The sequence below is a fragment of the Hemiscyllium ocellatum genome, chromosome 44 (assembly GCF_020745735.1).
Source record: "Hemiscyllium ocellatum isolate sHemOce1 chromosome 44, sHemOce1.pat.X.cur, whole genome shotgun sequence".
In the NCBI taxonomy this organism is placed as follows: Eukaryota; Metazoa; Chordata; class Chondrichthyes; order Orectolobiformes; family Hemiscylliidae; genus Hemiscyllium; species Hemiscyllium ocellatum.
In genome coordinates this window covers 6,912,925-6,965,671 of record NC_083444.1, presented here as the reverse complement: position 1 = coordinate 6,965,671, position 52,747 = coordinate 6,912,925, and the positions used below count along the sequence as shown (strand labels likewise).

The following is a 52,747-nucleotide window of genomic DNA, read 5'->3' as shown; positions in this document are numbered from 1 at the left end:
TTTGTGACGCCCAGCTAATGTGGTTGACTCTGAACTGAGATGGCCTAGCTGTCCCTTCTGTTTAGCTGACACACCACGGACAATTGGAACCAGATGGACTGCAGCGGTTCAGTTTAGGGGCTCACGACTGCTTTCTCAAGGGTAATTTGGGATGGGCAACACATTCTGTCCCGGACAGCAATGCCCACATCCCAGGGAAGGCTGACGATCTGGCTGCAATCTCATACTGACGCCTGGGCCCCAGTAAGACGTGAATTAAACCACCTCAATTACCAATCCTGGCCACAACAGAAACTGCGCGGCTACATTCCCACTGTGAATGAAATGTTTCTGGGAAATTCACTCATCCGTACCATTAAAAACAAAAGGTTATTTTTTTTTCTCTCTCTCTGCCCTCTAAGACAACCATGTGCTGAAGCTAAAATTAAAATGGTGCCCCCACCCTGAAACCAAAGGCTGGGATAACTGGGAAATCAAACACATCCGCCAAAGCAAACCCACACAACCCCACCCCTGACAGGGCCAGTTTGCTGTGGGAGATGTTAGGAGTTAAATCAGATTCTAAGCATTCGCCCACAAGGCAGTTTTGCCTGCGATAGCATCATAACATCTATTCTATAATTCCCATGTTTTCAACATGTTTGGAATAGCAATCTGCTGGCCGGCACAGTGGCGCCAGGGACCCAGGTTCGATTCCACCCTTGGGCGACTGTGGAGTTGGCACATTCTCTCCGGCTCTGCGTGGGATTCCTCTGGGTGCTCTGGTTTCCTTCCACAGTCCACAGATGTGCGGGTTAGGGTGAATTGGCTGTGCTAAATTGCTCACAGTGTCTAGAGATGTGCAGGCTAGGTGCGTTAGCTATGGGAAATGCAGGGTTACAGGGATGGAGTGGGATGCTCTTTGGAAGTTTGGGATGGGCCAAATAGCCTGCTTCTACACTATCGGGATTCGATGATTCTATCTAAAGTCTTAGATATGGCAAATTTTTCTGTACTTGAAGGGGAACATATAGATATGTGGGGTGTCCTATTTACACAATACACACATCCAGAGTATTTAACACAATTCAAAATAGCCAAAAGGTGCGTCCCATAATGTCCCAAAGCATAAGCACTACTATCTAGGAGAACAAGGCATGCAGATGCATGGGCACATTACACTGTTCAAGGTCTGCACCATTGTGACTTGGGAAAATTAGATTACATTAGATTACTTACAGTGTGGAAACAGGCCCTTTGGCCCAACAAGTCCACACCGACCCGCCGAAGCGCAACCCACCCATACCCCTACATTAACCCCTTACCTAACACTACGGGCAATTTAGCATGGCCAATTCACCTGGCCCGCACATCTTTGGACTGTGGGAGGAAACCGGAGCACCCGGAGGAAACCCACGCAGACACGGGGAGAACGTGCAAACTCCACACAGTCAGTCGCCTGAGTCGGGAATTGAACCCGGGTCTCAGGCGCTGTGAGGCAGCAGTGCTAACCACTATCATTGTCCTTTCAGTGTCTCTGTGTCAACATTCTGATACTGTCTCTCTGACAGCACTGTGGGTATCCCTGCAGCACACAGAGCCCCCAGCAATTCAGTATAGCCCCTCAGACTAACCTCCTGATCAATGTGGAAATGATGCTTCATATGGACTGAGAGTGGAATAGGAATTTATGGCCACAAAAGGATTGGTAAGGGATGATATTCAGTCCCTTGCGTGGGGGGACCTAGAATCAGGAGATGTAGAGACAGTGTGGATAGAGCTGAGAAACACTAAGGGTAAGAAGACCCTCTTGGGAGTTATCTACAGACCCCCAAACAGTAGAGTGGATGTCGGATGTACGTTAAATCAGGAGCTGAAATTGGCCTGTCACAAAGATGATACTACAGTTGTTATGGGGGATTTCAACATGCAGGTAGACTGGGAGAATCAGGATGGTATTGGACCTCAAGAAAGAGACTTTGTGGAGTGCCTCAGAGATGGATTCTTAGAACAGCTGGTGCTGGAGCCAACCAGGGAGAAGGCAATTCTGGATCTGGTATTGTGCAACGAACCAGAATTGGTCAGAGACCTTGAAGTGAAGGAGCCATTGGGAAGTAGTGACCATAATACAATAAGCTTCAATCTGCAATTTGAGAGGGAGAGGGTACAATCAGAAGTGACAATTTTTCAGTTGAATAAAGGGAACTATGGAGCTATGAGGGAGGAGCTGGCCAAAGTTCAATAGTGCAATACCTTAGCAGGGATGACAATGGAGGAACAATGGCGGATATTTCTGTGTATAATGCAGAAGTTGCAGGATCAGTTCATTCCAAAAAGAAAGAAAGATCCTAGGAGGAGGCATGGGTGGCCGTGGCTGACGAGGGAAGTTAAGAAACATATAAAGTTAAAAGAGAAAAAGTGTAACATAGCAAAGATAAGTGGGAAAACGGAGGACTGGGAAGCTTTTAAAAAACAACAGAGGATTACTAAGAAGGAAATAAACAGAGAAAAAGTGAGGTACAAAGATAAACTGGCCAATAATATAAAGGAGGATAGTAAAAGTTTTTTTAGGTATGTGAAAGGCAAAAAAATGGTTAAGACTAAAATTGGGCCCTTGAAGACAGAAACAGGGGAATATATTACGGGGAACAAAGAAATGGCAGAAGAATTGAATTGGTACTTCAGATCTGTGTTCACTGGGGAAGACACAAGCAATCTCCCTGAGGTAACAGTGGCTGAAGGACCTGAACTGAAGGGAATTTATATTTGCCAGGAATTGGTGTTGGAGAGACTGTTTGGTCTGAAGGTTGATAAGTCCCCAGGGCCTGATGGTCTACATCCCAGGATACTGAAGGAGGTAGCTCGAGAAATCGTGGATGTGTTGGTGATTATTTTCCAGAGTTCAATAGATACGGGATCAGTTCCTGCAGATTGGAGGGTGGCTAATGTTGTACCACTTTTTAAGAAAGGTGGGAGAGAGAAAGCAAGAAATTAGTCAGTTAGTCTGACCTCAGTGGTGGGAAAGATGCTGGAGTCTATTATAAAGGATGAAATTACGACACATCTGGATAGTAGTAACAGGATAGGTCAGAGTCAGCATGGATTTAGGAAGGGGAAATCATGCTTGACTAATCTTCTGGAATTCTTTGAGGATGTAACTCTGAAGATGGACGAGGGAGATCCAATAGATGTAGTCTACCTGGATTTTCAGAAAGCTTTTGATAAAGTCCCACATAGGAGGTTAGTGAGCAAAATTAGGGTGCATGGTATTGGGGGCAAAGTACTAAGTTGGATTGAAAATTGGTTGGCTGATAGGAAACAAAGTGTAGTGATAAACGGCTCCATTTTGGAATGGCAGGCGGTGACCAGTGGGGTACTGCAGGGATCAGTACTGGGACCGCAGCTTTTTACAATATATGTTAATGATATAGAAGATAGTATTAGTAATAACATTAGCAAATTTGCTGATGATACTAAGCTGGGTGGCAGGGTGAAATGTGATGAGGATGTTAGGAGATTACAGGGTGACCTGGACCAGTTAGGTGAGTGGTCAGATGCATGGCCAATGCAGTTTAATGTGGATAAATATATGGTTATCCACTTTGGTGGCTAGAACGGGAAGGCAGATTACTACCTAAATGGAATCAATTTAGGTAAAGGGGCAGTACAGAGAGATCTGGGTGTTCTTGTACACCAGTCAATGAAGGTAAGCATGCAGGTACACCAGGTAGTGAAGAAGGCTAATAGCATGCTGGCCTTCATAACAAGAGGGATTGAGTATAGAAGCAAAGAGGTTCTTCTGCAGCTGTACAGGGCCTTGGTGAGACCACACCTGGAGTACTGTGTGTAGTTCTGGTCTCCAAATTTGAGGAAAGACATTCTGGCTATTGAGGGAGTGCAGCGTAGGTTCACGAGGTAAATTCCTGGAATGGCAGGATTACCTTACACTGAAAGACTGGAGCGACTGGGCTTGTATACCCTTGAGTTTAGAAGACTGAGAGGGGATCTGATTGAGACATATAACATTATTAAAGGATTGGACACTCTGGAGGCAGGAAACATGTTTCCGCTGATGGGTGAATGCCGAACCAGAGGACACAGCTTAAAAATACGGGGTAGACCATTTAGGACAGAGATGAGGAGAACCTTCTTCACCCAGAGAGTGGTGGCTGTGTGGAATGCTCTGCCCCAGAGGGCAGTGGAGGCCCAGTCTCTGGATTCATTTAAGAAAGAGTTGGATAGAGCTCTCAGGGATTGTGGAATCAAGGGTTATGGAGATAAGGCAGGAACAGGATACTGATTAAGGATGATCAGCCATGATGATATTGAATGGCGGTGCAGGCTCGAAGGGCAGAATGGCCTACTCCTGCACCTATTGTCTATTGTCATAAAAATAAAGAGAAACGTTTCATAAGTTGCCATACCACCGTGTCTAATGAGTAAAGTCATAAAAAAGCAAAAAAAAAATCAGAGTTCCGTTAACGACTCCTGATTTCCAGGTCCACTGGAAAAATAAACCAGAACCACTGTGTCAGGCTGGCTCCGCGCACTCTGGATCGGGATCACCATGCCGGTCCAGGGCGAGACATCCACGCCAGGTCGGAAATGCCACACCAGGCTAAGACCTCCATGCCAAGCCAAGATGAGACCACCAGGATGGGCCGAGACCTCTGGGCAGAGCCGAAAACTCCACAGCAGGCCAAGGCAAGACCTCCACGCTGAGCCGAGACTCCCCTGCCAGGCCACAGTCGCCACATCAAGCCAGCCCAAAATCAACACACTGGGCTGGAAATGCCGCGCCAAGCTGAGATCATCACACTGGCCTGAGACCTCCTTCCAGGCCGGAAATGCCAAGCCAGGCTGAGATCATCACACTGGCCTGAGACCTCCTTCCTGGCCGGAAATGCCAAGCCAGGCAAAGATCACCACATCAGGCCGGAAACACAATGCTGGGCTGAGATCACTACACCGGGCCGAAACCTCCAAGGCAGACCGAGGCAAGACCTCCACACCGGGCCGTGATGAGACTGCCATACAGGGCTGAGACGTCCACACTGGGCCTAGTCGAGACCTCCACACTGTGCCGTGACCTCCACTATGGGCCATTGGAAGACCCAGGCGCTACATCGGAAGTGAGGTTGCGACCTCCATGCCAAGATCAGACCTCCACAATGGGATGAGACCTCCTGGCGCCATTCCGGATTGTTGGAAGCCACTTCATCACTGGGCCTGGGCTGTGATGCCATTTAAGGAAGGCGAGGTACAAGAATAAATGGGAATATTAAGAAAGAAAAGACATGGAAAGATAAAAAAAAAGTAAAGCACATGGAGTTGATGAACTCCTGGGCTGAAGAGCCTGCACATTATGCTGCTACTGTACCTCCATCTTGGAAGGAGGAGACTGGTTGGGCCTCATGTTTCCACTGTGCAAAGCTACAAAAGCTGCCTCCCATTTCCATTTGCACATCTTGCTTACTTCCTGATCTGATTTATGCACCCAGAGTTAATCTCCTCCTGAACGCCATTGTCAGGGATGCGTGCGAGATGCATTGGAAAACACAAACCCACTTAAATGGGAACTGCAAGTCTTCAGGACTGCCCTCAATGTTGTAAATTACATTATTTTGACAGGTCTGGTGCCAAGACTAGGGTTACTGCTAGTTGTTCTGATGAAGAGTACGCACCCAAAACATCACAATTCCTCATTTCCATTAGCAGATGTTGCCTGAGCTGATGGGTTTTTCCAGTTCTCATTTTGAATTTGGATGCTTTTTCAATGGTTTGGCAGCTTAACCCAGTGATGGGTTGTGCTACATTGGTCTTAATAGGTCCCAGGCTCAGTCACTGACTCACAGGATACAGCATAGGTGGCCATTCAGCCCATAGTTCCTGTGCTGGCTTGTGGAAAGGGCTATTCAATTAGTCCCTCTCCCCTTGCTTTTCCCCCGATTCCTTACAAATATTTATCCAATTCGCCTTTTGTAAGCTACTGTTGAATCTGCTTCTCTGTCTTTCTACTAGCAATGCGTTGCAGATCACAGTATCTTGCTGCATCAAAAGAATTTTTGCCCTTCTCATACTCTGCTTCTTAATGTCTTAACTCATTGGCCTTTGGAGGGTTAATAGAGGGAAATTGTTCCCAAAAAAATACATGCAGATCTCAGGCAAGGCAGAAGCGATTCTGCTGCCAATTGTCATTGGGCGATGCAGTTATAAAGCAAAGGTTGACCCTCTTCCTCTGAGAACCAAAAACAACTCACCAAAAGGGGAGCACCTCGCCCAATAATCTGTTAAAAAGAGTTAATCTGTTAATCTGAGAGAAGGGTGCAATCCATTTTTTTCAGCAACTTCGTGTGGTTAAGTAAAAGAAATCCCTGATGCTTACTTTACAATCCACAAGTAACAATTTACTTATCAAACTCTTAACAATGAACAAATTAACTAAACTATTAACAGACCAAACAATTCCCCTTCACTATTAACTATTCCTGAAGAATGCAAGGTTCTAATGGTTTGCTGTTCCAATAAATACATGACCCACTTATATAACGAAACAATAGAATTTAGTCTCTCAAAATTACAGCCCGACTACCTGTCTTCCAGAACTTTCTGTGTCTTCTCTGCTGATCCTTCTGTCAGGTCTACAGGGAGAGGCTGAATAGGCTGGGGTTATTTTCCCTGCAGCATCGGAGGCTGAGGGGTAACCTTATAGAGGCTTATAAAATCATGAGGGGCATGGATAGGGTAAATAGACAATAGGCATTTTCCACAGGGTGGGGGAGTCCAGAACTTGAGGGCATAGGTTTAGGGTTAGAGGGGAAAAATCTAAAAAGGACCTAAGGGGCAAATATTCCACGCAGAGGGTGGCTGAGAGTGCCATAGGTAGATAAAGATGGAGGTAATGGTGATAGATCAGAGAGGAGAATGGGACGAATAGGTCGGAAGGGAGATGGACAGGTAAGACAGGCCATTAGGGAAGTGCTAAATTGGAATGTTGGATCTGAGTTAAAGTGGGGGAGAGGAAATGACGAAACTGGTGAAATTCAAATTAATCCCATGCGGTTGGAGAGTCCCAAGATGGAAGATGAGGCGTTCTTCCTCTAGGTGTCGGATGGTTAGGGTTTGGCGATGAACTTAAACTTAAAACCCACTTGCCTCGATAAAAGTGTTGCCCAGCATTTCGATACAAAATGTTTCAATTTGAGTGCTCTGTGTATTAGCAAGCTCAAGCTGCTGCCAGACATTTGTTTTAACTGCAAGCACAGAAAAAAAACCACCCTCTTTTAAAGGGACCATGCAACACCTTCCCTATTTGACCCTTTTATACACAGGATCTTTGCATCTTGATGCCCTGCTCCAACCACGCGCCACCTTCTTGACATCCCTTGAGTCAGTAGTCAGAGCACCTCAGTGAGATACAGTGGCAGCCACACCCACATGCAAGTGACAATCAGTGCCTGGGAAAGATAGATAACCCAGCAAGGGTCATTGCCAGGGGAGCCATAGCACAGAATGAGGCAATGCCTAATGAGTGCTGCACCAGAGAAAGTAAGGGGCAAGTCAATGCTAACCACACCAGAGTGATGGTCAATGCCAGGTTGACTGTGCACGACTGAGAGTCAACATTGGGTTGACCACGCTGGGCTGATGGTCAATGTCAGGTTGACTATACGCGACTGAGGTTCAGCATTAGGTTGACCACACTGGACTGACAGTCAACATCAGGTTGACTACACACGACAGACAGAGCATGGCTCGCCTTGTACAGCTGAGATTGGAAACCATTCCTTGGTAAAATGGCGTACTATCAGGTGATGGTCCTTCCCATAAGTGCCTGATCTCTCTATCAACGTGCAGTCATTTTAAGAGACCGACCTCGTATTTATGAAATGGTCCTGTACCTCCAGGAAATGAAATAAAACAAAGCAAGATGCAATAAGGGAAGAAAGATTGAAAAATATGAGATGGAATTTTCTGTGGTGGAGGCAGAGGATGGGAGCTGAACGGAAAGTACCGAGTACAATCGGAAAGACTCGAGTTCATGGATGACGTCAAGCAGCTGCACATTCTTACGCATGCGTATCTCCTGACAGCTTTGAGGGGGATGAATGGTGAAAGGGGTGGGCTCAGCGGAAACTGCCGAGTGTTGCCGGGAATACCCGACATCTCCGAGAACTGCCGAGGGCCGCTCCTTACGACACATGCGCATGTCCGCGCCCACCCTCATCGATGAGGGCTGAGCGGAAATTACCGAGCGCGGTCGAAGATATCCGAAATCCACGGGAAACTCTGTGAGCCTCTCTGTCGAACGCATGCTCCTCTCCATTCCTTCCCACGAGTGGCGAAAGGTTGGCGAGGCGGTCACAAGCGGAAGTTGCCGACCGGGGACGAAAGAAGCAATTATATCGCATGCGCATCGCCAGCCCGCTCCTGTCTTGGTCTCAGATGGAAGGGGAAACCCCAAGCGGAAAATACCGAACAGTGGCGATAATACCCGAGGCCCGGGATCACTCGCTATGACGCATGCGTATCCCAACCTACTCCTCCCCACCTCTGGGAGCCGAGTGCGTCCGGAGATACCCGATGCACGTCCGTGAGCTCCTTTCCCCGCCGCCGACGTCGATCTCTCGGGAGGGGGGGGCGGGACCGAGCGATGCCGGAAAGTGCCGAGTCCCCGGGCCGTGGGCGGGGTGACGGCAGTTGGCCGTTGGCCTGTTCCCGCCCCTTTCCCGGGCTGATGGCTGAGTGACAGCTCCGGCGGCCGGCGCGAGCGGGGCGGGCAAGTTTGGAAGGACGGCGGCGGCTGCCGCCGCACTGGCGGGGGGGGGTGGTGCTGGGGTGGGGGCTAAAGAAAGAAGGAAGAAAAGATTGCAAATTGAAGATTGCAGACCGTCGATATGGTAGGTGCTAATTGTGGTGGTGAAATGTTTGACTGTACGGCATGAGAATGAAATAGAAATAATCTTCGCTCCTTTCCGGCTCGCGCTCACCTGAGCGCCAGGTAAGGGCGACGTCGCCAGGTAACCCCAATTAAATCTTTAATTTCGAAAAGCGTTCTCTCTCGATCCTCATCTTCTTTCGCCTCATTACGGATGGTTTGATGTTTTTTTTTGTGAGGGAACCTGTTGATGATGGGTGTACGTTCGAAGGAAAGAAGGGAGATTTTTGGTCAAATGTGGATGATCCTTTCCCGGAAAGGGCGGGGTTCAGGATCTTGTTGTTTCTCCTGGTGGGCAGACATCTCACCCAGTGTCTCAGTCGGAGATCCCCCCCCCCACACACACACCCCCAACCCCAACCCCCCCCCCACACACACACAAACACACACCCCCAACCCCCCCCCACACACACACAAACACACACCCCCAACCCCCCCCACACACACACACAAACACACACCCCCAACCCCCCCCACACACACACACAAACACACACCCCCAACCCCCCCCACACACACACAAACACACACCCCCAACCCCCCCCCCACACACACACACACACCCCCAACCCCCCACACACACACACACACACACACACCCCCAACCCCCCCCCACACACACACAAACACACACCCCCAACCCCCCCACACACACACACCCAACCCCACCCCCCCACACACACACTCACCCCCCACACACACACTCACCCCCCCATACACACACACTCACCCCCCCATACACACACACACTCACCCCCCCATACACACACACCCAACCCCACCCCCCCACACACACTCTCCCCCCACACACACACTCACCCCCCCATACACACACACACTCACCCCCCATACACACACACACTCACCCCCCCCATACACACACACACCCCCATACACACACACACACACCCACACACACACACACACCCTCACCCCACACATCCCTCACAAACACACACACCCCTCACAAACACACACCCAACCCCGCCCAGACACCCCCTCACCCCCCTTCACACACACACACCCTCACCCCACACATCCCTCACAAACACACACACACACCCAACCCCCCCACACACACCCAACCCCCCCACACACACCCAACCCCACCCACACACACCCTCACCCCCCTTCTCTCTCTCTCACTCACACACACACACACACACACACACACACACACACTCTCACCCCCTTCACTCTCTCACACACACACACACACACGCTCCCCACACACACACCTCCACACACCTCCACACACACACACACACACACACACACACACACACACACCACACACACAAACACCGACACAACCCCCCCCCCACACACACACACACGCCTCACACCCTCACCCCCCACACACCCTCATCACCCCCTCACACCCTCACCACGCCCCACACACACACCCTCACACTCCACACACACGCACACACTCCACACACGCACACCCTCACACTCCACACACACACCCTCACACTCACTCACACACACACCCTCACACTCACTCACCCCCCCACCCACACACCCTCACCCCCCCACCCACACACCCACACACCCACACACACACAGACACCCACACACACAGACACCCACACAGACACACACACACACAAACCCTCCACACACGCGCACACAGACCCTCCACACATCCCCCCCCCACACACACATACCCCACAAACACGCCCCACACGCCACCCCCCCCATACACACACATACCTAAACACACACATGCTCACCCTCCACGCACACACCCTCACCACCCCCCCACACGCCCTCACCACCACCCCCCACACATCCCACCCCCCCCACACACATCCCCCCCCACACACATCCCCCCCCACACACATCCCCCCCCACACACATCCCCCCCCCACACACATCCCCCCCCACACACATCCCCCCCCACACACATTCCCCCCCCACACACATTCCCCCCCCACACACATCACCCCCCCCCACACATCCCCCCCCCACACACACACACACATCCCCCCCCACACATCCCCCCCCCACACATCCCCCCCCCCACACACACACCCCCCCCCACACATCCCCCCCCCCACACATCCCCCCCCCCACACACATCCCCCCCCCCCACACACATCCCCCCCCCCCCCCCACACACATCCCCCCCCCGCACACACACATCCCCCCCCCGCACACACACATCCCCCCCCCCACACATCCCCTTGTGGACTTGTTGGGCCGAAGGGCCTGTTTCCACACTAAGTAATCTAATCTAATCACACATCCCCCCCCCCCACACATCCCCCCCCCCCCACACATCCCCCCCCCCACACATCCCCCCACATCCTCCCCCCCCACATCCTCCCCCCACACATCCCCCCCCACACATCCCCCCCACACTCGCCCTCACCTCTCTCCACCCTCACCCTCGCCCCCTCCACACACATCCTCTCACCCCACGCATCACCCTCGCTCCCCCACACACACACGCCCTCACACACCCCCCAACACACACCCTCACCCCTTCACACAAACCCTCACCCTCTCCACCCGCGCGCAGACCCTCACCCCCCCCTCACTCCCACACCCACACCCACACCCTGGTTCCCCCGGCTACTCACCTTGCCCTCCCCCCTCCCCACACTCACCTTGCCCTCCCCCCCCCCCCCCTCCCCACACTCACCTTGCCCCCCCCTCCCCACACTCACCTTGCCCCCCCCTCCCCACACTCACCTTGCCCCCCCCCCTCCCCACACTCTCCCTTGCCCCCCCACACACTCACCCTGGCCCCCCCAGACACCCTGCCCCCCCCCCCACACTCACCCTGCCCCCCCCCCACTCACCCTGCCCCCCCCCCCACATTCACCCTGGCCTCCCCCACACTCACCCTTGCCCCCCCCCCCACACTCACCCTTGCCCCACCATACATACACACACACACACACACACACACACACACACACACACACACACACACACACCCTCGGCCTCCCACGCACACCCTCCCCCCCCCCCCCCCCCCCACACACACCCCCACCCCACACAACCCCCCACACGCCCTCACCTCCACACCCCCCCACATGCCCTCACCTTCACACCCTGCCCTCACCATCACCCCCCTGACACCCTCACCATCCCCCCTGACACCCTCACCTTCATCCCCTCCCGACACCCTCACCTTCACCCCCCCACACACCCTCACCTTCAACCCCCGACGCCCTCACCATCAAACCCCCCACACCCTCGCCTTCACCCTCCGACGACCTCGCCTTCAACCCCCCCACATACGCACACACCTGCAACTTCACACTCACTACTCACCTTTGCCCCTCACACCTGCATAATCGCCCCTCCACACCCTCACCATCAAACCCCCAACACCCTCACCTTCAGCCCCCCTCCAACACCCTCACCTTCAGCCCCCCTCCAACACCCTCGCTTTCACCCCCCCACACCCTCATCTTCACACTCGCTCCTCACCGTTGCTCCTCCACACCCTCAACATCGCCCCCCCACACCGTCACCTTCACCCCCCCACGCACCCTCACTTCAACCCCCCCACACACTCACCTTCACTCCCCTCACCTTTGCCTCCCCCACACACACACACACACACACACACACACACACACACACACACCTTTGCCTTCAACCCCCCCCCCACACAGACACACACACAAACACCCTCGCCTTCACCCCCCCCACCCTCAACATCGCCCCCCCACCACCCCCCCACTCTCGCCATTGCGCCCCCCCGGCACCCTCGCCATCGCCCCTCTACCCCCCGGCATCCTTCCATCAACCCCACCCCGGCACCCTCGCCATCACACCCCCCCCGACACCCTCATCCTCACCATCAACCCCCCCCCACATCCTCACCTTCACTCTCCACACACCCTCAACTTCATACCTACTCCTCATCTTTGCCCCCCTCACCTGCATAATTGCCCCTCCACACCCTCCCCTTCAGCCCCCCCAACACCCTCGCCTTCAACCCCTCTCTCTCTCACACACACACACACACACACACACACACACACACACACACACACACACCCTCGCCTTCAACACCCCACACTCACTCATCTTTGCCCACTTCTGGCACCCTCACCCTTGACCCCCCCCACCATCTTTGCCTTCACCCCTACCACCACTCCCCTCATCTTGCCCCCCATCCTTCTTCTTTATCCCCTTCCACCTTCCCCACTCACCTTCACCCCTACCATCTCTACCCTTGTCTTCAACACCCCCCTCCCATCCTGACCTACATCAGCATCACCCTTATCCTCACCCCACCACTATCCTCATCCCCACCCACACCAGCACCAGCCTCATCCTCACAACCCCACCACCACACCTTCATCTTCAATTCTACCCCACCACCACGCTCATCTCCCTTCCCAATACTTCCACCACCCGCATCTCCCACACCACCACCTCATCTTCCGCCTCCCCCCCACCACCACCCTCATCTCCCTCTCCCTCACACTCACTACCAGCACCCTCATTTCCCTCTCCCTGACCACCATGCTCATCTCCCTCTCCCTGACCACGATCCTCATCTCTCTCTCTCCCTTCCCCCACCAACACCACCCTCATCTCTTCCTCCCCCACCAACACCCTCATCTCTCCCAACCCTCCCACCATGCACATCTCCCATCCCACCCCTCACCACCCTCATAATCACCTCCCCCAACCACCAATGTCGTAATAACATCTCCCCGCCCCCCCCCCCCCCACCCCCCCACAACTCCACCACCATCCTCATCTTCACCCCCCACTGCTGCCTTGGATTGTGGGATGTGCCCCATCCCTCATGCTGCACTCCTCCCCTTCCCACAATTTTTCACCCCTGCCCCCCAAACCAATCCCCACCCTTTCGTTCCTTCCCATCCTCCCCATTCCACTCAGGGGGTGGGGGGTGACATAAATAATTAAAACATTTCCAGTTTAAAACCACGCTGGATGCTCATGTTCGTACTCTTTTTCTCACTGCCAGACCTGCTGAGTTTCTCCAGCATTCATTGTGTTTGTTCGAGCCTGGGATCTGTGTCGATTTGTGGTTGACATTGGCACCTATGCACTAAAAGTGTCAAGGTTAAAGTTAATCAGATATAATCAGGCCATTTTGGGCTTGACTGATCCACGTTTGCAGTTTGTCTGTGTTTATCCTCTGTTTCAGCAGTAACCTAATCCCTCGTCCCCACCCTGTGCCCATATCCATTTACTTCCCTGCTGCCTTTGACTACCTACCCAACCTGTTCTCGATTGTTAATGTGAACTCTCATCAGTTATATTCTGCAGCCTCCTTAATTCTCTGTCCAAACATGTCTCTCTCCAGCTATTTTCCCTTCGAAAACATGCATTCAATTTGTGGTATAATAGCCTGCTTAAACCCAAGTACTTCTGTAGTATTGTTGGGGATACAGGAAGTGATGCACAGTAAGAGCCCACTTAAAAATAGAAAGTGTCTACTACCCTGTCATGAATTCTGTTGCATTCAGATTTATACTTTTGCCCCCTTACTGTTGACCTAACTGCCATTTACCACAGATGTGAGGTAATCTAGAACAAGAGGTTGTGGTTTAGGGATGAGGGGAACAGAGATGATGAGGAAATACTTCTCTCAAAGGGTCATGAATCTGTGGAATTCACTCCCCCAGACTGCGGTGGATGCCAGCAAGCAATTTAAGGAGAAGATGGGGATTTTTAATTTAGTAAAAGGGGTTGAAGGGTAATGGGGAACGGGCAGGAAAGTGGAGTTGTGGCTGAGATGCCTCAGGAAGGCAGCCAACATCATCAAAGACCCCTGCCACCCCAGTTATAATCTCTCCCAACCTCTATCAGGGAGAAGATACTAAAGCTTAAATACTTGGACCAACAGAATCAAAAACAGCTTTTTCCCTGCTGTTATCAGACTTCTGAATCAGACTTCTCAAATTTGAAATTAATGGTGATCTCACTTTTTGTGCACTTTCTCTGCAGCCATAACATTGTATTTCTCGCTCTGTTCTACAACGCGAATGCACTTTATATGCTATGATCTGCCTGTACTGTATGCAAAAACAAAATTTTTCACTGTCCTTAGGTACATGTGACAATAATCTAATCAATATCAATCCTTGATAAGATCCACTCTGATCATGTTAAATGGGTGGACAGGCTCCAGGGGTTGCTCCATGTTATGTTCCAAACAATTCACCTCTCATTGATTTTTCCTATCCTATTCGCGATTGCATGAGAAAGATTCTTAAAAAGCCTTCTCTCAAGACTGTTGGGTCAACCTTTCCCTAACAGCTCTGTAGGTGCGCTACCCCACCTGGACTGCTATGGTTCAGAAATGTTAATCCCCACCAACCTCTCCAGGGCAACTGGGGACAGACAACAGATATTGCTTCTTGCCCAATGACACCTGAATTACATAGATTGTGGGGAGTGGGTGGCAACGTGATGAAGTCACTAGAAAAGTTCAGGCTAACGTTTTGGGATCACAGGTTCGAGTTCCACCATGGCAACTGGTGGAATTTCATCATAGAATCCCTGCAGTGTGGAAGCAGGCCATTCAGCCATCAACTCAGCAATGACTCGCACCCCCCCCCCCCCCCCCACCAATCCCTGTAAACCTGCAATTTCCATCCTAATCCACCCAGCCTGCACATCACTGGACACAATGGGAAATTTAACATGGACATCCACCCTAACCTGCACATCTTTGAACTGTGGGAGGAAACTGGAGCGCCCAAAGGAACCCATGCAGACACCAGGAGAACATGCAAACTCCACACAGACGGTTGACCGGGGGTGAAATTGTGAGGCAGCAGTAGTAATCACTGAGGCACCGTGCCATCCCTAAATTTACATTCAATTAATAAAACCATCTGGACTTGAAAGCCTCACTCCTGAATGTAACATGTGAATGGGGAGGGGAATGCGAAACAAGTGCTGTTATGATTATATAAGCCCTTGTTGATACCACACTTGGTTTTGGCCTAATGACATGGGGACCCGATGAAACAGCTTAGGCTTGTACTCACTGGAGTTCAGGAGAATGAGGGGGGATCTGAAGGAGGTATGTTAAATGCTAAAAGGGATTGATCAGGTGGATGTTGAACAAATCCTCCCCCTTGTGGGACCGTCTCAAACAAGAGGTCATAGATATAGTATGAGAGGAGATAGGTTCAAAACTAGATCAGGAGAAACGACTTCTCAGAGGATTGTGAATCTGTGGAACTCACTGCCCAAAGTGTTGTGGAAGCAGAATCAAGAAAGAAATAAGTATGTTTGTGATGAAAAGTGTATAAGGTGCTAGGGGGAGCAGGCAGTAAAATGGAGTTGAGACCAGGATAAAACCAGCCACAATCAAGTTAAATGGCAGAGTGGGCTCGAAGGACTGAATTGCCTATTCATGCTCCTAATTTCTATGTTCCTATGAAACAATTAGGGCTGTGATGAGGAGAGATGTTTTCACTGAGTGGCATTTGTAGTATTTCTTATCCTGGTGAGCTGTGAAAACTTGGTCATTGGATGCATTCAAGGAAGAAGTATAGTTTTTTTATTGATATTGAGGGATTTGGGGATAGTATGGGAAGATCACACTGAGGTAGAAAATCAGCCAGAAGAGCATTAGGGGCTGAATGGTCCTGTTCTAGACTACTTTAATCTTCTGGCGCATAATTCTTTTTGAAATTTGCATCACAGATGGACAAGGTAGTTCGGGTGTTTAGAATGCTTGCCTTCATTGCTCAGACCTTTAGTATAGGCATTAAGATGTTAGGTTAAGGTTCTACAGGATGTTGGTGAGGCCTCTTCTGCAGTTCTGTGTCCTGTTCTGGTCACCCTGTTATAGGATGGATATTATTAAACTGGAGAGGGTTCAGAAAAGATTTATCAGAATGTTGTTTGGAATGGAAGGTTTGAGATATAAAAATAGGCTGGGCTGTTTTTCACTGGAGAGTAGGAGGTTGAGGTTATAAACTTTAATAAGGTTTATAAAATCATGAGGGACATTAGATAAGGTGAATGACAGGTATCTTTTCCCTAGGGTAGGGGAGTTCAACACTAGGAGGCAGATTTTTAAGATGAGAGGAGAAAGATTTGAAAAAGATGAGGGGTAATTTTTTCATACTGAGTAGTTTGTGTGTGGAATGGATTGCCAGAGAAAGTGGTGGATTCAGGTACAGTTGCAACGTTTAAGAGACATTTGGATAAGTACATGAATTTTTTTTTAGATTAGATTACTTACAGTGTGGAAACAGGCCCTTGGCCCAACAAGTCCACACTGACCCGCCGAAGCGCAACCCACCCATACCCCTACATTTCCCCCTTACCTAACACTACGGGCAATTTAGCATGGCCAATTCACCTGACCCGCACATCTTTGGACTATGGGAGGAAACCGGAGCACCCGGAGGAAACCCACGCAGACATGGGGAGAACGTGCAAACTCCACACAGTCAATCGCCTGAGTCGGGATTTGAACCCGCGTCTCAGGCGCTGTGAGAGAGCAGTGCTAACCACTGTGCCACCGTGCCGCCCACTTGAAGTCTTTAGACGGATATGGGCCAAGCGCAGTCTTGTGGGACAAATTTAGTTTGGGATTATGGTCAGTATGGACTAGTTGGACTGAAGGGTCTGTTTCCATGCAGTTTGACTCTCAACTTTCCAACCATCTGCCCCTCAACTCAGCTAACTTCACATATTTTCAGCCCACGCACTGCAGAACGACAGTTAAGCAGTTTGCAACAGCCCAAATGCCAGCAGTAGCTTTATTATAGTAATTACCCATGAAAAATTAAAATAATTACTAGATAATTGAATTAAGCACAAAGGCTCCTCCTGTGTTTGCTTCAAGTCTGCAAGAGCATAAACAGGCTGTTCGGCCCATCTGTCGTAAGGCTGCGTTTATGCTCTGTGCAAGCTGTCTCCCGCCCCCTTTCCCATTTCGCTCCCATCAGCTCTTCCTTCCGTTCCGTTGTCAGTCTTGTTTGTCCTCCTCTCTCTTGACGGTTCCTGTCAGCTTCACCCAATCTATCCAGTTATGTTATATGCAAGTTCCCAGACCCTCCCTTCATCCCATTTGCTGTTGTCCTCTGATTTCCAATGTTATTGTTGGAGCTGAAGACTGCCTGCTCTTTCCCACTGCCCCACCTTTGGTCCTCCATTGCTTTAATGAGCAATTTGATTTATTTTTATAAGCATCTGAAGTAAAGATTAGAGTCAGAGAGTTGTTTCTATATATGTTTATACATTGGTACATGGGGGTAGGTTGGGTTTTTAACTTTTTTTTGTATTGTTTTGTAATATTAAAAAATCTATTATTCCAATAAAAATGTATTTAAAAGAAACAGTCAGAGAATTGGACATCAGGGAAGCAAATCCATCGGTCCAACTCGTCCATGCTGACCAGATATCCTAAATTAATCTAGTCCCAGTTGCCAGCATTTGGCCAATATCCCTCCAAACCCTTCCTATTCATATACCCATCCAGTTGTCTTTTATATGTTGTCATTGTATCAGCCTCCACAATTTTCTCTAGCAGCTCATTCCATACACACACACCACCCTATGTGTGAACACGTTGCTCCTTAGGTTACTTTTATATCTTTCCCCTCTCTCACCCTAAACGTATGCCCCTCTAACTTTGGACTCCTGTCCCCAGGGAAAAAGACCTTGGCTATTCACCCTATCCATGCCTCTTATGATTTTATAAACCTCTGTAAGGTCACCCCCTAACCCTTATGCTCCAGTGAAAAAGTCCCAGCCTCTCCTAACTCAAACCCTCCATTCCCGGCAACATCCTGGTAAATCTTTACTATTCCTCTCTCCAGTTTAATAATAACCTTCAGCTCCTTTTGTACCAAAACCATTCTAATGTAATCTGTGCTTGGCTTTATCATTCATCTGCAAGATTAAGAGGTATCATTCAAGCAGAACCTTTGGAGGGGAGAAAATCCTTCAAACCTGCAAGTCCTAAACCCAGCCCCCCCACCTTGAACCAAACATTCCCTCCCCTGGAGAACGTGTATATAATTCTCCACGAAGTCCCCAGGCAATCAAGCAAGTTGTGAGACCTACTTACGCCGTTTGGGATTTCTGTTTGCTATGGGCTATTCAGCTGTGTTTCGCACACAACAGTATGTTTATCTTCTAGGTCACAGAGGGATAAATTGGACTGTTGCTTGATGGACACCATCTGTGAATTGAAACCCTCCTAGAAGTTATAACTGGAGGTAGCAATAAATTAAAGTGGACTTGAACTAGTGAGACATGCACCAGAAATAGTTCCTCTGTCCTACTTAGAGCTGATGCCTTGAGGCATCTGCAATGGGGTCAGACAATAAATGTTCAGATGTGAGCACCGCGTCTGTCAAGAAGAGTAGCCTTGGTTCTGCTCTATTCCCATCTCTCTTTGCTCATGCAAATTAGCACTTCTTAATTTTTACAATTGGGCAATTGTTTGTATTTACCAGCGATTGGCCAATTGAATCAAACCCTGTGTTCCTTTGGGTCTTTGTGAAGAGCAAAGCACAGAGACTGCTCAATCAGCCTGTGCGAGCAAGCCTCAGAGCGGAAAGTCTGTCATTGGATTTTGTGTATGGGCAGTACTTGCTGAACAATCTGGAGAATGCTGATCGGTGACCAACTTTGGATTATTGGTTGAAATTGTAGCATGGCCCATTTGAGCTTTCTGGAAGCAACATGCATTCATAACGCAGCGACCCATGAACTTTTTTTGAATGACCTGTTAGCTTGGGGAACTAATAGTTCTTATCACTTCTTCCATGGCAACATCTCAACTATTAAGTCAACTTTCCAACTAATCAGCACCCCTCTGACTGTATCCCTGGGGAGTCCTTCCACATCAAACGCACTTTTATAAATGCAAGTTGTTACAGTGAGAGATTGAGGGTTGGGAGTGATTTGGAGTGGCACAGCCTGGTGGCTTAGTGGTTAGCACCACTGTCTCTCAGTGCCAGGGACCCAGTGTCTGCATGGGTTTCCTCCAGGTGCTCCAGTTTCCTCCCAAAATCCAAGGATGTTTAGATTAGGTGGATAAGCCATGGACAATCGAGTTACAGAGTTAGGGCTGGGTCTGAGTGGGATAAAATTTAGATGGTTAGTGCCCTCTTTCTGCTCTGTCAGGATTCAATAATTCAAGTGAAATTTTTCTAGTTGGACATTAAGCTCTTTCCTGGTACTGTGTCCAAAACTAGAGGCATAGGCTTAAGGTGAGAGGGGAAATTTAAAAGGGGCATGGAGGGCAACTTTTTGGGGTGGTGCATGTATGGAATGAGCTGCCAGAGGAAATGGTGGAGGCAGGTACATTTCTAATATTTAAAAGGCATCTGGATGGCTATATAAATAGGAAGGGTTTAGAGGAATATGGGCCAAGTGCTTGTAAGTGGGACTGGATTCATTTAGGATATCTGGTCAGTATGGGCGAGTTGGAGTGAAGGGTCTGTTTCTGTGCTCTATGACTGTGTAATTCCAAGTCTTCACAAACACTGTTATTTAGATAGAATATTTAAGATATTTCATTCTTATAGAGACTTTCACAAGGTTGGAGCATTCCAAAACCCCTAACAGCCAGTGAAGTACTTTTGGAAGTCTTGTCACTGTTGCAGAAACATGACAGCTAATTTCTATGCAGCAATGTCTGAAAAATCATACCGTTTGTTTCGAGTGATGTTGTTTGAAGGATGAACATTCCTCAGCTCTACTGTTCCTCTTCAAAATAGTGCTGTGGGAAGTTTTGCTTTCACTTGAGGTCAAGTTTGTGCTCAGGTTTCTGGAATGAGACTTGAAGCCAGAACTTTCTGACCAAGACATGAGTGTGTTACCTGCTGTGCTGTGTGCTGGCTACTGTGCTCAAGAATTGGACTGGATAGTGCTGGCTTCTGAGTCCCAGTGGAGAACAAGGTAGATTGGCACAGAGTGAATTTCATTAGTGATCTCTTGTTGTAAGGAGTGAACAGTTTGGGATCCCAATAGTGGAGGTTGTCACAAATTGGGAAGGGAGTTTACTCTGTATCACTTGCATGTTGGGCAATAAGATTACACTAATGATGACAAATTTTAATTGCTCTAATTCCCAGGAGAATGGGAGGGCAAGATTTTGTTCTTTTGAAACAGAAGACTGGGAGAGATTGTTCAGTAATTCCTAAAGCAGCACTACTCCAATTAGGGATGGAATAAAGATTGAGGAATCCCCAGGGTACACGAAGATGAAATATTTAGTTCCGGGACTATAAATATCCCCAGATGAAGGCTGACAAAGGAACGTTAAGGGAGGGTCCAAACCTGAGACACACCAATATAGAATAAAGACTAATAAAATTGATAGGGAAGTTAAGAATCCTTCTACCCAGAGAATGGTGGTAATTGGCCAGATTGGATTTGTTCTGCTTGTTTGTGTACTGGACATCTGAGTGATTTACCCAATTACTGGGTAGATTTCAATGTTGTAACAACTGTTGAAACTTAGCTAGGGGCGTAGAGATTTCAGGAGCCCAATTCTCAGTACTATCGCTGGAATATTCTCAGGGCCCATAGCCTTTGCAGTATTCAGTGCCTTCAACAGTTACTTCCTATCATGTAGAGTGAATTGAATTGGTTTAAGATTGGTGTCTGTGATGCTGGAGGAGGCTGACATGGATCATCCACTCAGCATTTCTTGCTGAAGACTGCTCCAAAGGCTTTGGTCTCATCTTTTGCACTGATGTGGTGGGCTTCCCCCATCATTGGGTTGTTTAATTGTCTACCAATGGACTAGAAAGGTTAGATCTGACTGGTTGAATGTGGAATTGTTTAGCTCTGTCAATCACTTACTGCTGATACTTGTTTGACACACACAATTCTGTATCGCAGTTTCACCAAATTTCATAGAATCTTTACAGAGCTGGATGTAAGTTTGCTCGCTGAGCTGGAAGGTTTGTTTTCAGACATTACACTACCATAATATCATCAGTGAGCCTCTGGTGAAGGTTTCACTGGGAGCTCACTGATGATGTTACTTAGTATGGTGGCAAAACATCTGAAAATGAACCTTCCAGCTCAGCAAGCAAACCTACATCCAGAGCCTCAACCTGAACTACAAATCTTCTCAAAACTCGCTAAGGTTTACAATGTGGAAGCAGGCCATTTGGCCCATCAAGTCCACATTAACCCTCCGAAGAGCATTCCACCCGGACCCACCCCATCACAGTAACCCCGCATTTCCGATGGCTAATCCACCTAGCCTGCGTATCCTTGGACACTGTGGACAATTTACCATGGCCAATCCACCCTAACCTGCACATCTTTGAACTATGAAAGGAGCGCCAGAGGACACCCACCCAAATGCAGGGAGAATGTGCAAACTCCACACAGACAGTCGCTCGAGGGTGGAATTGAACCCGGGTCCCTGGCACATGAGGCAGCAGTGCTAACCACCGTACCAACCGCACTGATGGCTCATTTTTAGCTATTTCTGGTGCTGCTCCTGGCATGACCACCTGCACTCTTCATTGAACCCTTGCTGAATGGTAATGGCAAAGTGGGATATATACTGGACAATGAGGTTGCAGATTGTATTGCTCATAGCCCATGGTACCTCCTGGATGCGCAGTCTTGAGTTGCTGGATGTGTTTAAAATCGGTCCCATTTAACACAGCGGTCATGCCATACAACATGGAGTGTAACCTCAGTGTGAAGATGGAATTTTGTCTTAATGAAGATTAGTAGGAGTGATCACTGCTTGATGGTGTCATGGACAGATGCATCTATGATGAGTAGATTGAGGATCAAGTCATATATGTTTCACTCATCAGTTACTTCACCATCTGCCCCAGACCCAGACCCTTTAGCACTCGACCAGCTCTTATCAAATATTTGGTGTGGCACTCAGGCAAGTGAAGCGTATCCTATCACCCCTCTGTCTTGTGTCTTGCAGATGGCAATGGTGAGTCAGAAGTCGAGTTCCTGGCCACAGAATTCCTAGTCCCCAATCTGATCTTGTAGCCATCTGTCTGGCCCGGTTCACTTTCTGATCAATGCGAAACTCGAGGATATTGATGGGGGATTAGTACTGGTAGTGCCATTGATTGTCAAAAGATGATGGTTTGATTCTCTGTTGGATGCCACCTTGTTGGGTATGACTGGCCAAGTGGTCTGAGATGGTGATTGTACTTGAGTGGGGAAAATGGTACTTGCCACTTCTCAACCCAAGCCCGATTGATGTTCTGCAGCTTCTGCTATATTGCAGCGTGCTAGTTTTTTTGTATGTGTTGATGTAATTTATATATGAGAGAATTTATGAAGGTGTTGTGGGGAAAAGAAAGAAGGAACTTCAATTTACATGTCACCTTCCGTAGCCTCAGCACTTAACAGTCCACCAAACACACTAACCTCATTGGTCATGTAGCAGACATGGCAGCCAAATTATGCACAAGAAGCTCACACAAACTGGAAAATGATAATAGGCAGGTCAGTAAATCAGAAGGGTACTGGTGTTGTGGTTATGCCATTGGACTAATAACCTGGAGGCCCAGTCTAATGCCTTGGAGACATGGGATCGAGCTCTACCATTTCAAGTTGTTGTAATTTAAATTCAGTTCATTGATAAAATTTGATAAATCAAGATATCTGGGATAGAAAGCTAATCTTGGGCTGATGTGTAGTGTCCCAACCCCTGAGCCAGGAGACTGGATTCAAGTCCCAACTGCTCCAGAGGGGTGTCGTAACATCTCTGAGCAGATTCATTAGTAAATACCTAGAAAGCTAGTCTCAATGACTGTGACCATGGCAACTATTATTGATTGTTGTAAAATTCCATCTGTTTCACTTCACTAATGGTGTCCAGACTCTCAACAATGTAAGTGACTCTTAACTACCCTCTGAAATGATCCAATGAACCATTCTGTTCAAGTACAGTTGGGTAACAAATGTTCACCTTATCCATGTCTCTCTCGACCCTTGTTAGAATTGCTTTTTGTAATTTCCTTTTCAGTGTTTGATGTTCCAGGGTTAAAATCTCGGGGGTTTCCCTATCTAACTCTTCTGCTTTTTCCCTCCTTTTAAAACCCAGCTCTGACCAAACTTTCGAATACATCCCTTAACGTGTCTCTCCCTTCACTCTTCTTCCCTTCTTCATGACGAGTCTTGTGATGCTTGTTCGCCGTTTTGTTGCTATGTAAATGTATGCTGTGTACTATAGAACATAAAACAGAGAACAATACATGCAGAACAGGCCCTTCTCAGGCTCGTCCCACTACACTATTCCAAAATCATCCATGTGCTTATCTAAGGATAGTTTAAATCTCCCTAATGTGGCTGAGTTGACTACATTAACAGGTAGGGCATTCCACGCCCTTACCACTCTCTGCGTAAAGAAAGGGTGAGGTCATGTGAGAGAGTATAGAGAAGATTTGCGGGTTTGTCACTCGGACTGGAGATATTTAGATTTATGAAGAAGTTGGAAAGGAAGAGGGTTTTTTTTTTGGTGTGAGTTTGATTGAAATGTACAAAATGTTTTGGGGTCCAGAGACATAAGGGGTGTATTCCTTTTTGTTGGGAAACCTTTAACCACAGAAATGGACCCTGGACATAAGAGAGAAATAGGGCTGTGTAACTCGCTGTCTGAAAGACAGAAGCCCTCATCATGTTTACCATGTACTTTGATATTCATTTGGAATGAAATAACCTGCAAGGAAAAAAAAGTGCAAGAGCTGGAGATTGAGCAAGACTGGATGGCTCCTTGTTGGATACGATGGGCCAAAGGGCCTCCCTCCATCCTTTCTAAATTCCTCTGACTTTGATGAAAGCAGAGTCTGAGCAGCTAGATGTGCAAAACATTTGGTTAAAACTGCAATCTTGTTTTTTTCAAAAATCAAATGCGAAATTCCTTTTGCGACAAAATACGCCAAGAGAGGTGTTTTTTTTGCATTAGAAAAGTGGGGAAAAACGATCGAGCAATGTGCCCTTCTTTCGGTGTCAGGTGTGCCTCTGAGTTATGGAGGCAGCCACCTCAAACAGCTCTGTAAAATTTCCCGTCAATTAACCGACTCTGCAGACGAAAGAAAATAAACGGAAATGCTGTTTCTCGTTTTGTGGGAATTGGCAGGGTTTCAGGAGAACCACGGTTCCGCTTGTTCAGACCAATGTCCTTGACTGTGACTGTGCTTAAGACTGAAGCTCCCCTTCTCTGCTCTCAGGGAAAGTACCAATGCTATTAAAGCAAATGTCTCCTTCTCCTTTTTATTCAATTTGTGGAACGCCAGCAGACTGGAGCAACAAACAGGATTATTCACAGTGGACTGCATTCCATCTTGCATTATTACCGTGCACCAGCCCTCATTACAATTAAGCCTTGCAACATGAGAATCATGCTGTATTTAGTGGACTCTGCCCCAATAAGTGATTAAATGTTACTGATTAAATGTGGGTCCCTTGCCCCTCATAAAACAGAGTCAGGTGAATTTATAAATCGTCTACAGCTGTGTTTTATTAATCTTACTGTGGACAAAATCTGCTGATTAACACAGAGAAAGCGTTCAGAAGGAACACCCTCCATTCAACAGTAACCACCTTTAAAAAGTCAAGGATAGCAGATGCCCTTCCCCTACAAGTTCCAGGTCAAGCACCACACTAGTTTGGAACTATATCAGCAGTTCTTTCAATGTCACTGGAATTCCCTTCCTAACAACATTGTTGGTGTCCCCAACTCCTGTAGACTAAAGTGGTTCAAAAAGGTAGCTCACTACCACCTTCTCTAGGGGCAGTTGGGGATGGGTAATAAGTACTATCCCAACCACTGATACCCATTTCCTATGAACAAAAAGGCTAAGTTACAGCTGGAACATGGTCAGATGTATATCCCTGTGAGGGCATCAAAGCGCTTGAGATGTTGGGACAAGTGACCAATGTGTTTAAAGTCGTAGATTTCCGAGTATCTTAAATAAAGAGAAACCGGGAGATGTGACAGGAGAGTAAACTAGCTAAAAATGTAAATGAAGATTTCGAAGAGTTTCTTTTGAGATACTAAAGGTAAGGGCGAGAGACAAGAGTGGAAAATGAGGCTGGAGAAGTAGTAATAGGGAAAGAAAGAAATGGTAGAGGAACTGAAGGGTACTTTGCATCAGTTTTGACAGTGGAAGACACCAGCAGCAAACCAGAATTTCAAGAGTTGGGGGCAGAGGTGAGTGTAGTGGCCATCACTAAGGAGTAGGTCTGGGGAAGCTGTTGGGCCTGAAGGTGATGAAATCACCCAGACCAGATGGACCAAACTCCAGAGTTCTGAAGGGGATAGCTGAGAGATTGTGGAGGTGTTGGTGGTGATCTTTTCGGAATCACTGGAGTCCAGGAATGCCCCAGAATACTGGAAAATTGGTAATGCAACACCCCTGATTAAGGAGGGAGGGAGGCAGGCAAGAATCTATATGCAGCTTAGCCTGGTCTTGGTCGTTGGTAAGATTTTAGACTCCATTCTTAAGGAAGAGACTGCGGAATACTTGGAAGTGCATGGTAAAATACGGCTGAGTCAGCATAGCTTCATCAAGGGGAAGACATGCCTGACAAATCAATTAGAGTTCTTTGAATTGAATTAGCTTTATTAAGGAGTTCAAGGTTTGTGTAAAGATTTGTAGCTTGGGTACTAGTTGTGGGTGTGTTCACCAAGCTGGGAAGTTGGTTTGCAGACATTTCATCCCCTGTCTAGCTGACATCTTCAGTGCTTTTAGAGCCTCCTGTGAAGTGTTGCTGTCCTGTGTCTTCTGGAATGTACTTGGTTCCAGTTCCAGGTGCCGGTTCCAATTGTTTGTTGTCGTGGCCGGTATACTGAGTCTAGGTCTATGTGCTTGTTGATGGAGTCTGTGAATGAGTGCCAAGCTTTCTGAAATTCTCTGGCTGTCCTCAGTTTGTCTTGCCATATGATTGTTTGTTGTCCCAATCGAATTTGTGGTCCCTGTCATCTGCGTGTGGCTATTAGGGACAGCTGGTCGTGGCAATTAGTGGTTAGTTGGTGTTAGTGGATGCTGATTTCTAGTTGTCTGACTGTTTGTCCGATATAGTGTTTCATGCAGTCTTTGCATGGAGCCTTATAAATTACATCAGTCTTGCACATGATGGTATAGGGTCTTTTGTTCTGGTGAGTTGTGGTCTGAGTGTGGCTGTCAGTTTGTGGACTGTCAAGAATCCCAGTGGTCAGAGAGATCTGGCTGTCGGTTCCAAGATATATTTTTATGTAAGGTAGCGTGGCTAGTGAGTTCGGTTGTGGCATGTCCTTGTCACATTATTTGTCTGTTAGGTATCTGCGGATGAAGTTAGGGGATATCCGCTGGCAAATACTCTGTAGAGATTTTCTTCCATTCATAGATCGGGAGTGCTGCAGTGTAGTGTAGCCCTTTTGAACAGGGTCAAAAGGTCTCCAGCATCTGCCGTCCTCATTTTTTTGAACAGGGACCTAATACAGCTTCTCTTAAGTGTGTTTGGTTGGTTACTGTTGCAGTTCAGGTGTGTGTGGCTTTCCTGTACACTTTTGTGGTGCATTCACTGTTCTGTGTTCTTTCTATCATCACATCCAGGAATGGGAATTGATTGTTGGTTTCCTCCTCTCTCGTAAATCTGATCCCTGTGAGCATGGTGTTGTTAATCAGGTGTGTGTTATTGAGGAAGTAATATACAAGTTAGTCAGAGACCTAGTGAGAGAGATCAATATGGATTTCCAAAAGGCTTTTGACAAGGTGCCGCACACAAGGCTGAAAAGTAAGATGAGAGCCCATGGTATTAGGGGTCAGGTACTGGCATGGATAGAGGATTGGCTGACTGGCAGAAAGTAAAACATCTGGATAAAACTGTCTTTCAGGATGGTAGCCAGATACTAGTGATATTTCGCAGGGGTCTGTGTTGGGACCACAACTATTCACGTTATACAGTAACGATCTGGACAAAGGATCTGAAGACATTGTAGTCTGAATTTGACTTAACGATCGATGGAGGAATAGTTAATGTTGAGGAAGCCGGGAGGCTGTAGAAGGACTTGGACAGAGTAGAAGAATAGGCTTAGAAATGGCAGGTGGAAATGTAGAAAGTGCGAGGTTATGCATAATAGAGACTTAGGCTATTTTCTAAATGGGGAAAGACTTCAGAAATCTGAAGGCAAAGGGACTTGGGAGTCCTAGTTTAGGAATCTCTTAAGGTTAACATGCAGGTTCAGTTGGCAGTTAGGAATGCAAATGTCAAGTTTGCATTTATTTCAAGAGGCTAGAATACAAGAGCAGAGATGGTCTGGGCTGTATAAGGCTCTGGCATTTGGAATATTGGGAGCAGTTTTTGGGCCTCGTATCTAAAAATGGATGTGCTGCTCTTGAAGGGGAGGTCTGGAGGAGGTTTATAAGAATGATCCCGGAGATAAACGGCTTGTCATATAAGGAGTGGTTGAGGGCTCTGGGTCTGGACTCAATTGAGTTTTGAAGGATGAGGGGGGAATCTCATTGAAACTTCCAGAATACTGAGGGGCCTAGACAGACTGGGCATGGAGAAGATCTTTCCATCAGAAGGAGAGGCTAGGACCCAAAGGCACAGCCTCAGAGTAAAGGGACTGACACTTTAGCATGGAGAAGGGGAAGAATTTCTTCAGCCAGAGGGTGGTGACTCTGGAACTCACTGCCACAGAGGGCTGTGAAGGCCAAGTCATTGAGTGTCTTTAATAAAGAACCTAACTCTGCCTTAGCAAAGGGGTCAAGAGTTAGGGGGAGAAGGCAGGAGAATGGGATTGAGAAACATATCAGCAATGATCAATTGGTGGAACAACGTCAGTGGACCAAATGGCCTAATTCTGCACCTATATCTTATGGTCAAGAAATATTTTGGCTTCTTGACAGCTGTCAAATGTGAAATTATGAATATGGATGATTTGAAGAGGCCAGATTTAGACAAGTCCAAAGATCAGACAAGGTCATAGGGACTGGAGGCTGTAACAGAGATGGGAGAGAGGTGTAGAGGCTGGATGAGGTTACAAAGATAGGGAGGGGTGTAGGGGCTGGAGGAGGTTGTAGAGATAGGGGTGTCAGGGGCTGGAGGAGCTTACAGGGACAGGGAGGGGTGTCGGGGGCCGGAGGAGCTTAGAGGGACAGGGAGGGGTGTTGGGGGTCGGAGGATCTTACAGGGAGGGGTGTCGGGGGTCGGAGGAGCTTACAGGGATAGGGAGGGGTGTCGGGGGCTGGAGGAGGTTGCCAAGCGTGGAGAATATTTCTGAGATGGGGTTAGAGATTGTGATGAGGCCTCTTACAGATCAGAAACCAATGCTTCTTCAAAGTGCTTAGCAATAGTTGGGAAATTGTGGTAAAGTCACTGGTTAATAATTCCCTCGGACAGACTGAAGCTTTGAAGGCATTCGGTTCCAATCCCACGACATCAGTTTCCAAGTTCATGTCAGTCACGGTGGCCGTGCAAACCTATCTGGTTCACCAGTGCCCATTTTAGGGAAGGAAATCTGCTGTCTCTACCCGGTCTAGTCTGTATGTGACTCCAGACCCACAGCGATGTGGTTGACTCTGAGATGGCTAAGCAAGCCGCTCAGCCTCAAAGATAATTGGGGACAGGCGCAACACCCTGCCAATACTGCCCACGTCCCATGGAAGAACAAAGGGGAAGAAGTGCTGACTGATGAGCACCATTATGTAGGAAAACATGAGTACAGAAATAAACCATTTGGGTAATGGTGGTAGAGGGACAAACTCTGGCTCTGCACATCAGAAGTGGTCCCTTTCATGTTGAGTCCCTTCGTGTTTACTGTTTACCCAAACAGATGGGTAGGGCTCAAATGGTTTTGATTATTTAATTTCTTGGAATGTGGATGAAACAGGCGAACTTAGATTTGCTGTGAATCCTGTGAGGACATTCAGTACTCACCTTATTGCTGTGGGTCTGGAGTTGCGTGTCAGCATGGGCCGGGTAACAGTGGCAGGTTGACTTACCAAAGTGTCCATGTCAAATGAGTTACTTTTTCCCCATGTGGTTGCCAAGAGGAGGATTTGTGGAAACGACTTGCAAGGCTGATCGTAAAAGAGCATGTGTATGCTCCCTAGGAAAGGGTTGACAGACTGAGTCTCCATTCCTTTAGGTGGCCAACCCTGAAATAAGAGCAGGAGTAGGCCGTTCGGCCCCTCTGTTTGCAATTCAATAGGATCATTGAGCTCAATCCCCCAGAATCCTGCCCTCCATCCCCCGTATCCCTCGAATCTCCTTGAGCCAGATAAACTTTATGCACCTCCTTCTTTAAAACACACCTCGGCCACATTTTGCAGTCATGAAAGGAGGCAGGCAGACGACGGGAAAGAGATCTTTAAGCGTTCAGAAAGATTTTTTGTAAGGGAGTGGAGATGGTGGTAAAGTGGCAGCACCACCTTCATTACCTTGTCTACCTGCGACTCCACTTTTGAGGGACTATGAACCTGCTTCCCAAGGTCTCTTTGTTTGGCAATACTCCCCAGGACCCTACCTTTAAATAGCAGGACAGACTCAATGGACCGAATGGTCTACTTCTGCTCCTTCATCTTGTGGGGAAGAGCAGAGCTTGGACCTGTCACTATAAGATGGACTCCAAGTAATCCAATCAGCAATTCAGGACCAGATGTTTCCTGAGAATGGGGAGTTTGCTACTGCCGAAAGCAGTTAGAAGCGAATGGTGTCCGTCCATTTCAATGGGTAACAAGATGAGAGCGGCAAAGGAGTAGAAGGAGATAGTGCTGGGGTGATTAGAGTGTGGACAGGTGAGATGCATGTGTGTTGAGTGAAAACCAGCACGGACGAGTTGGGCTGAATGGTGTATTTCTGTGTTCACTTCTGCGAGTGGAAGCCACTTTTGAAGTTTTGATGGGAGTTATTTTTGTTAAGAATTGCAAAAAATAAAACCTCTTGAGGGCATCCATCCCTTTTGCAGTATGGTGAATGATTGACCTCATTGTTACTGGAGGTTAATATTTCTTCTGTAAACAGTATTTGCTTTTGAACAGCTCTGGGCTGATGCCTTGTGGATCGACCTTTGTACATCAACCAGGTGTGTCCTCCTCAGGTTCTGCTGGTGGATGAGTAAGCGACAAGCCTAAAACTGTGTGCTGAATGTTTCCTTCCTTTCTTTTGGCATGGATTCAAAAAGGGAGAATGATCTTTAGCTTTTAAACTATTATTGAATTCATTCCCGCAAAACGATCAAGAAATACTTGTACTGGAACCTTTCGCAATCCGAGGGAGTTTTGCAGCACTCTGTGTCACCAGTGCGTCGTCCCTTTTTTTGACATGCAGTTGCTGTCGTAATGTAACACGTGGCAGCTAACTTGTGCAATATTGCAAAATGCAGATTAACTGGTTGTTCAGCTCATGAAATGGCATGGTGGCTCATTGGTTAGCACTGCTGCCTCACAGCACCAGGGTCCCAGGTTCGATTCCAGCCTCTGGTAATTGTCAGTGTGGAGTTTGCACATTCTCCCAGTGTCTGCGTGGGCTTCCTCTGGGTGCTGTGGTTTCCTCTCTCATTCAAAAGATGTGCAGGTCAGGTGAATTGGCCATGCTAAATTGCCCATAGTGTTAGATGCATTAAGTCAGTGGGAAACTGGTCTGGATGGGTTACTCTTTGGAGGGTCGGTGTGGACTGGTTGGGCCGAAGGGCCTGTTTCCACACTGTAGACAATCTAATCTCTGCATGGAAGTATGTTAGGATTTGTTAAATAATTGCTTTTGCCCATATGAGTCATTGCAGTCAGATTAAACTCAGTTCTGTGAAGCACTTCAACTATCTGAATGTGTTAGCGAGCTTTTCCGTGAGTCTCCTACATTCAGTAATTTTGCTGAATTTGTTGTTTATCGAAGTTAGTGACATTTACTTCAGGTTGTCCTCAGCAAACACTCCCAGAACAGTGACAGCGCAGAGTTCAATATAGAGTAAAGCTCACTCTACACTATCTCCCATCAAACATTCGCAGGATAGGGACAACACTGGGTTAGATACAGAATAGCTGAAAGTAAAAATCCCTCTACTCATTTAAACTGAGCAAAAAAAGCTCTCTTTACTCTTAAACTGAAATAAGACAACTTTTTTACTGTCCCCCATCAAACACAAGGTTAGATAAAGAGAAAAGCTCACCCCTTTTAAGTGGAAAAGAAGGTCCCTCTATTTTTTTTAAAACTGAAAGTAAAGCTCTTTCTGCACTGCCCTCACCAAACATTCCCAGGACAGGTGCAGAACTTGCTCAATTTGAAAGATAAAAAAACCATGACTCAGTGGTTAGCACTGCTGCCTCAGCGCCAGTGACCCAAGTTTGATTCCAGCCTCGGATGACTGTCCTTGTTGAGTTTGCACGTTCTCCCGTGTCTGTGTGGGACCCCTCTGGATGCTCTGGTTTCCTCTCACAGTCCAAAGGTGTGCAGGTTAAGGTAGATTGGCTGTGCTAAATTGTCCCGTGGTGCCCAGGGATGTGCAGGTTAGGGGCATTGGCTGTGCTAAATTGTCCTGTAGTGCCCAGGGATGTGCAGGTTAAGTGGGCTAGCCATTTGAAATACATGGTTACAAGGATAACGTGGGGGTGGGTCTGGATGAGCTACCGTTTGGAGGGGCAGCGTGGACTTGATAGGCTGAACAGCCTGTAACCACACTGTAGCATTTCTGTGATAACCGTTACAGATATGAAAGGGGATATGCTGTTGCTGCAGTGATTCAGTTGTGTATATGAATCTGTTTGCTGTTCACACAGGTGAAAGTTAGCAGGCTGTCTGTGGGGGTCGCATGTGTGCTGAAATCGACATTATCACTGAGATGGTGAAGCCACATTTGCTGATTTTGATTTGGTTTTTGTTGTTTGTCAACTGGATCCTCCAAATTCTGCGGTTTCATGACTTTGCTCTGGATGTGTTTAACAAGCAGAGAGAAAAGATTGGATTTACAAAGTGCCCATTATATCCTTTGGGACATCTCAAAGTGTTGTAAGACCACTGACAAGGTTTTCTGAGTGGTACATTGTTGGAAGCTCCACAGTCAATTGGTACACAGCAAGCCCTCTCTCACCAATCTGATAAATGACCAGTTTTGTTTTTAAGTTTTGGAAAAGTTGATGAGGTGTACATTTTAGCCCCAGCTGGGGGCTGTGGGGCTGGTTTGAATGGGGTGTGATTCTGGGATGTCAGAGACACCGCTCCCTGGCGGTAGCATTGTAAAGTCAGCCGCCTCCCCAGCTCACCCTGCTCTGCTCTGGGTTCACAGATGCGCTTCATGTTGCTATTCAGTCGCCAAGGCAAGCTGCGACTGCAGAAATGGTACACCGCCGTCTCTGAGAAGGAGAAGAAGAAACTGGGCCGGGAGCTGATGCAGATCGTACTGGGGCGCAAGCCCAAGATGTGCAGCTTCCTGGAGTGGAAGGACCTGAAAATCGTCTACAAGAGGTGGGTCACTTTCTATTACAGGACACTTCAAAGTGCAGAGTCTGTGCTGTTCAGGTTTCTGCTCCACCTGTGCCCTATCAGTGGTCCTATCAGCATATCCTTCTATTCTTATTCCTGGGGTGGCTCAGTGGTTAGCACTGCTGCCTCACAGTACAGGGACCCAGGGTTCGATTCAAACCTCAGCTGACCGTCTGTGTGCAGGTTGCACGTTTTTCCCTGTGCCTGTGTGGGTTTCCTCCCCTAGATATGAAGGTTAGGTGAATTGGCAGTGCTAAATTGCCCATTGTGTCCAGGGATGTCCGAATGGCCTGTTCACATACTGTATGGATTCTATGATTCTATTGCTTTACCATCATTCAGGGAATGTAAGCTTCACTATCTGGTCTATATTGTAGGAGAGGCAAGTGCTAATTGGTTGGCAGGTGGATTCTTGATTAGAGGTGTTGCCACAGAGAATGTACAAGTTAATAATGTCTGTCAGTTAACTGCCAGGATTTGTAAACTGAGCAGTTTGACTCTGTTAGTGGTATTTAGTGCCTGTCCATAATTGACCCTTGTGAAGATGCAGCCCTCCATGCAGTGTAAGGCCATCAAGGGTGCTCCTGGTGGGAAGGATATTTCAGGATTAGGACCAAGTGATGATGAAGGAATGGGGATGTACTTGCGAATGAGTGTATTTAGAGGCAGGTGATGCCCTAATGGTATTATCACTCGCCTCTTAATCCAGAAACTCAGCTGATGTTCTGGGGTCCTGGGTTTGAATCCCGACAGGGCAAACAATGGAATTTCAAATCAATTTTTAAAAAAAAAACACAAATCTGGGATTAAGAACCTACTGATGACCCTGAAACCACTGCCGATTATCAGACAATCCCATCTGGCTCATGGATGTCCTTCAGGGAAGGAAATCTGCCATCCTTACCTGGTCTAGCTTACGTGTGACTCTGGGGCCACAGCACCAGGGTTGGTTATCAATTGCTCTCTCAAATGGCCGAGCAAGTCAAGGGTAGCTAGGGGTGGGCAATAAATGCTGGCCAGCCAGCAACACCCATAAATGAAAACCATCACAGGATCTAGCCGATCTGTTGAAGGCGTGCAGCAAGTGGTATTGCTGCCGAGAAAGATCTTGCTCTGCTAAAGACAAAATACGAATGCAGTCTTGTTCTGGAAACTGACCAGGAAGCCAGTTTTCAATAAGAAGGGTTTTACTGGCTGTGCAACAATTAGGAAACTCTTACCACATCTTTCCAACGATTGACTTTCAGCTTGCAATCTGTCTCTGGGGATTTGAAGAGGACTGGAATTATTTAGCAAAGCTGAGAAGAGTCTCATAATTGTTCCATGATCATCGATCCGTGACTGATTTGGTTTGCTGTTTTGTTTTCAGTTGTGATAGGGCTGTGTTTGCTCAGCTAGTCGAGAACAATTGGGCATGAGCCACAAATATGTTCTAGCCACCTCCCCCGCACCCATTCCAACAAGGTCACCTCTCCCTGTAGGGTTTTCCTCCTCCTTCTCCTCCAGACTTCAACGTCACTGGTTCAGGTCCTGCTCCAAACAGCCGGAGTGCCATAATCCAGGCTGCCACTCCCCGTGCGAAACCCAGGGAGTGCTGCAGAATCGGAGCTGTGGTCTTATTTGGGCAAAATGTTACACAAGAGTGTCTGTCCCCGTTTCTTTTCTCCCTCGTGTCCCTTTTGTCCCTGCCTGACCTTTCCCTTCTGGTTCTCTCCCAGATTGCAAACTGTCCTCTTTCTCCCACCCCCGCCCCCACCCCACCCCACCCCACCAAAAATCTGCAAAAGGCACAATGTAACGTAATGTGCAAGCAAGCGCAGCGAAATACACTGCATTACAACATTTTCATGAAGCTCTTCATCTTGCAGTCAACAGGGCAATGTGCAAAAGGTTTCACAGCAAAGGGATAACGGCGACTATAGTATAAAAGAGGCAAGTGCTGATAGGTTGGCAAGTTCACTTCTGATTGGAGGTGTTGCCATGGAGAAGACCCCAGTTGATGATGTCTGACAGTTAACTGCCAGGATTGAAATCAAATTATAAACCAGGTAGTTTGACTCTGGTAATGGCACTGCCTAAGAAATAAAGCTGAAAATGATGATCATCCATTTTGTTGAGTTGCAACAGGGCACAGTGTAATCATAGAAGTCCTACAGTGTGGACACAGGCCATTTGACCCAACGACTCCACACTGACCCTCCGAAGATTATCCCATCCAGACCCATTCCTCTATCCTATTATTCTACATTTCCCCTAACTAATGCATCTAACATAAACATCCTGAACACTGAGCAATTTAGCACAGTCAATCCATCTTTGGCCTGTGGGAGGAAAATTGCGAGTGTGGGGCTGGAAAAGCACAGCAGGTCAGGTAGCATCTGAGGAACTTGAGAATCAATGTTTTGGACGTAAGCCCTTGATTCCCGATGAAGGGCTTAAGCCCGAAACGTCGATTCTTCTGCTGCTTGTCAGATGCTGCCTGTCCTGCTGTGCTTTTCCAGCACCACACTCTCTACTCTGATCTCCAGCATCTGCAGTCCTCACTTTCTCCAGTATGAAAGAAACCGAAGCACCCAGGGGAAACCGGCGTAGACATGGGGAGAATGTACACATTGCACACAGACAGTCGCACAAGGCTGGAATCGAACCCGGGTCCCTCGCACTGAGGCAACAGTGCTAACCATTGAGACACTGAACCATAATGTTATGGACCAGACCAGACTCCCTTAAAATATTTTAAGGTAACCTAGACCCTAACTTTTTTTTTATTTTTGAAGACAAATGTAAAGGGCCTGTGCTTCTGATGCAGTTCAAACTACTTGTTGTTAAGCAAAGCATGATTTATTTAAACGCTACAGTTAAAATGCAACAAAAGAAAGAAGAACTTGGAATAACTTACTCTGTAAAAGTAGAGTTAATAGGTACAATAACTGTTATTAATTGTTCAAATACAGTAACAGCCCATTAACGCACTCCTTTGTAAAAAGGCCAATTCAGAAATCACTTTTCACACACGCAACCCAGCAGCAGAGAGAGAGAGAGAAAATATCAAGCAAAAACTCAGTAGCAGCCCAGAGACATTAACCGCAGCTTCCAACTCTGTTGAAACTCCAAAAGCAACTGCTGAAAGCTAGCTTAAAAAGCAATCATTGATCTATGGGAACCTAACCCCACCCATTCAGGCTGCTTCTATTGTTCCAATTTTGTAAAAGTAAAATCCAGCCCTCCCAAGCTGTTTACTTTATTGGCCTTCACTAGACAGCTCTCTACTTCTGTCTTAAACCTCTCTTCAACAAAGAAGGACAAAATACAGATCTTGCAGCCACAGCATTGTCACAGTAATCTATGGGCTTTGCTTTAGCTGCAAAGAACAGGACCCTATTATCTATGTAGCTTCCAGTCCTCTCAACACAGTGAGCCTGACCATTGTAAATTTGGAATTAGTGCAATTCTTTGTGCATTCAGATTATTTCGCAATTGTTGTCCAGTCAGGGAATTGCAACCCATGTTGGACAGTTAGTTTTGCAAACTGGTTGGGAAAGGCCAGTACCTTGCTTATTGAGAAGAACTGTTGGTGCATGTTGTTTGATATAATCCCATTGCCAGATCTTGGAATATGGGATTCGCGTACCTGGCATGACACCAGCTCTGAAATTCATATCTCAAAGGTTGGAGCAACAGGTGACACTAGTGGTGTTTGCCATTGACAGATTGCTGCCATCATGTCATTGAGTCATGCAACACGGAAACAGACCTTTTGTTCCAAACAGTCCCTGCCAAACATAATTCCAAGCAACTAGTCCCACTAACCTGCTCCTGGTCCATATCCCTCCAAATCTTTCCTATTCATGTACTTATACAAATGTCTTTTAAACATTGTAACTGTACCCACATCCACCACGTCCTCAGGAAGTTCATTCTAATTCAAGCCATCCTTTGTGTAAAATCTGACTTTCTAAAATAGGTGATGGCCATTCCCCAGTTTATTTCTTAGGGCAAAACCTTGAGCTTTCAGTGTCAACTTGCTTGGTTCAAATTTTAAACAATAATTGGCAGTTAACTATCAGTTGTCATTAACTGGTGCATTCTCCGTTAGTGCAGCTCTACCAATCAGAGACCATTAGCCAAACTATCCGTTTACTCTCCTACATCAACACTAAAAATAAATACATTGATACTTCTAGTATTTATGCGAATTGTCCTGAGGAGCACTTCAAAGCAAAACTTCAACAAATATATCTTTTCTTCAGCAATATTAAAGTTCTGTCTACATCCGTCTCTGTGTATACCACCATCCTATGTGAAATAACTCCACAGAGCCCAGAAGCCCATTGCCATGTCAACTTTTATTTCCGCATACATAGTAATTGACGCTGGTCAGGCTCCCTCTGAGTGAACAGAACCTCTGAGACTCCTATGTCGTTTTTTCTTTGGTCCAGGCAGTTCAGAGGTCAGTCCCCACTCGAACACAAAATGGAGAGTCCTGCCCCACTGATTCAGCTCCCTCAGAGCCAGCTCTCAGAATGAAGAGAACATGTGTGTTTTTTTGTGACAGAACCCCTGACACTCCTGTTTATTTTATTCTTCTTTCCCCTCCTCCCACACTACAGCGGTAGTACTTACTTCTCCCCAGCACCCATGTGTGTGTTCAGGTGTAGGACACAGTGAGGAACAACAAGTGCAGAAATCTATTTATTTTCCACCACCAGGATCAAAGGAAACACCCGAGTGGCCAGTGACAAGCAAGTGCCCTTCTCAACAAAGAGAAGACTCCTGTTTCTATCTGTCAGCCAGCGGTTCCTTGATTGGACCAGGTTAACAACCCCAGTCGGAGCACTCGTAATCTGTGAGGGCAAACCGGCTGACTTCGCTGTAATCATTAGACTATGAGAGCTGGAAACCAAACCATCTCCTAGCCCAATTGGATGCTGACTATCAGACAACCAGCTTTTCTTCCCAACCATCTTCCTTCTCCCCTTCCCCAAGCCCCCACATTCTTTCCCCACTCTGTCCCTTTATAATGAGAGCGCAGCCCTGAGATTCTCTGGGACTGTACTTTGCAGCTATTGGTGAAAGGGGAAAAAAGCAAATCCGTTTGCCTCCTCCTGGGAGGAACATCTGCCATCCTTACTTGGTCTGGCCGACGTGACTCCGGACCCACAGCGACGCTGTTGACTCTTAACTGCCCTTTGAGCGTGCCCCTCAGTTCAAGGAGCAATGAGGGGCAAGAAGCAGATGCTGGCCCTTTCTGACGACACCCACATTCCACAATATGATCGGAACAGATGGGAATGGAGATGGTCTGACCACAATGTTGTGAACATCTGGTGTGCATTGTATTTGGCAATGCGTTATGTACACCCAGAGTTACTGAGTGTGTGGAAACCTGAATGTTGTAAGGACCTGCATGCGCAAGAAGCAATTGTTATACAGTTGCCATAAGTGCTGGAAGTGAAATGGTGCCTCTTTGTCTCTCCCTCACAGGTATGCCAGCCTTTACTTCTGCTGTGCAATTGAGGACCAAGACAATGAACTGCTGACACTAGAGCTCATCCACCGCTATGTCGAGTTATTGGACAAATACTTTGGAAGCGTAAGTGACCCTGCCCCTCTGTACAGAGTCATGTGGAGTGTCGCGGTGGAGGTCCAGAGAGAATAAATTAGGGGGATGTAAAATGTGCTCGTTGGAAGCATTCAGACAATGTGTGTGTGTGTGGAGAGAACAGGCTTGACATTCCAAGTCATTGACCTTTCACCAGAGCCCTTAGTTCCAGTCTCTTGCTGATCGAGAGTGACCCTGAGATTCATACAAGTATTCCAACTTTAATTATCTTAATATAATATGGTACTTTTCCCCATCAGAAATAATTCTCCAGATGGTGGGGTGTATATTACATGTGGTATGTGACTAAGGTCCTGGTTTATTGGATAGCAGAGCGCCCTGGCTTCCTTTTAACTTGTTATTTAAATATTCGGCTACAAGAGCAGGTCAGAGGCTAGGAATCCTGCAGTGACTAATTCATCTCCTGACTCACTTGGAATATTGCATACAGTTCTGGTCACCACACTACCAGAAGGATATGGATGCTATAGAGAGCGTACAGAAGAGGTTTACCAGGCTGTTGCCCAGTATGGGGGACGTTAGCTACGGAGAAAGGTTGGATAGACTGGGTTTGTTTTCACTGGAATGCAGGAGGTTGAGGGGCGACTTGATAGACGTTTGTAAGATTGTGAATGGGTGTGGATAGAGTGGAAAGTATGAGGGTGGAGGTGTCAGTTATTCAGAGATACAAGTTCAAGGTGCGGAGGGAGGATGCTTAAAAGAGATGTGCAAGTGGTGCGTGCCTGAAGCACGTTGTCAGACGAGTTAGTGGAAACAGAGACAACAACAGCATTCAAGAAGCACCTGGACGAATACATGAATCGGAAGGGAAAAGAGGGATACAGATCCTGTAAGTGAAGACAGTTTTAGCAAGGAAGGGCAAAACATGATGGCGTAGGCTTAGAGTGCTGAAGGTCATGGACCTGTGCTGTACTGTCCTTCTTTTGACTCCACCATCGACAAGGCACAAGTCAGAAGTGTGAGTCAGTACTCCCCACTTGCCCTGGATGGGGGCAGCTCCAATAGCACAAAAAGCTCGACACCATCCAGGGACAAAGCAGCTCCCCGCTTGACTGGCACCACATCCACAAACATCCATTCTCTCCACCACCGACGCTCAGTAGCAGCAGTGTGTACCACCTACAAGCTGCTGAGATGGCATCTTCCAAATCCACAAACACTTCCATCTAGAAGGTCATGGGCAGTAGGTACAAGGGAGCAATACCACAGGCAAGGTTTCCTTCAAGTGACTTGCCATCCAGATTTGGAAATATATTGGCCATTCCTTCAGCGTTGCTGGGTCAAAATTCTGGCATTCCCTCTCTAAGGGCATTATGGGTCAATCCACAATGGTCCAAGAAGACAGATTACCACCACCTTCTCAACGGGCCATTAGGGACCAGCAATAAATTAATTTTTAAAGAACAGTTTGGGAGAGGATGGTATTGTTGGACCACCTTTTCTGTTCCTCGATTCAGAGGATGTTGTAATGCTGGAAGTGAAGAGGTGCCTCTCCCCTACAGTGTAGAAGCAGGCCATTTGGCCTATCGAGTCCACACCAACCCTGCAGCAGGATGTCCAAACCAGCCCCCCCCCCCCCATCCCTGTAACTCTGTATTGGTGAATCCAGCATCCCTGGGCACTAAGGGGCTGCAGGAGGAAACTGGTGTACCTGATGGCAACCCATACAGACACAGGGAGAATGGATATATTCGACATAGGTAGCCCAAGACTAGAATTGAACCTGTGTCTCTGACATGGTGAGGCAGCAGTGCTAACCTCTGAGCCACAGTACTGCCCTGTACTTGTTCCAGAGATCAATGGTTCTTTGAACAGTTTTCTGGCAGGAGCGGGAATACTGTGAGCAGCTTTGAGCCTCGTATCTAAGAAAGGGTGTGTGGGTCTTAGGAGGGGGGTCCAGAGGGGGTTTACAAGAATGATTCCGGGGATAAAGGGCTTGTCATATGGGGAGTGGTTGAGGACTCTGGGTCTGGGCTCGATGGAGTTTAGAAGGATGGGGTAGGGAGCATCTGATTGTAACTGGTAGGTTACCGAGAGGCCTGGATCGAGTGGATGTGGCAAAGATGCTTCAACTAGTAGGTGAGACTAGGAGCCAAGGGCACAGCCTCCAGGTGAAGGGATGGACTGAGATGAGAAGGAATTTCTTCAGCCAGAGGATGGTGACTCTGTGGAACTCATTGCTGCAGAGGGCTGTGGAGGGAAAGTCATTGAGTGGTGTTTAAGACAGAGAGAGAGAGGTTCCTGATTAGCGAAGGGGATCAAGGGTTACAGTGAGAAGACAGGAGAATGGGGTTGAGAAATATATCAACCACCATCGAATGGCAGAGTCAACCCAATGGGCCGAATGGTCTAATTCGGTATCTAAGGTTTTGACAAGTTGGCAGATGCTTCCAGAAAGGTGTTTCCACTTGGCGGGGAGACTTAAACTAGGAGGATAGGTTAAGGATGGGTGGTCTTTGTTTTTAAAAGGAGCAAGGGGAATTGTTTTCTCTGAGGACTTGCAAGTGTGAAATTGTCTTCCCCCACCCCAGATGATAATGGAGACTGGGTCTATGAATTTATTCCAGGCTGACTCCGATTGACAGGGTTGTTGGGGCTAGTGGTATCGACAGCAAAGTGGAGTTGAGAACGTAATCACTTCAGTCACAATTTTATTGAATGGTGTTGCAGGTTTGAAGAGCCAAATGATCTACTCCCACTCCTAAGTTCCATTGTAAATTGCACCCTAACTTCAATTAATTTCCAGGGGAAATAAAATGCATATTACATTCAGAAAATTACACTAATGGAGGCCAAGGTTTCAGTCCCTGCACAGATCTTGGGATGAGCATGGCTCTCTATCACACAACCATGACTTAAAGCACTTAGTCAATAGGGGGAGCTGGGGACCAGCATGTGACTATTGAGGGAGTACAGGAGTAGCAAGGTGGCACAATGGTTTGCACTGCTGCCTCTCAGTGCCAGGGACCTAGGTTCAACATCTAGCAACTGTCTGTGTGGAGTTTGTACACTGCCTCTGTCTCTGTGTCTGCGTGGGTTTCCTGCGGGTGCTCCGGTTTCCTCCCGCAGTCCAAAGTTGTGCAGGTTAGGATGGATCAGCCATGCTAAATTGCCCCACAGTGCCCAGTGCTGTGCAGGCTAGGTGGGTTAGCTATGGGAGAGGGGCTGGGATACGGGGATGGGTCTGGGTGGGATTCTGTTTGGAGGGTTAGTGCAGACTCAATGGGCCGAATGGCCTGCTTCCACACTTAGTGATTCTAAGGGAGGAACCTTGCAGGGGAAGTGGGGAGGTGGGGAAGGGCGAACATCGTGGTGCTGCTAATTCCTGTCTGCTTGAAGGTCTGTGAGCTGGATATCATCTTCAACTTCGAGAAGGCCTATTTCATCCTGGACGAGTTTCTGATGGGAGGTGAGATCCAGGACACATCGAAGAAAAACGTGCTGAAGGCCATCGAGCAGGCAGACCTCATGCAGGAGGTAAGTGGGCAATTGGACCCCTTGTGGTGCTGCACTGTGGGTACCTGGCTGCTGTGCGGGGGAGTTCAGTCTCCCTATGTAACCCTCAGAGTGTCGTTCAGCAGCTGGTCCATGCATGTAGCACACAGAACTGACAGGAAGACGAATCCTTCGCCCCACACAGCTGTGATGCCTTACTCATCGCAAATATTTACTTACACGCCCCCGTAATAATCTGCTATTCTGGGAGAGGCATGATTGAAAGCAGACTCGAAAGCTCAAACTGTGGATGCAGTTACAGGAGAAGTGGTCATAACCACTGGTTACAGAGATGGAGGCCTTTCAGCCTACCATGTCTGTGCTAGCTCTTTGGCAGAAGCAATATCCCGGGTGCGATTTAGGGGTGGCACAGTGGCTCAGTGGTAAGCATTGCTACCTCACGGTGCCGTGACACTGGCTCAATTCCAGCCTCGGGTTACTGCGCAGCGTTTGCACGTTCTCCTCGTGTGCATGGATTTCCTCTGTGTGCTCCAGTTTCCTCGCACAGTCACAAAGATGTGTGGGTTAGGGTGGGTTGGCCGTGGGAAATTGTCCCATAGTGTCCAGGGATATGCAGGTTAGGGTGGATTGGCCATGGGAAGTCTGGAGTTCCCGAGATGGGATAGGGGGTTGCTCTTTAGAGTCAGTGCAGATTCAATTGGCTGAATGACCTTTATTGCCCTCTAGAGATTTTATGATCCCACATCCCTCTGTCATTTAATCCATTGCCCCACCATTTCCCAATCACTGATAGGTGCACTATTCCAAATCCTGGAGGGCAGGGTGAGAATTTTCAGAGAGGGAATCTTGTGAAATTTTTTTCCAATGCTGTCAACTTCCTGGAGGTGACAGAACCTGAACTGGGCCAGTCATGTAGAAACACAAGTGCTGTGGCTACAAGAGCAGGTCAGAAGCTGGAGTGAGTAACTCACCTCCTGACTCCATCTGCCAGTCCTCGGCCCACTGACCCAGTTGATCAAGATCTCACTGTATTCCCAGATAACCACCTTCACTGCACCACCAATTATGGTGTCATCTACAAGTATACCTCCTAAATTCTCCTCCAAATTATTTACTTCAATTGCACGTCACTGGTCTCGAGCCTGCAGTTTGAACAATGATCCTATACCACCGTTCCCTGTCTTTACCTTCAAGCCAAATTTCAGTTTATTAATTGAATTTAAGCAGCATTGACTTCTGTGATGGATTCAAACCTGTCTATCGGCCATTAGCTCGAGCCTCTGAATTAATAATCCAGAGGCAATGCCCCCGGCTGTAGATGAGTGAAGACTTTAAACCCTTTATTTGTGCAATTCTGTCAGCTTCACTGCAATATTGACATTGATACGAGATTTTGTTGCCCCTTTACAGGACGATGAGTCTCCACGCAGCGTCCTTGAAGAAATGGGCCTGGCTTAGCCGTACACGCCTGACAGACGGCTACATTGAAAGTGTGTGTGTGTGTGTGTGTGGGGGGGGGGGGAGGGGGGGAAGGCGGGTAGGTGGGGGGTATCTTGGTTGATTGGGAGAGGGTGGGGTGGGAAAGGGGATGGTGATCAGGACCAAAATTTTCAACAACAAATTTGCTGTGTTGATCCTGTGGAGTCCCTGTCTGAAGATAAGAATCAACTTTCCTCACGTCCAACCCGCGGGCTTTGGGGAGTGGAGCAGCACGCATTTTGACTCTCGTGCAATGCTGAGTGCTGAACTGGGCAATAATGGGGACCAGGGTAGAGAAGCTTGACTGGGGCCTTCACTGGGAGTGGACTGGCGTCAACTCGGGGCTACAGTCTTCATTTCTAGATAAGTTGGCAAGACTTTCTCCTCCTTGCCCAGTGGTCTTCCCCATGTCAATGGAAGGACTTTGAGCAGGAGATGCCTCTCCTCCTGTTCCCTCGTGCATTGTTGTTGGGGTCAGAGGGGACACTGAGGATCTGGCCATGGGTGGCGATGAGTTGATGGGTTTTGTGCCTGCCATCTTGGGCAGGTCTGCTCCCCTGGTTGGATGTTTCCAATCCTTCGTGACCCTGGGGATGACCGAGATCTGTCCCCCCTCTATCTAAGAAGGTCACCCATGGGCCCAACTTCACCAGGCAAGTGGACTCCTTCTGCAGCCAGTGCCACCTGCTGAGGGGAGTCTGCAACTGCATTGATATCCAAGAAAGCGGAAGTTGGCAAAACATGCAACCCCATTGATAATAATTGGGAGATCTTTTGGTGAGATGTTTTGCGCCTTGACAAGGGTATTGGAAGGAAGCTGTAGTGCAATGATCAAGAGTTGTGAATGGGCAGCGAAGCTGGCATCTAATTGGTCTTCCCCATGGAGCTATCTTGCCAACCCCTGCCCGTCCTCCAATCCTCGCCTCACTGACTGCTGAGATACTGGCAATCCTGATTTTATTCCTGTACTCTTTAAAGGGGTTTGGTCTTGCTGCCTTGAAAAGATGAGGGTGAACCGTGTCTGCATTCTGACTGAGTTTACCGTCATCAAGCATTTCAACAGAGCTGGGGGCTTTCATGTTGCTTTACACTTGGTCACAAGGGGACGAGGGATTTGGATGAATCAGTGGTGTTTTGTTTTTGCCACATAATGTTGTTTCCCATGGCGACGTGGGCTGGCAGCTGTGTGCAACTGTTTGGGGGAGGGGTGTCTCCATAGTGGAGTGGTGGGGGATGTGTGCAGATATCAGGCTGAGGGAGGGATAGGATAGGCCAGTTGGTCCCCTTTTGCACCATTCCAACCTTGTAGTCCTGGAGCTGAGCGAAGGTGCCTACCTGTCTGTCTCCCTATGTGCCTCCTCACTCAGCGTGACTGGTTTCTACCTTGCCTGTCCCCCGGGGCACGTCTTCCTCTGGCTGTGGCAACTATATTGTTAGGGCTCACCACCAGACGCCCTGCCCCTGCACCCACGACCCTGAATTTTTGCATAAGAAAAATATTGATTCTTAGGATGAGAATGCCTGTCCCTACTTGCACCAGAGGGCAATTCAGATTCACCGCCATTGCTTTGTGTCTGGAGGGCAGGCCAGGTAAGTACAGTAGATTTCCCACCCTGAAGGATATTAGTGAACAGGATGGGTTTTTCTGGTAGCAGTCATCTTAACCCTAGGCTTAAGGGTGGTGCAGTAGCTCAGTGGTTAGCACTGCTGCCTCACAGCACCAGAATCCCAGGTTCGATTCTAGTCTCGAGCAGACTATCTGCGTGGAGTTTGCACATTCCCCCTGTGTCTGCGTGGGTTTCCTCTGGGTGCTCTGGTTTCCTCCCACTGTCCAAAGATGTGCAGGTTAGGTGAATTGGCCATGCTAAATTGCCCATAGCGTTAGGTGCATTAGTCAGAGGGAAATGGGACTGGGTGGAATACTCTTCAGAGGTGGACTTGTTGGGCTGAAAGGCCTGTTTCCACACTGTAGGGAATTTAATCTAATCTAACTGGATTGAAATTCTGCCATCTGCCTTTTGACCATGATGTGGGATTCTGGTTTACTGGTTCCAGTGATTTAAACACCACTCAGTGTTGCCTCCTTGTGGTGATACCATAACCAGCGCTCTTGGGACTCAAGCTAAGGTGAAACTGACTACAGGGGTAGGGACACAGCTCCAATTCCAACGGGGGAAATGTTACTCAAAGCCAAAGCCAGGCTGAATGATCTCCTTCAAGACTTAATGAGAGTGACCACTCAGCATGCATGCAACTAGAGCCTATTTGTTTGTTTCTCTTTTAAAAGTCGGTCATTTCTCCTGTTTTTGATGTGCCGATATTGTTCAATCATATCTATTTTGGAAGGGAGGGGGATTTAATAAAACCAAAATTGCCACTTTGCGCCAAATGTTGGGGAAGAATGGAACTCTTACGATGAGATTTCCCAAGGAATTTTCCAACTTTGATTTTTTTTTGCTGGAAACTTTAACATACTTCAAGCCTTTGGAGGAGGGGGGAGGGGAGGGGAGGGAGGGGCAAAAACACATCGACCTGGACCCAATATACCGGCCACTGCAGCGGACAGCAACTGACAACCAGAAGCGGCAGAGACAAGCTACTATAAATGCCGAAGAAATATGACAGAAGCGCTTCACAGGAGGCTCCCAAGCACTGAGGATGTCACCTAGAAAGGGGATGAAATGTTTGCAACAAAAACTCCCAGCTCGGCGAACAGAACCACAAGAACGAGCACCCGAGCTACAAATCTCCCAAACTTTGAGGTGGCTCAGTGGTTAGCACTGCTACCTCGCAATGCCAGGGAGCCAGGTTTGATTTCACCCTCGGGCAACTGTCTGCGTGGAGTTCGCGCATTCTCCCAGTGTCTGTGTGGGTTTCCTCCTATAGTCCAAAGATGTGCAAATTAGGTGGATTGCTAAATTGTCCCATAGTGTCCAGGGATTTGCAGGCTAGGGTTAACTGAGGGAAATGCAGGAATTAGGTAGGGGATGGGTGTGGGTGGGATATTTTTCAGAGAATCGGTCTGGACTGAATGGGTTGTGAATGGTCTGCTTCCACGCTGTAGGGGGATTCTATGAGTCGGGTGAAAACAGACCATCAGCATTCAGCATAAAATTATGAAAGTTTGCCTGCAAACGACCCTCATTTAATACAATGAATAGGATTGGAAGTCCTGGTCTACTTTCCTCGAGCAAACGCCAGGGCACATTTCCAGGCGCATTATTAACTCAGCTTGTGTGCTCACAGTGACCCAACCACATGCTCATCTTCTGATGGGACTCCAATACAAGGGAGATTAGTGCAATTTTGTTTCAATACCCACCCCCCACCCCCACTTTGGGGACCTACAGTTCTAAATCTTTGGTGCCCATCCCTAATTGACCCTTGAACTGAGGGTAGTAAAGAGTCAGCCCCATTAGTTGTGAGGGCATGGTTCTCACGTGTGGGCCAGACTAGGTAAGGTGGTCAGTTTTGGTTCACTGTTCCATTTGAATTCCAGAGTTTTGTTTTAGTTGGGCATTTAAGATTCCATTCACAGCAACACTAGGATTTGAACAGGTCTCTCATGGGGTGTTATCCATCGATTGCTGGTATTCTCAACATGCACGGCCTTGGCACAGTTGCCCTGGCTTGTTCTGCCTCATGGCCGTGTAATACTGGATTCTGGGTCCTGCAGTCTATGCCAACCAGCTTTCCTAAACTGAACTAGTCCCATTTGCCTGTGTTTGGCCCATATCCCTCTAAACCTCTTCTATCTTTCTACCCATCCAAATGTCTTTTAAGTGTTGTCATCGGGTTGATACTTATGGGGTGCAAGTGTAAATGGCAATGATAAAAGATATCATAAACTCTTTATTAATTAGAGTCCCCAGCTGGAGTTTTGCATCCAAGTTTGGTCACTGCACTATTGGAATGGTCTCAAAGCCTCTGAGCATGTACCAAGGGTGTTTAACAAAAGGCCCCTGGCTGGATGAGTCTGCAAATGATCCAAGTGGAGAAAGCAGGCTGGGTCATGGGCAGTGTGTGTTTTTAACTATTGCTCTCTCTCTCACAGCCAGAATGATGTCGGACTTCACTTGAATTCACACCCTGTCCCTGTCTAAACAGAATTTTGAATGTTTATTTTTGTGAGTGAAAAGATCATGTAAATCTGTGAAATTTGAGTTTCTATTTATTGAACATTAAACAGCTGCATTACACGTATCAAAAGCTTTTATTTTGCATTTAGTAATCATCATTTAGACTTTCGATTGTCTCTGCCAAACCGAACAGATTAGTGATGTGAGATTTATATTATCTCACACTGTCCTCATTAAACACTGCCAGGACAGGGAGAGTACAGGGTTAGATACAGAATAAGACTTACTCTACACTGACCCCATCCAACAGGTACAATCCACTGTTAGATACAGAGTAAATTTCCCTCTACTCATAAACTGTGATTAAAGCCTTCTGTGTACTGTCTGGTCATATACTGTGTCCACTCAGGGCTGGTGCAAAGTCAGATAAAGATCTGTTTGGAAGTCTCCCTTTACCTCAGAAGATGGTGGGTCTTGAGTCCCACTTCAGTACAGACTGAAACTCTCAGTGGTGTAAGGAGTGAGTGCTGCACTGTTGAAGGTGACTTCACAGTAGCAGTGAAAAAGCAGCACTAGTGGAAGAAGGCCATTGGAGTCCTCTCCCTGTGTCTCATGATAAATGTCCCATCAGTGCGTGACTGTAAAGGGATAATTTATCAATGTAGCTTCATGCTATCATATAGATAAAATGACAGAAGGATAATATTTGCAGTCCATGTTAGGAAGATGCCTGTCTTTGAGCCCTGCTTCACAGCAACATTTTTAGCCATTTGTGGTTATGCCAAATGTCTGGTTGTTTCCAAAATAAAAAGTCTATGGGGCTGTTGAAATTGTGGTTGTTTGGATGTGTGGATTCCAACTCTTTTGTAAACACTGAGGGAAGATTTCTAAAGGAAGTTGTGATGAATCTGAATAATGGACAGGCTCTGCATCAATGGCCATGTAGCACTGGGATTCTGAGCCCTGCATTTTAGTGAGGGGCATGATCACTTTTGGGAAGGGATAGACCTTGGTTATGAGGACGTTTCCAGGTATGAAACTCCAGTTGAAGGGTTGGATTAGGAAGGCATTGTTCATCATTGAGGGCAGAACGGAGACTTATTCAAAAGCACAAAGGCTGTGCACAGTGTCAAGAAGGAGTAAATTGTTCCCATCTGTGGAAGGACTAAAACCCAAAGGGGGTTGATTCAGCAACAAAAGCCAAAGGCAGCAGGAGGGCAAAACCTTTATTTCACACAGTGTGCAGTCAGCATCTGGAAGTCATTGCCTGAGAGCATGGTAGAGGTTAAACAGTATCTTCCCAAAGGATTCACAAGCAAAGAGAGGAAATATTCTAGATCCTGGGGAAAGGGTAAGGGAGTAGGACTAGCTGAGTTGCACTCGCCTGCACACATTCAATGGGTGGGCCTGTTTATGTGGGCTAGCCTAGCCAATTTGTGTTTCGGTGGCCTTTCATAATCCCTGATAGAGTCAAATGTCCATCAGGGCAGAGAAATCGCAGAATGGAGATCAAAACTTGCCCAGGAAGGATAAGAACAAGTTGTGCCTGCTTTATGCCGAATCAAATTACCTATGTCTTTTTGGGTTGTTGGAATATGGGAATGGTTGGACTATGTGTTCTGCATACTATGAAAGCACCTCCTCTAACCACACCTTCAAAACCCATGACCACAAGCATCAGAGACAAAAACACTGTCCCCTTATAATTTCCCCTCTGAGCGATTCACCATCCTGATTTGGAAATAATTTTTCCTTTGGAGTCACTTCGTCAAAATCCTGGCACTCCCTCCCTAATGGTCCTGTATGGGTGTCCCTACACCACACAGACTGCAGTGGGTCAAGAAGGCAGCTTACCCCCACCTTCACAAGGAGCAATTAAAACGACACAATAAATACTGGGCCCAGCCCGCAGCGCCCACTTCCCATGACCATGAATGAGAAAGAATCGCCAGTCCCATTGGTCATTTACACACTGGTCTACACCTGGTCCAAAAAAGTCTCAAGGATGAAACTCTCCCTCAAATCAAGTCTCTTAATCTTTCAATTCCTAGCTACCCATTGGTCACCATGCCTTTAGCTGCTTGGATTCCTGGTGTACCTTCTCTAAACCTCTCCACTTCTGTTGCTTTCCATAAACCAGCCCAGAAACCAATTGCATGCTCCATTTCATAGTCCATGCAGTCCAACGATTCCTGACCCTCTTTTATTCATCAGGAAATTCCTGTGATCCCTGGTGGCATAGTACCTCAGTGGTTAGCATTGCTGCCTCACAGCACGAGGGGCTCTGGTTTGATTCCACTTTCTGGCAACTGCATGGAGTTTGCACATTCTCCCTGTGTCTGCGTGGGTTTTCTCTGGGTGCTTCAATTTCCTCCTGCAGTCCACCGATGTGCAGGTTTGGGTGGATTGGCCACACTAAATTGCCCATAGTGTCCAGGGATGTGCAGGATGGGTGGGCTAGCCATGGTGAAATGCGGGGTTCTACGGGTGGGTCTGGGAGGGATTCTCTTCAGAGGGTCAGTGTGGACTCGATGGGCTAAATGGCCCACTTCCACACTGTAGGGATTCAATGATATTTACTGCCTCCTCCTCTCTCCAACACCAACTCTATATCCTATGGGGAAGATCCATTAATTTTTAAAAATCCAGTCCGGTTTTTTGGAGCTGCACAGCTCTCCGATGATGTCTAAATATAGCAACATGGGACCTGTGCCAAGAACCAACCAATTATATCAAATACGTCAACTGTGAGTCACTTGCCATCAAGAAGCAACTGGGCCCAATCAAATTGTAATGAACCGTGACATTGCTGTCTTCAACCGTCCAAATCCACAGCTTTCCAATTAAGAACAGTGTGCAGCTAATTGAGTTGCATCAGTGTGGTATTACCAACATCTTAACACCTTGGTCTCTCTGGTTGGGTTTCGAAGAGTGGGAGTGAATGACTCAGCTCTGGGATTTGTCCCCAAGTTAAGAGTTTTCACACTCTCCCACCAACCATGTCCCTTTTGCCTCTTCATTGGATTCAAGTCTCACTCCAGAGATTTTATTTTTTTGCATTCTTCATTGACAGGAAGTGGGCATCGCTGGCTGGACCAGCATTTATTGCCTCTCCCTAGTTGCCCTTCAGAGGGTGATAGTGAGCTGCCTTCTTGAACTGGTGTAGGTACACCCACGCAGTGCTGCTGGAGAGGAAGTTTCAGGATTTTGACCCAGCGACACTGAAGAAGCAGTAAAATCAGGATGGGACCTGGAGGGAAACTGGCGGGAGGTGGGGGGAGGGGGTTGGTGCTCCCACGTACCTGTTGCCCTTGTCATTCTCAATCGTAAAGGTCATGGGTTTGGAAGATGCTGTCTATGAAGCCTTGGTGAGTTGCTGCAGTGCATCTTGTTGATGGTACACACTGCAGCATCGGTGGTGGAGAGGGTGGACACTTGTAGATTTGGTGCCAATCAAGAAGAGGCTGCTTTCTCCTGGATGGTGTTAAGCATTCTGAGTGTTGTTGGAGTTACACCCATCCAGGTAAATGGGGAGTATTCCATTACAATCCTGACTTGTGCCTTGTTGATGGCGGACAGGCATGAAGATGAGTTACTCACCACAGGATTCCCAATTTCTTCAGCATATAATCCAGGTAGACACTCCCAGTGCAGGTTGGATGATACATTACATAATCAGAAGTGCCTGGTGTGGAAATGAGATGTCAAAGCCAAGACCCTATCTGCCGTCTGAGGCGAATGACCGGTATTAGCCCATGAACTGGACAACGTTTATCCCTCAACCAACACCATGCAAAACACAGACTGCTGTCTGCTCATTTTTTTTTAGATTAGATTAGACTTACAGTGTGGAAACAGGCCCTTCGGCCCAACAAGTCCACACCGACCGGCCGAAGCGAAACCCCACCCATACCCCTACATTACCCCTTAACTAACACTACGGGCAATTTTAGCATGGCCAATTCACCTGACCCGCACATCTTTGGGACTGTGGGAGGAAACCGGAGCACCCAGAGGAAACCCACGCAGACACGGGGAGAACGTGCAAACTCCACACAGTCAATCGCCTGAGTCGGGAATTGAACCCGGGTCTTCAGGCGCTGTGAGGCAGCAGTGCTAACCACTGTGCCACCGTGCCGCCCACTAATTTGCATTGCTGTTGATGGGATCTTTCCATGCACTTTTGCAATAGCTCAAGCATTGCTTCAGCTGGAACCTCACCCCCGAGAGAAAGTGCTAACTACATACACACTTGAGTAGCCAACGGCATCACCAAATTATCTGAATCTTGGGCTGAAAAAAGGCAAGTGAAAGGCCAATTCATTGAAAGACCTCAATATACCAAGGATAGCAATTGGAGGTAACCAGTGCAATGCGGGCTCCCCTGGGCAAGGCCAGAATCTGGTGACCATCCCCAATTGCCCCTTTAGCAGAGCAGTTTGTAGGTCTATTTCAAAAGGGGGATTAAGAGTCAACTATGACAGCTGTGGGTCTAGAGTCACATGTAGGCCAGACCTGGTAAGGACAGCAGATTTCCTTCCCTCAAGTGCAAGAGTGAACCAGATAGGTTTTTACAATTGGCAGCGGACAAATGGCCAACTCTTTATTGAATTCAATTTTCGTCACTGCCATACCCTGTCCTCAGAACATTAGGCTGGGATTCCATATTATGAGTCCAGTGACATTAACACAAGAGCACACCTCCCCGTTGAATAGCTTACTCAACTCTCACACAGCAAAACAGTAGCAATTCCTTTATTTTATCCATCTTTTTAATGTTTCTTTATCATACTGTATTGG

General features: G+C 47.6%; 1 protein-coding gene across 1 annotated transcript; it reads left to right on the top strand.

Moving 5' to 3' along the window:
• Nucleotides 1-8,775: 8,775 nt before the first annotated feature.
• LOC132835343 (AP-1 complex subunit sigma-1A) lies at nt 8,776-43,900 on the top strand. The gene is made up of 5 exons (XM_060854788.1): nt 8,776-8,879; nt 33,114-33,292; nt 38,795-38,903; nt 42,273-42,410; nt 43,800-43,900. Exons 1-5 carry the CDS (start codon nt 8,877-8,879, stop codon nt 43,845-43,847), a joined length of 477 nt encoding a protein of 158 aa, XP_060710771.1. The 5' UTR covers nt 8,776-8,876; the 3' UTR covers nt 43,848-43,900.
• The last annotated feature ends 8,847 nt before the right edge of the window (nt 43,901-52,747 follow it).

Excerpts from the sequence above, each read along its gene's own strand:
- LOC132835343 (XM_060854788.1), top strand. Across the intron at positions 33,293-38,794 it reads CTGAAAATCGTCTACAAGAG|GTATGCCAGCCTTTACTTCT; the intron begins GTGGGTCACTTT and ends TCTCCCTCACAG. Across the intron at positions 42,411-43,799 it reads AGGCAGACCTCATGCAGGAG|GACGATGAGTCTCCACGCAG; the intron begins GTAAGTGGGCAA and ends GCCCCTTTACAG.